Genomic DNA, 72,089 nt, shown 5'->3' with positions numbered 1-72,089 from the left:
AGGCAGGCTGGACACAGCAGCGAGAGAGGTAGAGGATTGAAGAGGGCTTCACTCACTTCCCCGGCTTTATGGGGGTCGCTGCAGGTACATCGAATTCGAAAGCCTTTGTCTCTCTCCTTTGGAGAAAACCCAGATGCAGAATTTAACCCAGGCTTTGTTCACTTGTACTTACTCACCAGGAAGAGCAGATGAGTAAGCTCGCGCCTAGCTTCAATCATTTGGGCTGGATCCAACCTATACTTTTTGCATGAATGAATAGTTGCAAGATTGGAAGGAATCACTTGGAAGAACAGTAGGATTCTTCTTTACACAAAGTGAAAAAAAAGGGTCAGCAAAGCTCACCCCAAATATATATTGATTTAAGCTAGAAGGCCCAAAGCAATTCGTAGCGAAGATGGACTCAAAGTGCATGTTTGCAGTTCCAACAGATACACTACCATTGTGACAATTTACGCCCCAACACAGTTGAGGTCTAGCCTTCAGTTCCATCGAAACACATACTAATATCATGCAGCACTAAACCCTAGCCGACGCAAGATTATTATTTAGCTACATGCGCGTTGAGTTCTAGCCTCCAGTTCCATCGAAACGCATACTAATATCATGCAGCACTAAACCCTAGCCGACGCAAGATTATTATTTAGCTACATGCGCGAAGGGTAGCGTTTGGCCTGCTCACGGATTTTGTTCTTGTATTCTGGCATGTTCTGCAAATGCAGACACAAACAAACAGGGTGTGTTAAGTGCATAGCTGTATGAACACCAAGGAAATGAGCCTTCAGGTTGTGGAAGTTTAGTTATGGAAACTAACCTTTTTGTAGAGTTCGTAGCATCGATGCTGTGCAGCCGAGTTAGGATTCGGGTCATCAAGCAACTCCTGGATGCCTACCAAAATCTGCTTCACTGTAATTGAAGGTTTCCATGCCTGAGAAGAGTGAGGGAAGTCATGGAAGATCAGCAGGGTGCAGACACATGCTGGAAGGAAAGTTTCAGTCAGTCTACACTTACAGCACCCAGGATCGATAGGCATACTGCTCCCGAATCATACACATTGATATGGAAGAAACCTGCTGGAAACCTGCAGCTAGGAGCGGTAGTTGGGTAATTATCATCAAATTGCAGAGTTAGTGGGAAATATCCACCCTCCCAGTCAGTCTGCAGAAAAAACAAAATTAGTGCATTAGAAAAGATGAGTTTGCTGAGCTACAGAGCATGGACTAGAGGCTATAGAGCGCACAAATATGTCGTAAAAGAATATTGTAGTACTACACTATTCACACAAAGAACTGAAGAAGTACCAGATAACAATAAGTTACAGTGCTGCATTTTATACAACAAGTGTCTGTTTCGAATTTCACAAGGATTTTAAGGGAAAAGTTCAGTTCAGTTCCCACAGGATGGGAGTCTAACTCTTCTTTCTCATGGACAAAAGACTCAATGTATGGTTTAATGTACCTATACTCGACAAAGGAGCATCAACAGTGGTAGTTCAATAGAGGTGAACAATCCAACATCAACTATGGTTGTTTGCATAAGTGGAACATATATAAAACAGGTCACAATTTTGTGGTGATCATTACTTAATTGTTATTTGTGAAGCAGTAAAAGTAAAGATCATCAACAAAGACAGCAGAACATTGAAGTAAATTGTACTCCCTCTGTACCTAAATACTGGTAGTTGGGGAGAACTAAACTAGTTCTCCCCAACTACAAGTATTTAGATACAGAGGGAGTAGCTTACAAGATTTTTGTTGAAATTGTCATTGTCTTGGCCTTGAGAATAGCATTTAAAAATATTTTAAAGAGATGATTCAACATCTAAATTATTTTTTTGTGAAACGAATACTCAATGTGCCGCTTATTTGGTTTTATTTTCAAGAAGGCAAAAGAAGTTAATCAGTAGTGCACCATTTCGTGTTCAGACTTTCGTATTATCTGTTCATGCTTCTATCCTGTATGGAGTACTTGTTATAACCAGACAAGGTCAATTGAAATGCTATGTCTGGATCAAGTGATCATGCTAAAACTTCAATAAAAGTACTACACCAACCGAACAGAGACAGGATAGTGCAATCATTCACTGCCTGGGCTTATAAATGTATTGTATGTTATGCACACTTTAACACAAGGAACAGTTAAACTGGTCTCTACCTATACTCACACCTCACATGCATCTTTATATGTTGATCAATTGCCTCAAAACTACCATAAGCTTAAAATAGTTACTTTCGTATCATCATAATTTGGGTCAGATAAAGGGGACATGGACTGATGAACTGATCCTTAAGATTGTAAAATGTAATCAAGTTTTATCCTGCAACGACATAACGCAGTGGCAGAGATTGAAAAGCCAAAAGCACTACAACGAAGCACCAAATTAAGAAAGATGGATCATAGGTTTGGTTCTGTTATGCAAGAGAACAAACTCAGATTCGGTTGCATTAGGATAGGATATAATATGTTCGCATACTAATGTCCGTTCATGCCCTGATTTTTCAATAACAATGTGCAATGTTCCACTTGCAGCACTGAAGGGGCAACGGTTTTGCATTATCAACGTCTCATGTTCAGCTAGTCGAAAGACTTCTGCATCAAGGATTGCAAAACCCTGCACCTACTGAAACCCCTCCTCTATTAGTACAGAAGCACAAACAAGTTCAGAGAAACTCGAGAAAATCATGGTGAATTTTTTTCTCGAGTTTCAGTGTGTGACAAAATCAAACTATACAGCCACAGGCAGGTTCAGATAAATTAAAGATGAAACGCGTATTCATCAAAATTGCTAACCAGGGTACAGGGCGAGTAAAAAAAAAAGGACGCGGTATTTTCTTACCCCTGGCTTGCCGGGGATGACGCACCGCCAGAGCATGAGATTGACGGACCCATCCGGCAGGGTCTCCGGTTTGGCCACGAAGCCCTGAAATAGCCAAGAAGCCACAGCGTCCCCATCCATCACCACTTGCGTAGATCCAGAGAAACAAACAGGGGAAAAAAATACAGTAGCGGAAGAAGGCAAGTAGCTAGGTCGTGGTGCGGGCGCGCACATGGGGGTGGTTCTTGCGCCACGATTTGCGCTCCTCCGCTAGGCGGCCGCGGGCGATGCCTCCGGAGGCCATCCAGGTCGCAACAATAGCTTGCGGTCGTCGCCGCCGCTTCGTCGTCTTCCAGGGACTCCCGCGGGGTCGCTCGGTGCCGCGGCGCCGTGGACTGTTCTGTACTTTAGGTTGTCTCTTTGGTTCGGTTTCTGGTCGGTGGGGGCAATGAATATAGGAAGGGGCTTGCACTGACGCAACCGAACAGACGGAGTTTTTTTTTCTTTAATGAATGAAAGGCGACCTGATATAAGTTGAAATGTCCTGTTCCTCTCTGAACTTTAAAAAGTATTGTTTATTAAAAAATGTGCAGGTAAAAGTCTTGTTTATTAAAACCCTGTTTGAAACCATAATAGATTATGATAATTTGAATTATGAAGATAGATTATATAATCTGGTTTATAAAAATAATCTAGGTGAACATGTTTGAAAGCCAGATTATATAAACTGTAATCCGGTTTTTACATTGCATAATGACCTGTCTGTCCTCTGGTTTTTTTTAAAAGAGGAGGATGGCGATGGTAGGAATGTAATTATCTCTAACTTTACAAGGGTAATGGGTCATTAGCAATCCATAATCTGATTTTAGCTGATGTAGAGTAGATTATGAGTTTTTAATAATCTGGTCATCTAGTTTTTGTAATCTACACCGTAATCTGTCATGTTTGGAGACATAATAGATTATAAAAACTGGATTATATAATCTGGGTGGTTCCAAACAGGGCGTAAGACTGGTGACAATATAAGTATCATATTTATACTACTAATAAAAGATCAAACGAAAACTTCTTTAAGTACACACAGCTATTACCCCCACAAAAAACAAACACCAATCACCACCACACAATTAGTCAACAAATTACAATCTAACAGCCTTCCACCATCCATGCACTACGATGGTGTGCAGTTACCAAATTAACAAAGGCTGACCGTGCTCCACCTCCTCCTACAGCGAACAACTGTTGCACCTCCCCGAAAAAAACGAGCCAATCAACTACAGAAATTTAGGCAGAATTAACGGGAGCCACACGCCCTGTCCTGCACCATCACCTTCGCCTCCGCCTCCGCCTCCCCCTCCCCGTCCGCCTCCGCCTCCAACTCCCCCTCCCCGTCCGCCTCCGCCTCCCCCTCCCCCTCACCTTGATTTTCGGGTCAATTACGCCTGAATCGTGCCTATCCGATCCTTCTTTCTCTCCCTGGATCGACAAATACGGATCCGCAGCAACGTTGTGCCGCCGCTCCTCCCTCGCCCTCCTTTCGTGCACTTCCCAATCCACCCCAGTCAACCCTGCCTATGGTCGCTGCCAGCGCTCCTCCAAGCCTCCGCCGACCTCCTGTGTCGGTTAGGCGCGCCCAACGCCCTGCTTCCTTTTCTCTCCTCTCCTCACTAATCTCTCTCCCTCTCCCCGTTCTGTTCCCACATTGCCGGACAACATGGCCATCGTATGGAGGGCGGGGCTCTCACAACCGCGATGCCCCCTAGATCGGCGATGGAGAGCTTGGTCGCCACAAGGATGCAAGGCTGGCAAACATGGAGGGGTCGGCGTTCTGTTCGACGATCTATTCCAAGTGGAGCGGGAGGTGGTCGGATGAGGAGGATGCGGGCGCCCTGTGATTCACGATGCTAAGGAGAGCAAAGGGTGGCCCCACAGCGAGACGTCGAGTCGCTCGAGCACCGGGAAGCAGAAGATGGTGGGAGCGTCAGGAAGTTGGGCGTCGTCGGGTCCCCGCGCAGCGCCATCGCGCCCTGCGTCGCGTGCTCTGCCGCCAACAGTCTGTCGCACGCCATCAAGGTCTGGTGCCATGACCAAGAGTCGCCCACGAAGCTTGGAATGATCCACACAAACTAAACAATATCCCAATATTTTTTATGCAGCATGTGTAGAATGGAGAAAAGGATACTAGAAATTAATGGGGAAGCTAGGCAACAAGTTTGCTGTTTGCATCCCGTGCAGAAATACGGAACAGTGGAGGATCCTCACCTACGGTGCTTTTTTTAGTTAATTAACTATTGACTATTGTGAATGTAGAGTGTTAATTTTTGCAGGACGGTTTGCACACAACCTCGTGATAAATGGCTGCCGCCCACCTGAAGTGAGGTGATCGATGGCTGCTATATATTGTCGTGTAGAAATCGGGCACATCCCATCGTCTGTATAGCAATTCTCTTTGTTTGATCCTTATCACATGAGTTGTTATGCTTTTGTACTGTTTAACTTTCATCCCTGAAATATTGGATAGATGACTATTGTATTGACCATGTTAGTGGGGGTAATCTGCATAAAACCTTGCAGAAGTAAATATGATCCATGCCCATACAGTGAGTTAACTTGCTGAATTTGATTATTTTAGCAATTCCACATTTCAAGTTATACTTATTTATGCAATGTACTCTTCGTGACTATTCACTGGACTCTGCTTTGCAAACTAAACATTATTGTTTGATTCTATAGTACTACCGTAAGTTGATGTGAAATCCTCCAATCTTGTTATCTAGGCAGATGCTCCAGATGTATTCGCTACTATATATTATGAGTTTATGTGAAATCCCACAATTTTTGTTAGGGTAAGTTGTTAAAATATTTTCAGCCTGCATACTTGTACAATCATTTTTTTAGTTGAAACTTGTATAAGCATAAGACCTAGGGTGTTTTGATTCTCTTCTCAATTTTTTTATTTGGCAACAGTTAATTGATGTTGTTGTAGCACAAATTTGAGAATGAGGTGATATTAGTGGCAGTATAAAGTGTAAATATTGAAGTAATTCTACCTCCTCTTTTCTTGTATTCTTTTAGCTTAAGCTTACACTTTGTGACTCACTGCTCAATAAAATCTCTACAGATTTTTTGTATTTTATTTCTCCAGTGAGGGTCTGATGCACGACCAATTCATTTCTCCCTTCTATCTGATTGCCGGTTTGGTGACGACTTTCTGATAATTCGTATATCTTTTTGGACTGGTCATTAGTTTCTGAAATTAAAACAGTGTGATTTGGGAGGAATAGATGTGTATGCAGAGGTGTGTATAGGAGACATAATCGTGATCATTTTCCTATTGTGTATACTCTACTCTACGTAATCAGATTCTCAAAGGTGTGTTGCCATCGAAGGTGAACACTAGATGTTCTACTCTTGCGTCTGAATAATCTGTAGTTTTTTTAACCGGGCAAACCCCTTTCCATTACCAATATAATGGAAATACGAAGTTCGACAAAGGAAAAAACAAAAAGGGGTGCGATTTCAAAGCATTTTTGAGAAACCCATCATAGGCACTCGTCATCGAGCAGCCTACCGCAGGGCGAAAACCCAAAAACACCTAGCAAACAAGTCTGAAAAAAAACAAGACACAGTCAGATTCACTCAGGAATCGACTAAAACACCCACGCAGGGGGGAGTCTAAAAACACGTGACAACAAAACTACGACCAGCAGTATCACCAACATCAGTGTGCATCTTCTGGAGCAACACAGATGAATAATCTGTAGTTGGAAGCAAGGTTTTTCTTAATAGTGTTCAGTCAACTTGCGCATGTCGTATTTAAAATATATACAAGTTCCATTAAAATTGTTTTATGTTTTTTTCTTATAAAAATACATTAGATCATGGCCACTTAATAAACTCATGTTGACTATTGTCGGCAGAGGTGAAGATGTGTGATATCGAGGTACATAAAAATGGGATCGAAGAACAAGAGAAGAGTTTGTGTAGGTGTTTATGCTTGCGTGAATTGTATTATGGTGCGCGCATTCTGTCCAACATGATTTGATTGTAAATATTTGTTCATTACTTCATGTGTGCATTAAGCGTACATGATTGCTTGAAAATACCAATTGCTCGGCAAGTTTGGATTATATCTAACTAAACCGACATGGACACTGCTCCATTGACAAGTTCTGGTTTGTTTTTCTAGCTAGAAAATGATACCTACACGAGCACTCAAGATGATAAATTTGTTCACCTACATTTTGGGTGCAAGTCACATGGATTTTTTTTGGGTACATCAGTGGACCTTCCAGACTATCTCATAGATTTATTCTGCAAACTCGTGTGAGCCGTTTTGTATGCTCGAGTGTCCATAATAGGTGAAATATGCTCAATCGCTAACTTAATTTCGCATTTTGTTCTATATGAATCCAGAGTCGGTGACGATGTTATCAATGTAGTTACTTAAGTGTCAATCTATGGGACGGAATTGACTAAGGTATGTAATGTGTTTTTGTTTGAATGGTCGAGAAGTTCACCGAGACATGGTGCTCATGAAAAAAACTATATCTGCAAAATCTATATGTAGTACAAATAATGATTTGAAATATCTGTTCTAACTAGGATGGCAGAGGAAATTTCTTTCCAAGATCATTCGTGCGTCGTGCACGCTTACTATTCTTACAAGGTTACTGAGAAAACAGTACACATGATATTGAAAAATACTCCTTCTATTTGGAATGAACCAATCCTGATTATTTACTACAATTGTACTAAATCAGCGTTACTTACAAGATGAACGGTGAATCGTGAAACAACTAAATGGACCAGTAGGTGTGAAATTACACTGAATCAGTTTGAGAGACAAAGATGGATGGAGGGTGGATATGATTCTCTTCCGACTTGTCTAGCTGTAGCTAAGGGCGGAGCTACCTTTGTTTATGTAGACCGAATGAGGTTGCATTTTTTGAGGAGACCCGGCCATGCAAGCTAATGCGTAAAAAAATGAAGAACCTTTTTTATGGAAGTCATATTGGTCATATGCTGCTAATTATGGATATATATAGTAAACAAATTGGTGATGGAAGTTATTCTGAGGGTCGCCTCTTTTTCACTCTTGAAGTGTGCAAGCGTGTCTTTTCAAGGAGCATTGTCGAGACGTGCATTGCACGTGCAAGCTTACTAGTTTCCTTTAATGAATGAAAGGCGACCTGATATAAGTTGAAATGTCTTGTTCCTCTCTGAACTTTAAAAAGTATTGTTTGTTAAAAAATGTGCAGGTAAAAGTCTTGTTTATTAAGACTGGTGACAATATAAGTATCATATATCATGTATGTCAATTAGGCACTTTTGCTGAGATGAAACACAGTTGAACATAAAAATAACAATAATTTAGTATCATGATAAGATACCCTAGTATATTAAATTACGACTGCTATGCTTAGCAATAAATAAAGTCACTATGATAATGATGAATTAAAGATATTATGCACTACGAACGTGGTATCATATTTCATATATGATACTCCTCATTATGACCCGCCTTCAAGTGAGTTTGCTATTTTAATCATTTTTTTACAAAATGTGTTGCTAGACGTACCCTCTTCTGTCTTTTCATAATATGCTAACAATCCGGCTAATTATGTACCCATATGTAGTAGTTTTGTAAAGGTTCAATGGACTGGTTTGAATCCGTTTTAGAACTTTTTGTGTTTCTATCCTTTTTTGCCTTTAACAGTTTTTGCTTTTCCTTTTCCATTTTTTGCGAAATGCATGTCAAAAATTTTAATACATGTCGTCTAATATTTGTATACACACCAACCGTTTTCTTGGTATACTTGAATGATTTTCTGATACATTTAAAAAAACCCGAATACATAATGAATATTTTCTCAGATACATGTATGATCATTTTCTGAAATACATGTATGACCATTTTCTTGAACATGTGTGAAACAGTTTTCGAATACACATTTGACATAGTTTGCATGGTACGGTCTTTAAAAAATAGATTTACCATTTTTACATTATATAAACATTTCTTAAATGTCACATTTTGAAAATACATTGCATTTTTTATAAATGGCATGAACATTTGTTCGAATGATATGAGAAAATATTTTGAAACTAATTTAACTTGTTTTACATTGTAAAATGGTTTTCCAAAAATGTCACAAACATTTTTGTAAATTTGTGAACTTTTTCAAATGCTACATTTTTTATGGTATGAACATTCTATTAAATTGTGTGAACGAAATTTCTACACCGTGTTAACATTATTTAAATACGTGGTGAACCTTTAAAAATAATAAGTAAAGTAATGTTTTGAAATAGGTATACTCAAAAGTTGTTGAAATATAAGCAAAACTAAGAAAACCAAAGAAATAATATGAACTGGCTGAACTAATGGGCTGGGCCACTAGAGCATCCCCAGAGACAAGCACTCCATATGCCTCACCCACAAACGCTCCCAACTTGGTGAGAACTTAGCCCTTGAAAAAAATAACTTGGTAAAAACTCAGCCTGCAAAAATATAACTTGGTGAGAACTCGTGTCTCTCATTTTCTTTTGATACAACCAATTAACCCAAAATAGGGATGAATTTCATTCACCACTTTTTAAGTGGACAAAGGGCATATGTACAATGTTTTTATCTTAGCAGTGTCACATAAGATAAATGCTGAGATGAACGAGAGAGAAAGTAGAAGAAAATTGTGTGCCTTCTGTTAATTAAAAGATAATATCTTAGCATGATATCTCTCATAACATAGTTAGGGATATTTGGCAGTTTGGGATCAGAATAAGATATAACTTATTGTACATTGTTTTCATTTTAATCTCTAGATCATGTGTCTGACTTAAGATAAGATTGTCTTCTCGACCACTCTTCAGGCCTACATAGGCTAGTTCTTGTTCAGGGTTTCTTATTTGTCTTTGTGTTCTTTTTTATTGTTTCTCTTTGTCGTATTTTTTTTCATGTTTACGGCCCACCGTTTGTCTTTCTAATTTTGTTTTTGTTTTTAGTTCTCCGTCATGTTTTTCATCCTTTTCACTGGATGGGGGAAATAAATATTTTTTTCTAAATTACATGAAAATACATTTAAATGTGTGTTAACAACCGTTTTAAAATGCAAAAACTATTTTCCGTAGACCAAGAATAATGACCTTTTCTTAACATCCAAGTTCTTTTTCATATACAACCCTTTTTTGGTGTATAACGCATACTCCGAGACCGCCAGAAAAAACAAAGCGGGGAGTTTTGCTCGCCTCAACAAAGCGTTCAAGCAAACACACTTAGCTATAACACCCGGTCATAGGTTTTGGGGAAAGTCCTACCGTTGTAATTGTGAACAACATAATTTTGCCTTCCTGGTAAGGACCCATGTTATACCCTCGCCAACGCTTCTTCCTTCTCTTTCTCTCCTTTGTAATACCCAACGCGCAACCAAGGACAACTTTCTTGATGATTAATATTGAACACTTCATTCTCACGCTTGTGTTAGTTAAAGACCCCTGGTCCACCGATAAGCATGCTTGATACTATTACTTTCGTCTTTGAAGTCTCCATTACCAATATCTTTATTGAGTTAGTGTCCAGTTTCGAGGAGATACATAGGGTAAGATCAATGACAAGTGAAAAGACCTCGATGACGCCTAGAGGGGGGGTGAATAGGCTATTTAAAAACTTCTTCGGATTTGGCTTGAAACTAATGCGGAAATAAACTAAGAGGGTACTTGTCAAGCACAAATCCTAAATGCACTAGGCACTGCAGCGTGTATTAACACACGATCTACCAAGATGGACACAATACAGTTACTAACAAGCACAAGTAAGTTACACAAACTTACTTGAGCTATATCACACAACAAGTAGGTGAACAACACAAGATACTAGATCACACTATATCACACGATATATCAAAAGCTGCAAGTATGAACGTGTGGATATAGAAGGTATGCTTGAATGATTAATCTTGTACAAGAAATAGCCAACACAATATAATGAGCACAAACAATATGCAATGTATGTGTGCTCAAGTAACACAAGTAAACCACAAGTAAGGAGTTAGGGTTAAGGATAACCAAGGTCACTAAGACGAAGATGTATCCCGATGTTCACTTCCTTGGAGGGAAGCTAGTCACCGTTAGAGAGGTGGGTGTTACCATGAAGGCACACCAACGCCACGAAGGCTCACCCTATTCTCCCTTTGAGATAACACCACGAAGGCGTTTCTCAAGCACTAGTGGTAAGGCTTTGAGGTGGCTTCCAAACCCTCACAAACTTTTCCGGGGGAAATCACACGGATTGATTCCTCTTCGAAGAACTCCTACCGCCTAGGAGTCTCCAACCTCCAAGAGTAACAAGATCACGGGGAATGCTCAAAACTTGCTCAAATCTCAAATAGCTTTGGTTGAGAGGAGGAGAGGGAGACGATCTATCTTTTGATTGGAACAACTCTCAAAGGGGCTCACAAATGCTCTTGTGATCTAAGATTTGGTGTGAGCAAATGTGTGTGAGTTAGAAATGTGTTCTTATGAGGATAAGGCTGTGTTGGACTACCCTCTCACGAAGTGGGAGGGGGTATTTATAGTGGGGAGAGAAAAACAGTCGTTGGGGACACTTTAAGTCACACAGGGTCCGGACGTCTGACAGTTTCCGGACGTCCGGGCGTCCGCGAGGGGTCGGACGTCCGACAGGGGTCGGTCGTCCGAGGCCTGTAGATATCACTGAAACTACTGTGAATTGAACAGCGACCGGACGTTCGGAGAGGATCAGAAATCCGAGTTATTCGACTCAACTTCTTCTGGTGGGAGGTTCCGGATTTCCGAAAGGGGACGGACGTTCGGCCCTCGAACGTCCGGAGGGAGCCGGAAATCCGAGTTATAGAGCTCACGTACTTCTGGTGCACGGCTCCGGATTTCCAAAGCTGGTCGGTCGTCCGGCCCTCGGATGTCCGGAGTGAGCCGGAAATCCAAGTTATAGAGCTCAATTTCTTCTGGTGCAGAGCTCCGGATTTCCGTAGCATGTTGGTCGTCCGAACCTTGACCGGTCCTCGGACGTCCGGAGGGAGCCGGAAGTCCGAGGCAGTAGACCTGTCTTGAGATAGGAGCAAAGAAGAGAATATGTGGTATTGAGCAGAATAGTGGAGATGTAGTTTGAGCAAGTTCATCGCAAAACCTGTGATCCCCTCTTAATAGTGCGGGATCCCTAAGGACTCAAGAATCATAAAAGGGTACTGATGATCCATACTTGAGTGTATACTTTTATTCGCTGATCATCACTCCGCACAACTAACGTCAAAGGAACTGATACCTTTGAGTTAGCCCTTTCACTTGAGCTTGATGTTGTTGTTCCTTCTTGGCTCAAGTTGAAAGCAAGACATGATGAAGTCTTCAAGTAGCTCTCCCATACACAATGTGGAAATCCTAGCTTATGTATTCATCTTCATTTGTCCACCATGTGAACATCCACAAGAATCAAGCATGTAGTGCTCAGGAATGCTTATCTTGATCTTGTCCTTGTTAGCACATGAGAGCTTGTCCTTATCAACACATGATCATTAACAATAGTTTCAATGATATATTCGTGCTGATCCACTTGAAACTTGCACACCACAATCTTGATGACGATCGCCACTTGACGTCATCCTTCATGGGTTGTATGGGATCTTCCTTTTGACGCAAGCCCATGGAAGCACACCTAACCCCCACATAGGACTCTCACAAAGACCATGGGTTAGTACAGAAACACGTAATGTACAATGCTTACCATACCATGGGATCACTTGATCCCTCTCGGTACATCTTATACGCTTTGTGTGTTGATCATCTTGATTTACTCTTTGTCTGAGATCTTGATCAACCTAGTGTCTCTATGGCCATTCTTTGGATAATACCTTGAATACCATCTTGGTCATCATATAAACTCCTTGAACCCAACAGATGGACTTCAAGAAGTGCCTATGGACAAATCCTATAAATATAAATTAAGGCAACCATTAGTCCATAGGAATTGTCATCAATTACCAAAACCACATATGGAGATATGTGCTCTAACAACAAGGCAGTTACATCGTGTTTCTCTTCTTCCACTATGAGATCGATTGTATTCTCCATTCGGTCGGCTTGGCTGTTCAGGAAGTAATATGAAGTGAACGGGAATCTTGTGCATGCAGTACTAGTATAGTAGGAATAGTCTTGTTGACCCGATTGGCCAAAGAAAGATGCTCTTGATACATTCCAGTAGAAGATCACATTGAGTAGGTGGCTCCATCTTGCCAGGAGCCCATCTTGAATAGTAAGTTCGGATTGCTAAGATATGAGCAAAGCCGAATGTAAGCATTAATACGGATGGACTGGGCCTCCCACCATCACCCCCGGAACTTTCACCTTCCCGCTTAGAGAGTTTATCGCATCCATATCTTCTTGGGGTTTCTGGTATCTTTTACAAATGTTTTGTGATGGAGGCACTATTGTGGCTTTAGGTGATCTAAGTCACTTAAGTGACTTTCAAAGTAGTTGCTCGAGTTACGGGTAATTCATTTTCTAGATGGTGCTTCTCAATAGAAGGATCTTATGGGTAGGATCACTAACCAACATGAAATCATCTCTAGTTTAAAGACGGAAAGCATGGGCCTTACACCACTGAGTTTGACATGAGCTTATTCATGCACCCCCTTGCTCGACCCATCGAGAGCACAAGGATGTTGCATACAAAATAAGATTGTAAGATAGATTGGATCCAACTGCTCCTTCCACTATTGTATTGTTGTATTCTGCTGATTGGGTGAATATTTAATTTCAAATACATGAACATTTATGTTATGGAGATGAACAATCTTACATTTGTGTAGCATATGGTTTTATTTTCTATTCCAAACACTAATTCAAACAATGTTTTATAAAATACGTTCCCAGAAATACGTACATTAAAATGTTATTGCATAAATGGGATGTTGAAAGTGCAGTCATGCCCTTAATTGTGTTTTGGTATTGCTGACAACACACATATAGATAACTAATCACTAATCCCCTTTAAGCTATTGTTAATGATCATGTGTTGATAAGGACAAGCTCATGTGCTAACAAGGACAAGATCAAGATAAGCATTCCTCAGCACTACATGCTTGATTCTTGTGGATGATCACATGGTGAACAAATGAAGATGAATACATGAGCTAGGCTTTCCACATTGTGTATGGAAGAGCTACTTGAAAACTTCATCATGTCTTGCTTTCAACTTGAGCCAAGAAGGAACAACAACATCAAGCTCAAGTGAAAGGGCTAACTCAAAGGTATCAGTTCCTTTGACGTTAGTGGTGCGGAGTGATGCTCAGCGAATAAAAGTATACACTCAAGTATGGATCATCGGTACCCTTTTATGATTCTTGAGTCTTTAGGGATCCCGCACTATTAAGAGGGGATCACAGGTTTTGCGATGAACTTGCTCAAACTACATCTCTACTTTTTTGCTCATACCACATCTCAACTGCTCTGTTGTTATCTGAAAACAGAACCAATGCCTCGGACATCCGGCTTCCTTTTGATATATTGTTCACACTTGTAGCTTTTGATATATTGTGTGCTATAGTGTGATCTAGTATCTTGTGTCGTTCACCTACTTGTCGTGTGATATAGCTCTAGTAAGTTTGTGTAACTTACTTGTGCTTGTTAGTAACCGTGTTGTGTCCATCTTGGTATATCGTGTTGTTGGTACACGTTGCGGTGCCTATTGCATTTAGGATTTGTACTCGAAAAGTATCCTCTTAGTTTATTTCCGCATTAGGTTTAAGCCAAATCCTAAGAAGTTTTTAAATAGCCTATTCTTCCCCCTTCTAGGCGTCATCGTGGTCCTTTCAGATGTGCCCATGGCTGACCCATGTAGAAGCTACTGAGGCAAAAAATAGCCTCTATATTTTTTTAAAGACGGGTAATAATAGGAAGACTAAAAAATACCAGGAAGGAATGAGAGCAACTAATTGAGGGTACCTCTTCTGAGAGAATCTTAAGGGCCACTTTTTATGGGTTGGGGTGTGCCACTTAGCGTGCTCTTAGCCGCCACCATGTGTCGCCTGCTGGGCACTTCCTCAAGACGTTTTCAATTTATTTACATGTTTTTTGAGTTTTGATGGGGTTTATTGGCTTTTAAGTTTTAGCCAAGTTTTTCCTAGGTTTTGGACACAAAAAGTCATTTTTTGCAGGAAAAAACATGTTTTCTCTTCCGCATGCACATATTATTTCTCGTGTAGGCATAGGTTTGCTTCGCAAGAGGCACGGTTGTGCCCCTCGTTAAGAGAAAAAATATGTTTTTTTACTTATTCTATGGGAGGCATAGATTTGCTTCTTGTGAAAGCACATTTTTTATTTTCTGATAGGCATACTTGTGCCTCACGGAAAAGCGTTTTTTATTTTGTGAGAGGCCAAGATTTGCTTCCCGTGAAGCCACATATTTGTTTTCATGAGAGACACAAAGAAAAACAAATATTTTTTCGCTAGAGGCATAGTTGTGCCTCTCGAAAAAGGAAAAAAATGATAAAAGAATCATGCTTCTTGCTCGTATTTTTTCTAAAGGTTTTTATGAGATTTTTTTAAAACCTATTAATATGAGATCTAGCTTTAAAGATCTCGATGCGTGAAATCCAACCGTGAAAATGGTTCGCGATTTGAACACACAGTTTAAGAGATAGAACATTTTGTATAGACGAATCTACAGAAGAAAATAGAATTTTTAGGTTGCGACAAATGAAACACGTGTAATGCATCATTTGTCACAACTTGAAAAAGTGAGAATGACCTTTGCAAAAAGTACCCTTTACTTAATGATTTCGGAAAGGAGTACATAATAAGTAGAGCCGAGCCCATGAGTAGCGTGCATGGTTTTGGGCTATATAAGCAAAAATCACTAATTAGGTAGTATTTCTTTCAAAGATCACTCTCACCTTCCCAGGTCGCGACAAGTGGCACACTGCATGCGCATCACCTCTCGCAGCCTGGGAATTTCCCCTTTTTTTTGTAGATTCGTATTTTCAAAATGTTTTTATCTCCTAAACCGTAAGTCCAAATCTCGAACCGTTTTCACTGCTAGATTTCTCACATCGAGTTCTTTAAAACTAGATCCCATATTGCTTGGTTTTGACGAACATTTTTTTCATAAAAAAGGACCAAAAGAACTGTGCCTCTTGCGTAGAAAAAACAGAAAACACATTTTTTCGTTTTTTTCCTTTTCCGAAAGGAAGGCCGTGCATCTCATGAAGGCAAAATCATGCATCTCACGAAAGCAAAATCGTGTCTCTCGCGAAGAAAACGCGTTATCCCCTTTACGAGAGGCACGTGCATGCCTCTCACAAAGGCAAAACCGTGCCGCTCGCGGAAGCAAAATCGTGTCTCTCATGAAAAAAACCCAGAAAACACATTTTTCCCTTTCCGACAGGCACGGCCGTGCCTCTCGCGGAAGCAAAATCGTGTCTCTCACAAAAAAACAAAAATATGTTTTTTTTCGTTTCTAAGAGGCACTCGCGAAGGTTAAATTGTGCTTCTCACGAAAAAACAAAAATGCGTGTTTTTTGAAAAACTTGAAAGAAAATTCTCGTCAAAAAAAAGAAAGACCGATGAAAAACCGAAACATAAAAAATCAGAAAAACCAATCTAAAAAGCCAAAAACGTGTGTGGATTTTTTTTAAGAAAACACTCAAAACGCAACGCGTGACGGCGATTAAGAACACGCCAAGTGGCAGCATGCGGGAGTGCTCTCTGAGAGGCTCCCGAGGAAGAGCTCGCTAACTAATGGCTTCCTATATAAGCACTTTATTCATTGTTTATGTGTTACTTGATGTGAGAATTTGAGAGCTCCTATTTGTTGCCCATAGGCAACAAATACTGGAGGCTTCGCTGAAACCAGATGAGAATGGGCCGGCCTACTCTGCTTGTGGGCAATTATTATTATTATTTTCACTTTGTTTCCTTACTCGGTTTACTCTAGCGTGTGGTTACGGTAGAGGGGACATACAGTTTACTATAACAGATATGTTTTTCACTTGATTTTTTTTTATTTTTAGCATTTTCAAAATACACATTGAAAATTTTGTAATAAATAAATTTTGGACATTATCTTAATCTATAATGAAAATTCTAGTAATGTACGTTGAACTTTATTTTAATATACTATGAACATTTTTAAATATAGTGAACCTTTTGTAATATATGGTGAATAAAATTTAAATACACATTGAACATTTTTGCATTATACGATGAGTATTTTTAAAATACACGGCGATTGGTTTTATAATGCATGGTGATTTTATTAATAATATAGGATGAAGATTTTCTTAATAAACAGTGAACATCTTTGCTATGCTTGATGAACTTTTTATATAATGCAAAAAGGTGAACAAACAAGAAAATAAGAACAAAAAAAAGAAAAAGAAAAAAAAAGACGAATGAAAAACGAAAAAACACACACCAAAAACTAGACAAAAGATGGGAAGCGGAAACCACAGAAGAAAAAGAAAAACAAAATGCATGAAAAAGTATGGACCAACTCTTGGGGAACATTGCACGAGAACAAAAAAAATTCTACGAAACACCCAAGATTTATTCTATGGAGATGCTACCAACGAGAGGGGGAGGTGTCTACATACCCTTGTAGACCAAAAGCGTTAACGATCAAGAGATCGTGGTTGGCGTAGTCGTACTCGCGTTGTAACTCAATCCGATCCAAGCATCGCACGTGTGGCACCTCTGAGTGTTGCACACGTCGGGCTCGGTGACGTATCCTCCTTCTTGATCCAGCAAGAGAGGGAGAATAGGTAGATGAGATCTGAACCAACTTGATGGCATCGTGATGGAGGTGGCGGCGAAATTCCGACACGGCTTCGCCAAGCGCGTACCGGAGAAACGTGGGAGAAGTTAGGAGAGCCAATGGGTAAGGGTGAAGGGTTGGCTGCCCCATGCACCTCCCCCATCTATATATAGGATATAGGGCACGGGGTGGCATTCAAAAACCTCTTAGGGCCGTCCCCAAAGGAGAAAACCCTTTAAACATGAAGATAACATCTTATCTCTAGATTCAACCCCTTAAATTTAGAGATAAGATCTTATCTCTAGATTTAAATGACATGTGCCTTGGGGAATGGTGCAGCGAGCCCATGTGGGATGTAACCCCACCCTTCTATCCATGTGGGCCCTTCTTGGGTCGTTGGGCCCCACGGTGGAATCCCCAGAACCTTCTAGCACCTTCCCACTACTCTACCGAAAAACTCATGAACTTTTCGAGAACCCTAAATATGATTTCCCATATATAAATCATTACCTCTGGAGCTCCTCGTGATGTCCCAAATCCCATTCGGGACTCCGAACAACTTTTGGAATTTCCACTAGCGTTACCGAACGTTAAGCGTACGACCCTACGAGTTTGAGAATCATGTAGACATGACCGAGACACCTCTATGGCCAATAACCAATAGCAGGACCTGGATGCCCATATTGGTTCCTACATATTCCACAAAGTTCTTCATCGACTCAACCACAATGTCAAGGATTTCGTTAATCCAGTATGCAATTCCATTTGTCTAACTGTATGTTACTTGCCCGAGATTCGATCGTTGGTATCTCATACCTCGTTACGGACAAGTCTCTTTACTCATTATATAATATAGGATCCCATGACTAACTCCTTAGTCACATTGCTTGCGAGCTTTTTGTGATGTTGTATTATCGAGAGGGCCCAGAGATACATCTCCATCATACGGAGTGATAGATCCGAGTCTTGATCCATGCCAACCCAACAGACACCCTCACAAATAAGTGTAGAGTATCTTTATGATCACCGAGTTACGAAGTGACGTTTGATACACACAAGGCATTCCTATGGTGTCAGGGAATTGCATGATCTCATGGTCTTAGGAAAAGATACTTGACATGAAGAAAGTAGTAGCAATAAACTAAGTGATACGATCAAATGCTATGGTTAGAGTTGGGTCTTGTCCATAACATTATTGTTCTAATGATGTGATCCCGTTATCAAGTGACAACTCATGTCTATGGTTAGGAAACCATAGCCATATTTGATCAACGAGATAGTAGAGGCTCACTAGGGATACAGTGTTGTTTATATATCCACACATGTATCTGATAACCCACAAGTATAGGGGATCGCAACAGTTTTTGAGGGTAGAGTATTCAACACAAATTTATTGACTCGACTCAAGGGGTGCCAAAGAATATTCTCGAGTATTAGCAACTTAGTTGTCATTTCAACCACACCTGAAAGACTTAATATCTGCAACAAAGTATTTAGTAGCAAACTAGTATGGAAGTAACGGTAACGGTGGCAAACGTGACTGTAGCAGTTTTGTAGTGATTGCAACAATAGCAACGGAAAAGTAACTTAGCAAAGATCAAAATGTGGAAAGCTCGTAGGAAATGGATCAGCGATGGATAATTATGTCGAATGACATTCAACATGCAACCGTCATAACATAGGGTGATACAGAACTAGCTCCAATTCATCAATGTAATGTAGGCATGTATTCCATATATAGTCATACGTGCTTATGGAAAAGAACTTGCATGACATATTTTGTCCTACCCTCCCATGGCAGCGGGGTCCTAATGAAAACTAAGGGATATCAAGGCCTCCTTTTAATAGAGAACCGAACCAAAGCATTAGCACTTAGTAAATACATGAACTCCTCAAACTACGGTAATCACCGGAAATAATCCGAGTTGTTGTCACCCTGGGGGATGCGGATCATAACTCATAATAGGTGTCTACAACTTGCAAGATAGGATAAAAACAAATATATATTCATGAAAACATAATAGGTTCAGATCTGAAATCATGGCATTCGTGCCGTAGTGACAAGCATTAAGCATAGCAAAGTCATAGCAACATCAATCTCAGAACATAGTGGATACTAGGGATCAAACCCTAACAAAACTAACTCGATTACATGGTAAATCTCATCCAACCCATCACCATCCAGCAAGCCTACGATGGAATTTCTCACGAACGACGGAGAGCATAATGATATTGGTGATGAAGGATGGTTGGTGATGACGACGACGTCGATTTCCCCTCTTTGCAGCCTAAATCAGACTCTAGATCTGCCCTCGCGAGGAAGAACAGGAGGTGGCGGTGGCTCCGTATCGTAAAACGCGATGAACTATTCTCCCTGATTTTTTCCCTCTCCGAATAGGAATATATAAAAGTGGAAACGAGGTCGGAGGAGCCATAGGGGCCCCACAAGCCAGGGGGCGCGCCCTAGCGGGGGGGGGGGGGGGGGTGTAGGCTTGTGGCCAGGTGGTGGCCCCTCTCTAGTTGATTCTTTCGCCAATATTTTTTATTAATTCCAAAAACATATTATCCATAAATTTTCAGGTCAATCCGAGAACTTTTATTTCTGCACAAAAATAACACCAAGGCAATTATGCTAAAAACAACGTTAGTCCGAGTTAGTTCCATTCAAATCATGCAAATTATAGTCCAAAACAAGGGCAAAAGAGTTTGGAAAAATAGATACGCTGGAGGCATATCAACTCCCCCAAGCTTAACCCTTTGCTTGTCCTCAAGCAATTCGGTTGATAAATAGAAAGTTATAAAGAAAAACTTTTACAAACTCTGTTTGATCTTGCTGTTGTAAATATGTCTAACTGATGTTCAGATTTTCATCAAAGATTATAGACTAACCACATTCACAATAATATTTAGGTCCCATATTTACTTATATTAATGGCACAATCAACTAGCAAACAATAATAATAAGTCTCGCATGACAACAATTTTATCGAAACAATCATAATACAATATGATAAACTGGTATCTCGCTAGCCCTTTCTGAGACTGCAAAACATGAATGCAGAGCACCTCCGAAGAACAAGGACTCACTAGACATTGTAATTCATGGTAAAAGAGATCCAGTCATATTCATACTCAATATCAATTAATAATAAAGCATACAAATGACGAAGGCGCTCTCTAACTGGTGCCTTTTTATAAGAAGAGGATGACTCAATAGTAAAGTAAAATAGATAGGCCCTTCGCACAGGGAAGCATTGATTTACACATGTGCTAGAGCTCGAGCTTTTTAAAATAGGGATGAATCAAGATTTTGGGTGGTATGCTGTCATTGTCAACATAAAAACTAAGAGGTCTCAATATCTTCCATGCTAGATACATTATAGGCAGTTCCCAAAAAGAATAGTAAAGTTTTTACTCCCTCTCCACCAATCGATCACACTCCACGGCGGCCCGAATCCATGGGTACTGTCCATACATACAACAATCCTGGGGAGTTTTGTTTTATTATACTTTGATTTGACCTTTGAGCATGGAACTGGGCATCCCGAATACCATCCATTTTCTCGTGAATGATAGGGAATCAACACATATCGTGAGAATAACCCACCTAGCATGGAATATACTGACAACCCCTAGTCACTACATGAGCGGTTCGGGCATACAAAACAAAATATTTATTTGAAGGTTTAGATTATGGCACATGCAAATTTACTTGGGACGGCAGGCAAATGTCGCATATAGGTAGGTATGGTGGACTGATATGGAACAACTTTGGGTTTTTGGAAATGGATGCACAAGCAGTATTCCCGCTTAGTATAAGTGGAGGCTAGCAATAGACTGGGAAGCGACCAACTGGAGAGCGACAACAATCATAAACATGCTTTGAGATTAACCAACATTGAATGCAAGCATGAGTAGGATATAAATCACCATGAACATAAACATCGTGGAGGCTATGTTGGTTTTGTTTCAACTACATGCGTGAACCATTATTCGGAGGAGGATAACATTCTATCATACTACATCACAACCATTTTAATATGCATGTTGGCACTCAAGACAAACCATTATTCACTCCTAGCTAATTAAGCATGGCATAAGTAACTATAATCTCTAATTGTTATTGCAAACATGTTCAATCCATAATGAGCTGAATCCAGAACGACGAGCTAATCATATTTACAAAAACAAAATAGGTCGAGTTCACACCAACTTTTCTCCACCTCCGTCACTTCATCATATATCGTCATTATTGCCTTTCACTTGCTTGACCGAACGGTGTGAATAATAATAATAAGAATGCACGTGCATTGGACTAAGCTGGAATCTGCAAGCAATAACTCAAAGGAAAAGACAAGGTAATATGGGCTCTCTGATAGATAAACGACAATGCATATGAGAGCCACTCAGCATGTCATCGTGGTCTTCTCATTACGACCCAAAGAATAAAGAAAAACTATTTACACGGGAAAGCCCCCAACAAGCAAAAAGAAGAACGAGGAATCTTGTTGGGTTTTCTTTTAACATTACAACTAAACAAACTAGAAGGTAAATCTAGAACACTTCTTTTTGGATTTTCTCAAGGTTAATGAAACACACAAGAAGAAAACAAAAAGAAGAAATAAACTACCCTGGATGGCACAATGAAAAAGTATGAACACCGGCGACTGGAATGAATGTGTGAACATGAATGTAATGTCGATGAGAAATACGTACTCCCCCAAGCTTAGGCTTTTGTCCTAAGTTGGTCTAGGGCCATGGTTGGAAATAACCCTCTCCTGGATACTCCGGAGGATACTGATGGTTCCACTGGTTTGCGAGCTCCTGCGGCTCCCACTGAAAAACTGGAGCCTGATACGGATCGAGGGCTGGTGCAGGCTCAGGTGCTGGGGGTTGCGGCATGCCGCAATATTTGTAAATGTCCTCGGACATAATAGTGTACCTGCCTGAATGGATATCAAACAAAGAAGAAGCAGACAAAGCAATAATCTCACAAGTGACCTGACTAAATACTAAGTTATAGAGCAGCCTCTTATCATTATCTTTCTTAATAAAATCATGTGCTACCATCCTATCATAATCTAAATATCTTATAGGAAGTAGAATTTCCTCTTCATCGTCAAGCCTAATAGGTATCTCAAAGTGTTTAGCTAAATGAGATGCATAGATACCTCCAAATATATGGCCCTTACAATAGTTTAAATTCAACCGTTGGGCCACTATAGCGCCCAGACTAAAATTTCTATCAGCAAGTAAAGCGTGGAGCAGAATAGTGAAGTCGGGAGCACTGAGGCTTCCACTCTCGCCGCGACCAACTAAACATCTCCCTGCAAATAATGAATAATAACGTAGAAGAGGAAAATGTATGCCGGCTGCTCTTGCCTTTGACACCCCTCTCTCTTCCCCTACAGTGATTGCGTAAATAAAATCTTCCATGTCTCTAGGACGTGGTTCACTGATGCTGCCCTCAAAAGGTATTTTGCAAACATTGCAAAAATCTTTAAGTGACATTTCCTTAGGCACATCATATAAATGAAATTCTACGATGGGAGGGTTCTTCTAGGATAAAAGTGAAAATTTTGCACGAAAGTATTAGTAAGTAGGAGATACTGGTCACACTTATTGTTGGGGATCTTACCCGCGGTGTAACCCGCCCTAGCTGGGCCGGGACACTAAAGGGGCGACTCATCGTTTGGTAATACAAGCCTTGGCCCAAGAGTCCCAGGAGCCGGATGACGGTTCAGGAGCTATACAGAGAATAGGCCGCCAAGGAGGTTTTCAGTCTTGGAAAGCACGATGACTTAGAGATAAGAAAAACCACGATCTGTAGCGTGGCTAGGACTCTTGTAAATCATAGGGACTCTACCTGTATATAAAGGCGAGTCCCTGGGGAAGAGAGGAAAGGTTAGAAATCATCAAGAGCTAGGTCAGGTGAGTTACACCCTCCTTGTAATCGAAACCACCATCAATCTACACAAAGGAGGATGTAGGCTTTTACCTCCACACGAGGGGCCGGAGTTGGGTAAATCTGAGTCTTGCTTTCGCTCACCCCCTTTGAGTCGCCACCAAGGTGCGATGACTCCTTCATTAAGTCCTTTCACGAGGACATCTATCGTGACAAAACCACGAAACTTATCGTTGAGGAAGTCGGTGATGCCTCCATTTTCTGCTAGATAGTAGAAATCTTCATAAATTCCGGCCGCCCTCAAGAATGCCTCACTTGGCCATTCACATGGTCGAACTTCCGCGGTGCGAAGAATATTGTATCCAGGCTTCTCATTTTCATTTTCTTTAAAACTCCGGCTTGAAGAGCCTCTCAACAATCTCCTCATCTTTTATTTCTCTGAAAAACAAATCTGAAATTTTTAGTGACTCCACATAAAAATGAACAAAATGTTGGAAATATGCCCTAGAGGCAATAATAAATTAGTTATTATTATATTTCCTTGTTCATAATAGTCATTTATTATCCATGTTAGAATTGTATTGATTCGAAACTCAAATACATGTGTGGATACATAGACAACACACTGTCCCTAGTGAGCCTATAGTTGACTAGTTCGTTGATCAAAGATAGTCAAGGTTTTCTGGCCATAGGGAAGTGTTGTCACTTGATAACGAGATCACATAATTGGGAGAATGATGTGATGGACAAGACCCAAACTATAAACATAGTATATGATCGTGTTAGTTTATTGCTACTGTTTTCTGCATGTCAATGTATCTGTTCCTATGACCATGAGATCATGCAACTCCCGGACACCGAAGGAATACCTTGTGGGTTATCAAACGTTGCAACGTAACTGGGTGACTATAAAGGTGCTCTACAGGTATCTCCAAGGGTGTTTGTTGGGTTGGCATGGTTCAAGACTGGGATTTGTCACTCCGTGTAATGGAGAGGTATCTCGGGCCCACTCGGTAATACAACATCACAACAAGCCTTGCAAGCAATGTGACTAAGGAGTTGGTTACGGGATCTTGTATTACGGAACAAGTAAAGAGACTTGCCGGTAACGAGATTGAACTAGGTATAGAGATACCGACGATCGAATCTCGGGCAAGTAACATACCGAAGGACAAAGGGAATAGTATGCGGTATTATATGAATAATTGACATAGAGGTTCAACCGATAGAGATCTTCGTAGAATATGTAGGAACCAATATGGACATCCAGTTGCCGCTATTGGTTATTGACCAGAGAGTGTCTCAGGTCATGTCTGCATTGTTCTCGAACCCGTAGGGTCTACACACTTAAGGTTCGGTGACGTTTCAGTATAGTTGAGTTATATGTGTTGGTGACAGAAGTTTTGTTCGGAGTCCCGGATGAGATCCTGCACATCACAGGAGTTCCGGAATGGTCCAGAAACGAAGATTGATATATAGGAAGTTGGTGTTTGGATTTTGGAAGGTTTTCGGGCATTGCCGGTAGTGTACCGGGAGTGACGAATGGGTTCTGGGGGCCCACTGGGTGGGCCCACCACGCCCCAAGAGGTCCATGTGGGTTTATTGGATGCGCAATAAGGTATAATGAGCTAACAAAGTCATCCAAGGAAAGCTCATGAGGAAAAAGTGGAAATCCAAAAGATGTGGGAAAATAAGGAAGGAGTCCTAATCAAAGTGGGATTGGAGGAGGACTCCTCCCTTCCCCACTTCGGCCGACCCAAGGAGGCCTTCCTTGGCACGCCAAGGCTGCCTCCCCATCCTCCTATATATACTAGAGGTTTAGGGCTTTTGAGACACAACTTTGCCACGTGCCGCCCTCTCCTCTAGATCGTAGTTCTTCCTCTAGATCGGTTTTCTGCGGAGCTCGGGCGGAGCCGTGCAGGAATAGATCATCACCATCACCGGCGCGCCGTCACGCTGCCGGAGAACTCATCTACTTCCCCATCTCTCTTGCTAGATCAAGAGGGCAGAGATCGTCATCGAGCTGTATGTGTGCGGGACGCGGAGGTGCCGTCCGTTCGGCACTTGATTGGAACGGATCGTGGGACGGATCGTGAGACGGTTTGTTGGAGGTTCGTGGGACGGATCGTGAAGACGTACCACTACATCAACCGCATTTATTAACACTTCCGCTTAGTGATCTACAAGGGTATGTGGATCCAATCTCCCTGTCGTAGATGAACATCACCATGATAGGTCTTCGTGTGCGTAGGAATTTTTTTGTTTCCCATGCAACGTTCCCCAATAGTTGGGTACATCTCCTATCTCAGATCCGGAAGCCAAGTGTTTGTTTCTAGAAACGGGTCCTTTCTCGAGGAAAGGTTTCTCTCGAAAGAATTGAGTGGGAGGGTGGTGGAACTTGATGAGGTTATTGAACCATCACTTCAACCAGTGTCTGGCAGGGCGCAGGAAGTTGTTCCTGTGGCGCCTACACCAACTAAAGTGAAAGCTGATGATGGTGATCATTAAGCTTCGGATCAAGTTACTACAAACCTCATAGGTCGACAAGGTCGCGTACTACTAAAAAGTGGTACGGTAACCCTGTCTTGGAGGTCATGTTATTGAACAACAATGAACCTACGAGCTATGGAGAAGCGATGGTGGGCCCGGATTCCGGCAAATGGGTGGAGGCCATGAGATCCGAGAGAGGATCCATGTATGAAAACAAAGTGTAGACTTTGGAAGAACTACTTGATGGTTGTAAGACTATTAAGTAAAGATGGATCTTTAAAAGGAAGACATACGATGATGGTGAAAAGTCACCATTAAGAAAAGCTCGACTTCTCGCAAAGATGTTTCCGACAAGTTCAAAGAGTTGAATATGATGAGACTTTCTCACTCGTAGCGATGCTAAATGTCTGTTGAAATTATGTTAGCACTTGCTGCATTATTTATGAAATATTGCACATAGGATGTCAAAACATTGTTTCCTCGGCGGTTTACTTGAGGAAAGGTTGTATGTGATACAACCAGAAGGTTTTGTCAATCCTAAGGAGGCTATCAAGTATGCAAGCTCCAGCGATCCTTCTATGGACTGGTGCAAGCATCTCGGAGTTGGAATATACACTTTGATGAGATGATCAAAGCTTTTGCGTTTATACAAGGTTTATGAGAAACTTGTATTTCCAAAGAAGTGAGTGGGAGCACTATAGAATTTCTGATAAGTATATGTGGTTGATATATTGTTGATCGAAAGTAATGTAGAATTTCTGTAAAGCATAAAGGGTTGTTTGAAAGAAGTTTTTCAAAGGAAAACCTGGATAGAGCTACTCGAACATTGAGCATGAAGATCTATAGAGATCGATCAAAACGCTTAATAGAACTTTCAATGAAATTCATGCCTTGACAAGTTTTTTGAAGGAGTTCAGAATAAATCGGCAAAGAAGGAGTTGTTGGTTGTGTTGTGAAGTGTGAATTTTAGTAAGACTCAAAACCCGACCACGGCAGAAGAAAGAGAAAGGACGAAGGTCGTCTCCTATGCCTTAGCTGTAGGCTCTACAGTATGCCATGCCGTGTACTGCACCTGATGTGTGCCTTGCCATGAGTCTGTCAAGGGGTACAAAGAGTGGTCCAGGATTGAATCACTGAACAGCGGTCAAAGTTATCCTTGGTAACTAATGGACTAAGGAATTTTTCTCGATTATGGAGGTGGTTAAAGAGTTCGTCGTAAAGGGTTACGTCGATGCAATCTTTGACACTAATCCGAATAACTCCGAGTAGTTAAACAAATTCGTATAGTAGAGTAGACATTTGGAATATTTCCGAATAGCACGTAGTAGCAACATCTATAAGATGACATAAAGATTCGTAAAGCACACACGGATCTGAAAGGTTCAGAACCGTTGACTAAAACCTCTCTCACAAGCAAGACATGATCGAACCCGAGAACTATATGGGTGTTAGATTCATTACAATCACATAGTGATGTGAACTGGATTATTGACTCTAGTGAAAGTGGGAGACTGTTGGAAATATGCCCTAGAGGCAATAATAAATTAGTTATTATTATATTTACTTGTTCATAATAGTCGTTTATTATCCATGCTAGAATTGTATTGATTGGAAACTCAAATACATGTGTGGATACATAGACAACACACTGTCCCTAGTGAGCCTCTAGTTGACTAGTTCGTTGATCAAAGATGGTCAAGGTTTCCTGGCCATAGGCAAGTGTTGTCACTTGATAACGGGATCACATCATTGGGAGAATGATGTGATGGACAAGACCCAAGCTATAAACGTAGTATATGATCGTGCAGTTTATTGCTACTGTTTTCTGCATGTCAATGTATCTGTTCCTATGACCATGAGATCATGCAACTCCCGGACACCGGAGGAATACCTTGTGGGTTATCAAACGTCGCAACGTAACTGGGTGACTATAAAGGTGCTCTACAGGTATCTCCAAGGGTGTCTGTTGGGTTGGCATGGATCAAGACTGGGATTTGTCACTCCATGTGACGGAGAGGTATCTCGGGGCCCACTCGGTAATACAACATCACAACAAGCCTTGCAAGCAATGTGACTAAGGAGTTGGTTACATGATATTGTATTACGGAACGAGTAAAGAGACTTGCCGGTAACGAGATTGAACTAGGTATAGAGATACCGATGATCGGATCTTGGGCAAGTAACATACCGAAGGACAAAGGGAATAGTATACGGGATTATATGAATCCTTGACATAGAGGTTCAACCGATAAAGATCTTCGTAGAATATGTAGGAACCAATATGGACATCCAGGTCCCGCTGTTGGTTATTGACCAGAGAGTGCCTCAGGTCATGTCTGCATAGTTCTCGAACCCGCACGGTCTGCACACTTAAGGTTCGGTGACGTTTCGGTATAGTTGAGTTATGTGTGTTGGTGACCAAAGTTTTATTCGGAGTCCCAGATAAGATCCTGGACGTCACGAGGAGTTCTGGAATGGTCCAGAAACGAAGATTGATATATAGGAAGTTGGTGTTTGGATTTTGGAAGGTTTTCGGGCATTGCCGGTAGTGTACCGGGAGTGACGAATGGGTTCTGGGGGCCCACTGGGTGGGCCCACCATGCCCCAAGAGGTCCATGTGGGTTTATTGGATGCGCAATAAGGTATAATGAGCTAACAAAGTCATCCAAGGAAAGCTCATGAGGAAAAAGTGGAAATCCAAAAGATGTGGGAAAATAAGGAAGGAGTCCTAATCAAAGTGGGATTGGAGGAGGACTCCTCCCTTCCCCACTTCGGCCGACCCAAGGAGGCCTTCCTTGGTGCGTAAAGGCTGCCTCCACCCTCCTCCTATATATACTAGAGGTTTAGGGCTTTTGAGACACAACTTTGCCACGTGCTGCCCTCTCCTCTAGATCGTAGTTCTTCCTCTAGATCGGTTTTCTGCGGAGCTCGGGCGGAGCACTGCAGGAATAGATCATCACCATCACCGGCGTGCCGTCACGCTGCCGGAGAAATCATCTACTTCCCCGTCTCTCCTGCTGGATCAAGAAGGCGGAGATCGTCATCGAGTTGTACGTGTGTGGGACGCGGAGGTGCCGTCCGTTCAGCATTTGATCGAAACGGATCGTGGGATGGATCGTGAGACGGTTCGTGGGACGGTTCGTGGGACGGATCGTGAAGACGTACTACTACATCAACCGCGTTTATTAACGCCTCCGCCTAGCGATCTACAAGGGTATGTGGATCCAATCTCCCTCTCGTAGATGAACATCACCATGATAGGTCTTCATGTGCGTAGGAATTTTTTTGTTTCCCATGCAACATTCCCCAACACAAAACTCAATCAAAACTTATAGCAACTACTCCCACAAGTGGCTAGAAGCTATATCATGTATGAAAAACTACTTGGGACCCTACAAGTTTGACATGCAAGCTCAAGAACAAGGTCACCATAGCATCAAAAATTTGCAACATATAAAGCACTAGAACAAAAACTAACTGGACCATTGGAGGAGTTACATACCGATGAACGACCCCCAAAAATAGTTTTGCAAATGGAGCTCTGAGGAAGGAGATCGAAAATGGCAGCAAGATGAGCTAAAACACGGGTTTGAGCAATGGTGGGATTTTTTCTGGAGGAATACGAAGTGGATGTGTACTGGAATAAGTGAAGGGGCCCCACGTGGGACCCACAAGCTAGGGGGCGCGCCCAGGGGGGTGGTCGCGCCCTGCACACTTGTGGCCCACCGGTGCAACCCCCTCATGTGTTCTTAGTGCCATTTTTTTTAAATATTCCACAAAAAATCATACTAAATTTTCAGGGTATTCTGAGAACTTTTATTTTCAGGTCATTTTTCTATTGCACGGATAAAACGGAAAACACAGAAATAATAGCATTTTTACTAAATTGAAACTAAGGCACAGAAAATAAAAGTTGGGTACAGAAGGTTGTGCTTTCTAAATTCATCCATCTCATGCACGTCAAAAAGGAATCTATCAATAAGGTTGATCAAGTCTTATTGACAATTTTTTTTCGAATGACATGGAACGAGAGAACTTTCGAGTAACACTAGGTTACCTCAATGAGGATATGCATGTCCCCAACAATAAGTATATCCTATTTCTTTTTGACAGTAGGGAGATGGAATTCAAAGTCTCCAATAGTAAACGTTGGAATTTTTTCAACGGAGTTGATACTATGAACTTGAGGTTGTTTCTTCGGAAAGTGTACCGTATGCTCATTACCATTAACATGAAAAGTGACATTGCCTTTGTTGCAGTCAATAAAAACCCCTACAGTATTCAGAAAAGGGTCTACCAAGGATGATCGACAAACTACCGTCCTCGGGAATATCAAGAATAACAAAGTCCGTTAGGATAGAAACGTTTGCAACCACAACAGGCACATCCTCACAAATACCGATGGGAAAAGCAGTTGATTTATCATCCATTTGCAGAGAGATTTCAGTAGGTGTCAACTTATTCAAATCAAGTTTACGATATAGAGAGAACGGCATAACACTGACACCAGCTCCGAGGTCACATAAAACAGTTTTAACATAGTTTCCTTTAATAGAGCATGGTATAGTAGGTACTCCGGGATCTCCTAGTTTCTTTGGTATTCGACCCTTAAAAGTATAATTAGCAAGCGTGGTGGAAATCTCAGCTTCCGGTATCTTTCTTTTATTTGTAACAATATCTTTCATATACTTAGCATAAGGAGACATTTTTAGAATATTAGTTAAGCGTATACGTAAAAAGACAAGTCTCAACATTTCAACAAAGTGCTCAAAATCCTCATCATCCTTCTTCTTGTATGACTTAGAAGGAAAGGGCATGGGTTTCTGAACCCATGGTTCTCTTTCTCTACCATGCTTCCTAGCAATAAAATCTCCTTTATCATATCTCCTATTCCTAGGTTGTGGGTTATCAAGATCAACAACAGGTTCAATCTCCACATCATTGTCATTACTAGGTTGAGCGTCGACATGAACATCATCATTAACATTTTCACTCGGTTCATGTTCATTAATAGATTGTGTCTCGGCATCAGAAATAGAGATATCTTTTGGGTTTTCATGTGACTCTACAACAGGTTCACTAGCAGCATGCAAAGTCCTATCTTCATTCTTTTTCGTCTTATTAGAAGGACCAGGTGCATCAATATTAACTCTATGAGAATCTTGCTCAATTCTCTTAGGCTGGCCTTGAGGATACAAAGGTTCCCGAGTCATACTACCACCTCTAGTCACAACCAGAGGCGGACCACGATTTTTTTTAAGGTGGGGCGAAGTCTCATTAAGATTTTTTTTATGCGAATCAAAAGAGCCAATAGACATTAACAATGCACACCGATAATGAAAATGTAGACATGTTTCAATAAAAAAAAACCTAAAACATACCAATAATGAAGCTTTTAATGACGTCTAGAAGACCCTGGCAATGACAGTGCCCTACCCTCCTTCTGAAATTTTTCCTTAATTTTACGAAGATCAATACTTTTGAAGATCCCTCGCTCAACATTTAACATTCTCTTCCACTATAGCTTCAACAGAATCTATAGTTTGTTCTTCCACTTGAGTGGCATGTACAGAAATATTGACACTTTCCCGGGTGCTTGGGTTCGATTTCCTGCCACTACCAAGCACTTCAGAATATCTTGTCGAACCTACAATTCACAACATTAATACATCACTACAAACAGATTTGCTTGAATTAAAGACTTGAAGCTGCTGTTAAAATGCTACAAGATTTAAAAAAAAAGAGAAACTACCTCCTCTTATTTTCGTTGGATTTGCTACGTTCTTTCCCTTCCTTTCCATCGTCAAAAATCAAAAAACTAGAAATTTGATGGGCAATCAGAAAATCTGGAGGTAATCCCCTTCAGAAAATTTGGGGGTAATCCCTAGCCCCGTTTGCCGAGGGGCCAGCCGCCGCCGCCCGTTTGCTGGCCCCCGAAGGCCGCAGCCTCGGCTGAAGCTGCAGGCCGCCATGGCGTCCCTCGGAGTCGGAGCCTAGCGCCCCAGCCGCCGCCGCAACCCGTTTATTGGCCCGCTCCGCCGCAAGCAGCAGCACCGGCTGAACCCCGCGCCGCCGCCGCTCGTTTGCTGGCCTGCGCCGGCGCGGTGTCGATCGGAGTCGGAGCAGCCGCCGCCTAGCGGCCTAGGGTTTGATGTGCGTGCGGACGTGCTGTGGGGGAGTGCGCTGCTGTGCGTGCCGTGGGGGCGTGGTCGCGATGCAGACTGGGGTGGGGAACGAGTGGATCCAAATCAGGGCATGGTCGTGATGAATCCTGGATGGTTGGATGTGGCCTCTGGTGCGAACTGCGACGGGAAAGGACCAGGCACGCACCGGTTTGGTTTAGAGAATTAGAGTGGCCGAATTAATTAGTGATCAGTATTAGGTATATATATTTTTTGCTACAAATCAAGGTATGGCAGGTGCCATACCCTGCCCACCGGGGAGCTCCGCCAGTGGTCACAACTCTAACAGAATGATCATTGTTCTTACTAATCATCTCATTGAGCAAATCATTTTGTGCCTTAAGTACTTGTTCTACTTGAGTAGTTACCAAGGAAGCATGTTTACTAATAATCGAAGGTCATTAACGGCTCTACTCATATAATCACCCAAGCGATCAAGCATGTAAGCATTATGTTTCAATTGTCTACTAACATAAGCATTGAAATTTTCTTGCTTAACAATAAAGTTATCAAATTCATCAATTCATTGGATAGCGGACTAATTATAAGGAATATTGCTTCATCAATCTACAGAGAGAATTTACCTCTAGTACCTCTGTCGGGTTATCAAGACCATGTATTTCTTCAATAGGTGGTAGATTCTTAACATCTTCAGTTTTAATACCTTTTTCTATCATAGATTTCTTTGTCTCTTGTATATCTTCAGGACTGAGGAATAGGATGCCCCTTTTCTTCGGAGTTGGTTTTGGAGGTGGTTCGGGAATAGTCCAATCATTATCATTGCTCAATATATTATTTAATAGTAGTTCAGCTTGTTCAACAGTTCGTTCCTTGAAAACACAACCATCACAACTATCTAGGTGGTCCCTAGAAGCATCGGTTAGTCCATTATAAAATATATCAAGTATTTCATTTTTCTTGAGAGGGTGATCACGCAAAGCATTAAGTAACTGGAGAAGCCTCCCCCAAGCTTGTGGGAGACTCTCTTCGTCAATCTGCACAAAATGAAATATTTACTGTAAGGCAGCTTGTCTCTTATGGGCGGGAAAATACTTTCCAAAGAAGTAAAATATCATATCCTGGAGACTACACACACAACGAGGAGCAAGAGAATTAAACCATATCTTAGCATCACCCTTTAATAAGAACAGAAACAACTTAAGAATATAGTAATAACGATTTTTTTCCTCATGAGTAAATAGGGTGGCTATATCATTCAATTTAGTAAGGTGTGCCACAACTGTTTCAGATTCATAACCATGGAAAGATCAGATTCTACCAATGTAATTAGCTCAGGATAGACAGAGAATTCATAATCCTTATCAGTAACAAATATAGGTGAAGTAGCAAACTTGGGATCATATTGCATTCTAGCATTCAAAGATTTTTCCTTCCACTTGTATAGCAATTTCTTAAGATCATCTCTATCCTTACAAGAAAGAAAGTCCCTAGCTACTTCTCCTTCCATAACATAACCCTTAGGTATATTAGGCAATTCATATCTAGGAGAGCTGGGTCTAGCAGGTGCATCATAGTGTTCAGTTTCAATAATTTCATCAAATTCAGAAATATCATTAGTTTCAACATTCACTCTAGCAATTTGTTCATCAAGAAATCCACAAAGTGGCACAATAGTATCAAACAAAGTATCATCATAAGCATCATGCATAGCTGAAGTATCATCATCAATTACTTGCGACATATTAGATTCAGTAGCACGTGGTGCTGTCGCAACTTTACTCATAACAGAAGGTGAATCAAGTGTGGAGCTAGATGACAGTTCCTTACCTGTCCTCCTAGTTGAGGGGTATATCTTAGTTTTAGCGTCTTTCAGATTCTTCATAGTGATCAACAGATATAAATTCCAAGTGACTCAGAGAATACAACAATGATCCCCGTCAACGGCGCCAGAAAAAGGTCTTGATAACCCACAAGTATAGGGGATCGCAACAGTTTTTGAGGGTAGAGTATTCAACCCAAATTTATTGATTCGACTCAAGAGGATCCAAAGAATATTCTCGAGTATTAGTAGCTGAGTTGTCAATTCAACCACACCTGAAAGACTTAATATCTACAGCAAAGTATTTAGTAGTGTAGCGACCCGACCTGAAACAACCAAGTCTCTGGTCTTTCTGTACCATCCCAAGATCATGCTGGTACACACACAGTACATCAATGTATATATAGAGAGTTCAATCACACAACTTTATTAAACAGATCTCATATTGAGTACTTTATTAAAATAACGATTACAATAAAGTGGGTGAAGGCCAACTCATGAGCTAACTAAACGAAGACTAGCGGAAGCTTCAAAGGTAGTTGAGACCATCTAACTCCAGGGCATATCACCGAGCGTAGATCGTGACCTCACTCCTGGTCGGAAAAGTACTCTGAAACATGACACATTGCAGCCATGTAGGTCAGCATATTGAATATGCCGGCAATTCACAAAAGAGAGAGGTGAAAAAGTATCATCTATACTATATGCATATATGGCAGGTGGGGCTGTAAGTTATTAGCGGAAATCAAAGTTTTCTCGTACAACAAGAGAGGGATAAAAGCAAAATATTACTACATGGTTGGTTGTTAATGAGATGGTTCCACCAACCAATTATCATACCCAAGTTGTCAATAATACCCACACCATTAATATTATTTGTGTTGAGAATTCCAGATAGTTTCAATTCCTTTGGCTCAAGTTGTCCATGACCGTGGACACGACTAATCGATTAGGTTAGGGTACTCTGCAGAGTTTTGCACACGTTCCCCACAAGATTTAATCGCCTCCGTTGGAGTCCTCGCACTTCAGGGTGTTTGAGAACCGTATGATCAAAACATGGTCTTTCAACGGGTTCCTCTGAGCCTCTGTCGGTGCCCATCCAATCCTACCATTCTTCTACATCTCGTAGCATCACCAGTCCAGAGTCACCACGTTGTCCAACCAAGCGAGAGCCCATAATGACTTGTGGCTGTGGAGGTAAGCCTTGGGTCTTGAAGTTTCCATCCATCTCTTCGCGCCTGGGTGAAGCTTTCTGCAAGATGTCATGACGCTTCTGTTGGAAATATGCCCTAGAGGCAATAACAAAATGGTTATTATCATATTTCCTTGTTCATGATAATCGTCTATTGTTCATGCTATAATTGTATTAACAGGAAACAGTAATACATGTGTGAATAAATAGATCACAATGTGTCCCTAGCAAGCTTCTAGTTGGCTAGCTCGTTGATCAATAGATGATCATGGTTTCCTGATCATGGACATTAGATGTCATTGATAACGGGATCACATCATTGGGAGAATGATGTGATGGACAAGACCCAATCCTAAGCATAGCACTAGATCGTATTGTTCGTATGCTAAAGATTTTCTAATGTCAAGAGTCTTTTCCTTCGACCGTGAGATTGTGCAACTCCCGGATACTGTAGGAGTGCTTTGGGTGTATCAAACGTCACAACGTAACTCAGTGACTATAAAGGTGCACTATGGGTACCTCTAAAAGTGTCTGTTGGGTTGGGACGAATCAAGATCGGGATTTGTCACTCCGTGTGACGGAGAGGTATCTCTCGGCCCACTTGGTAGAACATCATCATGAGCTCAATGTGACTAAGGAGTTAGTCACACGATGACGTGTTATGGAACGAGTAAAGAGACTTACCGATAACGAGATTGAACAAGGTATAGGTATACCGATGATCGAATCTCAGGCAAGTTCTATAGTGACAGACAAAGGGAATTGTATACGGGATTGATTGAATCCTTGACATCGTGGTTCATCCGATGAGATCATCGTGGAACGTGTGGGAGGCACCATGGGTATCCAGATCCTGCTGATGGTTATTGGCCGAAGAGCGTCTCGGTCATGTCTGCATGCTTCCCGAACCCATAGGGTCTACACACTTAAGTTTCGATGACGCTAGGGTTATATGATAACCCGAGACCGACGCTCCAGAAGACTCCCCTTTTATTCCGTTGCCGTTGTATGATTAGTTTGTTTGTCGCATTCATCATTGCATCATGCATGTCATCATTTCTCTTGCGTGCTTGTCTTGTGTGTCTAGTTGCACCTTGGTGATTGTGAGTGTGAGTGGTTTGTGAGTGTGCCATTGTGATTGTTGTGTGATTGGGTGCCTGAAGGATTCTTCTCAAAACCCATTGTTGCACCAAAGCTCCAAAAACCCCTTCTTCCAATTTATTTAGTGGCTGAGTTTAAAGTCTCTATTTGGGGCCTAATAAAATGTTCCTCCTCTTTTAAAAACATTCTTATTATTTATGGGGCAACCCTCTGGTTTTTATTTTATATTCTCCTTTTGTTTTATTTCATAAACAAGATTCTTTGTCTTTAAAAGGCATTTAATTTTTACTCTTACAAAATGCCTAATTTATTTTTATAAAAATGGGGCATGATTTTAAAACCCCAAATACATTTTATTTTTATTTTTTCTAAACTATTTTTCTTTTAGCCTCTAGCAAACTTCGTTCAGTCCAGTCTTTTTTCTTTTCCTTAGTAGACCATGTTTGCTCTGTTTTTATTGTGAGATAGAGTGTCGGCCCACTTGGGCTTTCCTCGTCGTCGCAGCCCTGTGACACCCTCCCCCGCGAGCTCGCTCTTTCCAGCGTGGCTCACGTCGGGCCCAGCGTCAGCCTCCTTCCTCTCTATTTTCTTCCTCCTTTCCACCTCCCTCTCACAACGTTGACGCAGACAGCACCGAGCACATGACCACCGTGGCATCCACGACGACCAGCACTCGGGCTATAAGCCTCGGAGTTCGTGCCCCTCTTCCTAGGGTTTCTCTCTCCTCCTTCTACGCCGCCACCTCCACTCCTTCTTCCTTCCTTCTCTGTTTCTCTCTGAAGGTCGTAGCAGGTAAGGTTCAAAGACAGGGGAGGCGTCGTTGTCTTCGCATCTCCGTCGACGCCTGCAGATCGAGCCCCTCCTCGATCTTGTTTCTCAGAACGCGAGGAGCTCTCGTATCACGTTCCCGCCACTAGGGTGGTGATACGTCTCAAACGTATATATAATTTTTGATGGTTTCACGCTGTTATCTTGCCATCTTTGTATGTTTTATGTACCTTTTTATATATTTTTGGGACTAACTTATTAATTCAGTGCCAAGTGCGAGTTCCTGTTTTTTCCGTGTTTTTGACTCTTTTCAGATCTGATTTTGGAACGGAGTCCAAACGGAAGAAGAACCCCGAAATGATTTTTTCCCAGACGGAAGAAGTCCATGGGGATTTTGGGCCAAGCTAGGTGGGATCCAGGGAGCCCACAAGCCCCCACTCCGCCACCAGGGGGGAGGCGGCGGTGGGCAGGCTTGTGGCCTCCCTGGCCGCCCCTGACCTAGATCTTTGGCCTATAAATTCCCAAATATTCCGCAAAAATCATGGGAGCCTCAAAAATACTTTTCCGCCGCCGCAAGCTTCCGTTACTGCGAGATCTCATCTGGAGACCCTTCCGGTGCCCTGCCGGAGGGGACTTTGGAGCTGGAGGGCTTCTTCATCATCATCATCGCCCCTCCAATGACTCGTGAGTAGTTCACTTCAGACCTACGGGTCCGTAGTTAGTAGCTAGATGGCTTCTTCTCTCTCTTGGATCTTAAATACAAAGTTATCCATGATCTTCATGGAGATCTATCCGATGTAATCTTCTTTGGCGGTGTGTTTGTCGAGATCCGATGAATTGTGGACTTGTGATCAGATTATCTATGATATATATTTGAGTCTTTGCTTATTTCTTATATGCATGATTTGATATCCTTGTAAGTCTCTCCAAGTCTTGGGTTTTGTTTGTCCAACTAGATCTATGATTCTTGCAATGGGAGAAGTGCTTGGTTTTGGGTTCTGCCATGTGGTGCCCTTTCCTAGTGACAGTAGGGGCAACAAGGCACACATCAAGTAGTTTCCATCAAGGGTACAAAGATGGGGTTTTTATCATTGGTTTGAGATTATCCCTCTACATCATGTCATCTTGCTTAAGGCGTTACTCTGTTCTTATGGACTTAATACACTAGATGCATGCTGGATAGCGGTCGACGTGTGGAGTAATAGTAGTAGATGCATAAAGTGTCGGTCTACTTGTTTGGGACGTGATGCCTATAGAAATAATCATTGCATAGATATCGTCACGACTCTGCACAGTTCTATCAATTGCTCGACAGTAATTTGTTCACCCACGGTCTACTTGCTTTCATGAGAGAAGCCACTAGTAAACACTACGGCCCCCAGGTCTATTCACATCCATCGTTTACATCTCCGCTTTTACTTTGCTTTGTTACTTTGTTGCTTTTAGTTCTCACTTGGCAAACAATCTATAAGGGATTGACAACCCCTTCATAGCGTTGGGTGCAAGCTTTTTGTGTTTGTGCAGGATCTTGAGATACTCTTCCGCCGGATTGATACCTTGGTTCTCAAACTGAGGGAAATACTTACCGTCGCTGTGCTACATCACCCTTTCCGCTTCGAGGGAACACCAACGCAAGGCTCCAAGGCCACGGGGGAAATCCTTTGCATACTTGCCTAGGAAGTCCCTTAAGGCGTAGCCGCAGCTGAAGGATTCCTGGTGCCGTTGACACAACTATTTCTGGCGCCGTTGCCGGGGATACACAATAGCCATCAGAAGTATTTCTGGCGTCGTTGCCGGGGAGGAGAAATCAAGATCTATCCAAGTAGGTCTCACAAACTCTTCTCTTGCATTTACTTTTGTTGCCAGTTGCCTCTCGTTTTCCTCTCCCCCACTTCACTTTTGCCGTTTTCATTTGCCTTTCTCCTTTGCCTTTTTCGTTCGCCCTTTTCTCTCGCTTGCTTTCTGTTCGCTTGTGTTCCATGTGCCCTCAATATGCTTGCATCTTCGCTTGCTGAAAATCTAGCGATATGGATCCTCATCCACTTGCTAGTCTCTTTAAGAGACCAACTCGTGTGGAACAAATTGCTAGTGAGTTGAGGCAATTGACTATTTCTTTGGAGTTTTGCGTAAGATGCGTGAATCTGAAAATTGTGAGGAAGAAATTCATGAAGTGATTCACGAGGGTTTCTCTGATGAAAAGCATGATTGCAATGGTTTCACTATAAATTCTATTAGTGACAATCATGCTAAGAGTATGCAAAACCCTAAGCTTGGGGATGCTAGTTTTGCTATGACCACTACTTATTGCAATAATCATGATTGGGGTGATGATCTTTCTTATGATCTTGAAAATTTGTTCAAACCTCATGATGAATATGATATTTGCAACAATATTGAAAGTGGGATTGGAGAAGTCATGACTTTATTTGATGATAATCCCACTACTTTTGAAGAGCGTCAACTTTGCATGCATGTGGATCATGAAAAGAGTATCCTATGGGATAGCTATATTTTTTAATTTGAATATGATCCCACATGTAATTGCTATGAGAGAGGAAAATATTGTGGTAGAAACTCTTATGTTATCCAATTACCTCTCGTTACGTTGAGATTGCTATTGTCTCTTTCTTCTTCCTTGCATTTGGTAACTATTGGTTGTCTTGCCAATTTGTTTCCCTATAAAATGCCTATGCATAGGAAGTATGTTAGACTTATATGTGATTTTCACATGCTTTAGGATGCTCTCGTTGTGCTTCAATTCTTGTCTTTTGTGAGAGCATCATTGAATGCCTAGCTAAGGGCGTTAAACAAAAGCGCTTGTTCGGAGGCAACCCAACGAATCTATCATTTTTCTTTCTGTTTTGTGTTTTCCACACTTTCATAATTCTATTATGATTGTGTTTTTTGTGTTTATTTTTGCGTTTGTGCCAAGCAAAATCGTTATGATTAGTCTTGAGGATGATCGTTTGGTCACGCTGGAAAAGACAGAAACTTTCTGCTCACGAAAAGAATTTTCATTTTTTTCTGGATGATATTTTGAGTTGATTCTTTTTTCTTCTGATTGCTATGCAAATTCTTCAGATTGTCGTAATTTGTCAGAATTTTTGAAGTACCAGAGGTATACGGAACATACAGATTGCTACAGACTGGTCTGCTGTTAACAGATTCTGTTTTTGTTGTGTTGGTTGCTTATTTTGATGAAACTATGGATAGTATCGGGGGGTATTAGCCATGTAAGATTGAAAGTACAGTAACCCAACATCAGCACAAGTAGAATTTAAGTTTGCTACAGTACCTAAGGAAGTGGTGGTTTGCTTTCTTGTACTAATGTTATCACGAGTTTCTGTTTAAGTTTCGTGTTGTGAAGTTTTGAAGTTTTGGGTGAAGTTCTTATGGACAAAAAGATAAAGAGTGGCAAGAGCTCAAGCTTGGGGATGCCCAAGGCACCCCAAGAGATTCAAGGATGCCGTAAAAGCCTAAGCTTGGGGATGCCCCGGGAAGGCATCCCCTCTCTCGTCTTCAATCCATCGGTAACGTTACTTGGGGCTATATTTTTATCATTGTTCAAAAATTCGGCCGATTAATCAGTTCACGGGCCAGTTAATCGCTACTCACTGGTTGGCCGACTCGAATAGTACCTATTCGTTGTGTTAATTGCCCAAGCCGATTAACGGACCTGTTAGACCGATTAATCGCTGTCAGACCGATTAATCGCCATGGCCCGTTAACTGTTGGCAAGCAAAGCCCAAGATTTTTGGCCCGTGACCGCCCCTCCGTCTCCTGATATAGCTAGGTTTCGGCCTCCTGCTGCCCCTCCTGCTTCTTTCCTATCAGGCCTCGACCTAGTTGATGGTGGCAGGTCCTCGCCGGTGCCCCGTGCAACAGCTCCGGCACTGTAGATTGTAGCAACTCTGCCGCTCGCCTGCCTCCTCTCCATTCCTCTCCATCGGCTCCTCCGGTGCCGTTGTATTGTCCCGTGGGTTGGTCGCCATCAACTGACCCGGCTGCAACTACCCAGCCCGTCCCTATGATTGATTCGCTAGCTATTCCTCCATGGCATCCCCCTGTAGCAAGGTATTACCCTGTTCTTCCTCTTTCTTTGTCACACTGGATAATCTAGCATAGCATCATCGATTTGTAAATTTTTTACAGAGTGTAGTATAGATGTATCCATTGAGTAGATTACAGGTTTGTAGATTAGAGATCTAGATTGTGTTACCTTTTAAAATGTAGATCAAATCACCAATACCTGAACATGTACGTGCAAGCGAGTTGGACAAGCAAGCACACAAGTAGGTTGATGGATGAACAGTAGGAAGCACACACAGTTGTTGACGTTTTTTGACAGAACGTCTGTGTACTATTTTTTATGGATGAACAGTAAGAATAAGATGCATATTGTGTGCTAAATCTCTTGGAACAAAAGATAGTGAATTATTTACATATGAATGAGATGCCTGTATGTTGCGGCCGAATACGGGTTTGCTACATCTACAACATATCGCATGCAACTGTAGGCGTAGTGGCAATGGGCATGCTTCGTCAGTAGCATCACTTACAGAAACATTTATCTTTGCAAGTGAGACACGCAAGCAATCTTAGCATTACCCAAGGAGGCTCTGACTAGCGAAAAGATATGATCAACCTTACTCATTAGGTCTTGGGCCTGCTTCTGGTTCCATCAAGCCCTGTGTACAACGTGTCTGATCTACTAACCGGCCTTCAGACACTGGAGTCTAAGCATAGCTGCTTCCATTACCCATGATCAATATAACTCATGTTTTCTTTTATTTTATATTTATTGAACATTGTTAGACCGGGGGTGACACGATTTGCTTCGGCATTTCTTACCTTGCAAAGTTTGGTTTCTAAAAGGAAGGAACTAAAGGCAATGGTTTGTAGTGATGAATGGGAAGCATGCAAGAACACAATAACAGTGAAAGGAAAGTTGGCTCATGCCACTATAATGAATAGGGGCTTTTGGAAAAATGTCTCTCTTTGCATCAAGGTATGCTTATTGGGGTTGCCTGCATCCAGTCATATGTTGGGGTCCTACACTTCTGCTTGTAGTTTTTACTTCTAACTTGTACATTTCTAATGTTGGGGCTGTTTGCACATAATTTTGTGACTCGTTTGATCATATTCATGTTTCCTTGCAAGGTTTTTGAGCCATTAGTGAAGGTTCTTCGGTTGGCAGATAGTGATGGTCCATCTATGGCATCTATGTATGGAGAACTAATAAGTGCAAAAAAGGAAATCAAGGCTGCTGTTGAAAATTCACAAAAAGATTATTTGTTGATCACTAAGGCCATGGATACCAAGATGAGTGGGAGGCTAGATTCTCCCTTGCACATGGCAGCATACATCTTGAATCCCAAATATAGTTATGCTGAACCGAGCATCTTTACGGATGTAGAGGTAGTGACTGCACTTATGGAAGTCATGGATACTTTTTATTATGACGATGACATCAAGCAAAATAAGGTTCTTAACATTGACTTCACAAAGTTTAAAAAGAAAGAGGGTATGTTTGGGAAAGTGACAGCCATGAAAGCAATTAGCAATGATAATTTTGATGCTGGTAAGCTTGTTCCCAAAGCAACAAAGTTCTTATTGCATTTCTGAAATTATATGGGCTGATTGCATATTATTTCACTTTTCTCAAATTGTAGCTGATTGGTGGTCAACTTATGGATTACAAACTCCTACGCTGCAACACATGGGCATAAAGATACTCAACTTGACCACAAGTTCATCCGGATGTGAAAGAAATTGGAGCACGTTTGAAATGGTAACTCTTAGACTTTTAGTCACTCTCAAATATCAATCAATTAGTCAAATATGAATATTCTTGCTTCTTGCGATTTTTTAACTAGGCATCCATTTGTACTTTGTAGGTGGATGCAAAGAAGAGAAATAAACTAGATGTGGCTCGTAGGGACAATCTAGTTTATATCCAATTCAATGGAAGGATGATTGATAAAAGAAAGAAGTTATCCTCTTCTAGCGATGTTCTTCTTGGTGAAGATGCATCACGAGCACAAGATTGGATATGTGAAGATGCATATATCGATGAGGCGATTGATCCCACTACAGGCATGCCATGCAACATCATTGATGAAGAAATGGAGGAAAGTGAACATGTGCAGCTTCGTAGGAGTGCAAGAGTTAGAACTCCATGAAGTTGAAGAATTCGTTGAGGATGATGATAATGAATCTGATCATGAGATAGAAGATGATGGGATTGATTATGAGTCTGATGATGATGGCGTTATAGCAACCAAGGATGATGATGATGAGGAGGACCCCCCGCAACCTTGAGCGATTTGTCATCAACTTATAACCTATTTATTATTGCACAAGACCTTATCTTGCTTGCTATTGGTGTGGCTGAACCTTGTTACCTTTCTACATATATCTATTTATGTCGCTGAAATTATGTGAACATTATTACCTATTTGGCTATTTGCACATTTCCTATTTGTGTTGTGAACCTTGTTAGGAATTATTCGGTACTCCCTATTTGTGTGGCTGCCATTTTATTTATCTTTGACATGTATGGCTGCATATTTTGTTGTTGCCATTTATTTAGTATTCCCTATTTCTATTTTTGTGTCTGCCATTTATCTTGAGTTGATCATGACATATTGGATATTCTGATAGCATATTGTTTTGATATCCTGATATTGTGTCGATGCCTGTTGAAAATCTTAATTGTTAATTTCGAGTTTGACATTATTTAGGGCTGGATGCATCAAGAATTACAATTTCACCTCTTATTTATGCTTTTTATATGCCTACAGTAGCATATTTTGGTACCTGACGTAGTTAGGACTTGGGAAAATGTGTGACAAGCTCCTATCCCATATACTGATTAATGGTCGACCGATTAATCCAGTTAATAGGCCGATTCACCGATTAATCGCTACTCCCAACCGGAACGAGCAGCTACCAGTTACCGAGTTCTTGATCATTGATTTTTATTCACCACATGTTATGTGTTTTTGCTTGGAGCATCTTGTATCATAGGAGTCTTTTATTTTTTTTGTGTCACAATCATCCTTTCTGCACACCTAGAGAGAGAGACATGCACACACCGTGATTTTGTCGAGCTTCACTTATATCTTTTGGTAGACAATTCAGCTCACATGGCTTCACTTATATCTTTTGAGCTAGATACTTTTGCTCTATGTGCTTCACTTATATCTTTTAGAGCACAGCGGTGCGTGGCTTGGTAGTTGATCTATGCTTTGAAAGTAGTCTCAAAAGGGGTAGTTATTCAAAGGGATACGAAAACTTCCACCTTCATGTGCATTGAATAGTTAGAGAAGTTTGATTCATCTCAATTAGTTTTGAGTTGTGGTTATGGTAATATTGAAGTCATGCTAGTAAGGTGTTGTTGATCTAGAAATACTTGTGTTGAAGTTAGTGATTCCCGTAGCATGCACGTATGGTGAACCGCTATGTGATGAAATCTGAGCATGATTAGTATATTGATTGTCATCCTTTGCGTAGCGGTCGGGATCGCGCGATGGTTTATACCTACCAACCCTTCCCCTAGGAGTATGCGTTGAATGCTTTGTTTCGATTACTAATAAAACTTTTACAACAAGTATATGAGTTCTTCATGACTAATATTGAGTCCATGGTTTAGATGCACTTTCACCTTCCACCATCACTATATTCTTAGTGCCGCACAACTTTCGCCGGTGCACAAAACCCACCATTAGCTTCCCTCAAAACAGCCACCATACCTACCTACTATGGCTTTTTCAAAGTCATTCCGAGATATATTGCCATGCAACTACCACCATGATATGTGCCACCACGTCTACATTGCCTTTGCACGATCGTAAGATAGCTAGCATGATGTTTCCATTAATGTCTATGCCATGCTAGATCATTGCCACGGTACACTACGAAGGCATTCCATATAGAGTCATAGTTGCTCTAAGTTTTGAGTTGAAAGTGTGATGATCATCATTATTGGAGCATTGTCCCATGTGAGGAAATAAAAGAGGCTAAAGAAGCCCATAAAAAAAGAGGCCAAAGAACCCACCAAAATAATAATAAAAAATGAGAGAAAAAGAGAGAAGGGACAATGCTACCACTTTTTCCACACTTGTGCATTTTGAGCACCATGATCTTCATGATTGAGAGTGTCTCGTTTTGTCACCACCATATAGCTAGTGGGAAATTCTCATTATATAACTTGGCTTGTATATTCCAATGATAGGCTTCCTCAAAATTGCCTTAGGTATTCGTGAGCAAGCAAGTTGGATGCACACCCACTAGTTTTCTTTAAAGAGCTTTCACATACTTGTTGCTCTAGTGCATCATTTGTATGGCAATCCCTACTCATTCACATTGATATCTATTGATGAGCATCTCCATAGCTCATTGATATGCCTAGTTAATGTGACTATCTTCTCCTTTTTTGTCTTGCAACCTCCACCACATTCCACACCATCTATAGTGCTATAACCATGGCTCACGCTCATGTATTGCGTGAGAGTTGAAAATGTTTGAGAAAGTAAAGGTGTGAAACAATTACTTGGCCAATACCGGGGTTGTGCATGATTTAAATTTGTTGTGCAATGATGATAGAGCATAGCCAGACTATATGCTTTTGTAGGGATAACTTTCTTTTGGCCTTGTTATTTTGAAAGTTCATGATTACTTTGCTAGTTTGCTTGAATTATTATTGTTTCCACATCAATAGCAAACTATTGTTTTGAATCTAATGGATCTGAACATTCACGTCACATAATAGGAATTACAAAGGACACCTATGCTAGGTAGCATGAAAGCATCAAAAATTCATTCTTATCACTTCCCTACTCGAGGAAGAGCACGAGTTAAGCTTGGGGATGCTTGATACGTCTCAAACGTATCTATAATTTTTTATGGTTTCACGCTGTTATCTTGCCTTCTTTGTATGTTTTATGTACCTTTTTATATCTTTTTGGGACTAACTTATTAATTCAGTGCCAAGTGCCAGTTCCTGTTTTTTCCCGTGTTTTTGACTCTTTTGAAATCTGATTTTGGAACGGAGTTCAAACAGAAGAAGAACCCCGAAATGATTTTTTCCCGAACGGAAGAAGTCCAGGGGGCTTTTGGGCCAAGCCAGGTGGGCTCGAGGGAGCCCACAAGCCCCCACACCACCACCAGGGGGGAGGCGGCGGTGGCTAGGCTTGTGGCCTCCCTGGCCGCCCCCTGACCTAGATCTTTGGCCTATAAAATCCCAAATATTCCGCAAAAAATCAGGGGAGCCTAGAAAATACTTTTCTGCCGCCGCAAGCTTCCGTTTCCGCGAGATCTCATCTGAAGACCCTTCCCGGCGCCCTGTCGGAGGGGACTTTGGAGCTGGAGGGCTTCTTCATCATCATCATCGCCCCTCCAATGACTCGTGAGTAGTTCACTTCAGACCTATGGGTCCGTAGTTAGTAGCTAGATGAATTCTTCTCTCTCTTGGATCTTCAATACAAAATTATCCATGATCTTCATGGAGATCTATCCGATGTAATCTTCTTTGGTGGTGTGTTTGTCGAGATCCGATGAATTGTGGACTTGTGATCAGATTATCTATGATATATATTTGAGTCTTTGCTGATTTCTTATATGCATGATTTAATATCCTTGTAAGTCTCTCCAAGTCTTGGGTTTTGTTTGGCCAACTAGATCTATGATTCTTGCAATGGGAGAAGTTCTTAGTCTTGGGTTCTGCCATGTGGTGACCTTTCCGAGTGACAGTAGGGGCAGCAAGGCACACATCAAGTATTTGCCATCAAGGGTAAAAAGATGGGGTTTTTATCATTGGTTTGAGATTATCCCTCTACATCATGTCATCTTGCTTAAGGCGTTACTCTGTTCTTATGGACTTAATACACTAGATGCATGCTGGATAGCGGTCGACGTGTGGAGTAATAGTAGTAGATGCAGAAAGTATCGGTCTACTTGTTTCGGACGTGATGCCTATAGAAATAATCATTGCATAGATATCATCACGACTCTGCACAGTTCTATCAATTGCTCGACAGTAATTTGTTCACCCACCGTCTACTTGCTTTCATGAGAGAAGCCACTAGTAAACACTACGGCCTCTGGGTCTATTCACATCCATCGTTTACATCTCCGCTTTTACTTTACTTTGCTACTTTGTTGCTTTCAGTTCTCACTTGGCAAACAATCTATAAGGGATTGACAACCCCTTCATAGCGTTGGGTGCAAGCTTTTTGTGTTTGTGCAGGATCTTGAGATACTCTTCCGCCGGATTGATACCTTGGTTCTCAAACTGAGGGAAATACTTACCGTCGCTGTGCTACATCACCCTTTCCGCTTCGAGGGAACACCAACGCAAGGCTCCAAGGCCACGGGGGAAATCCTTTGCATACTTTCCTAGGAAGTCCCTTAAGGCGTAGCCGCAGCTGAAGGATTCCTGGTGCCGTTGACACAACTATTTCTGGCGCCGTTGCCGGGGATACACAACAGCCATCACGTGGCCGGAGGGCCACCACGCCGGCAACCCCATGTTCAGCTCCGTCGGGCGCCTGAAGGGAGTCTGCAGCGCCAGCGTCAATTCGCTTCTCCAACCCGATCTCCTCTCCTAATTCCTCGGTGAGCATCTCCCCTTCCCCGTGTGTGCCGTTTACGCGTAGCCTCGCTGTAGCCGTCCGCGTCACTGGCCAGGAGCAGGCCCTGCTCGAGCTCGATGCCTCCGCCATGCCCAGCTCCTTAGAGCCTCGTAGCACCGCGAATGGATCCCCTAGGGTTTCCGCACCCCCGTCAGTAGTTCCTCGCCGCCGTTGTTGCCTCACCGCTCGCCGGCGTCGATCCCTTCTCCTCTGTATTTCCAGTCTGGAGGTAGAAGAAGGGCGCCCGTGTTGTTAGGTTATTGTGAGCAGAACCTGTTTCTGTTCAGATTCCCTCTCCTTTGCCCGACTGGTTTGAGCGCCACGCAAAGATTGCGAGGTCTCGGGTTCGAGACCCAGCGCCCCCCTTTTAATCTCTATGATTTTTGTTCTCCTGTGCTAGCTAGCACAGTCTGCATATGTGCATTTCATTACCTGTTTTAGCAGTAACACTTCACCATCGAAGTGGCAGCCGAGCCACTGTAGCGCCAGTAGGTCGAGGGTTCGAGCCCCTCACGTGCCCCTTTTTATTTGGGTTTTTTAAAGCTGTTGCGTTGCCTGCATAGGTAGCATAGGTAGGCTACTCCCCTTGTTAGGGCAGTGAACCGAGCCTAGCTCAGTGATGATTGCCGTGTTGTGTTGCAAGTAGGTAGTGGGTTCGAGTCCCCCTTCTCCCATGTTATTCTTTTTCATGTGCATTTTGTTGCTTGCTGAAGTGTGCCACTCACAGTGGGTCCAGAGCCCACATGTCATACTAGGGGACCTGGTGTGTATGACCAGAGGGACCCCCTGATGATTATATGAATTTTGTTTTGTTTAGTTTTGTGATGTATTTCCAAATCTGGAATATGCCAGAAGAGGAATATGCCAAATCTGGCATATCTAGAAAAATACCTGTTCTTGTTATTAGCGGAGTTTGATCCTGTGTAGTTTTTCCTTTGTTGTTTTTGCTGTTTTACTGCATGCATGTATAGCAGTGTAATATATGGATTTGGGGTAGGAGAACCCAAGGAATCCAATGGAGATAGTAGTTTCCAGTTTTGGGCAGTCCTGCTGAAGTGTCACTTCATGATGAGGTGGCACTTGTTTACCGATGTAGGATGGGTTAAGTGCATCAATAGGGGTTGAGCATCCATGCATTATATTAGGTAGTGCATCTTCTTGTGCATGTGCTGTGGTGAATATACCGTGTGTTGATGCTTGTTTCCGGTTTGCTCCGTCTCGATAGAGTTCCGCAAGCGTGTCGGAATGTGAGGACCCGTTCGATTACATCGGTTCGTTTGCTTCACGGAGTCATTCTTCTACCAAGCGGGATCTCAGGCAAGATGACCATTTCCCCAGATACCATTACTATCATTGCCATGCTAGTACTACCGTTTCTATCGTTTATGTCTCGTTGCCTACCACATATTAAATATCAGCCTCTCAACAATGCCATGAAAACCTTCAACCTGTTCACAACCTAGCAAACCACTGATTGGCTATGTTACCGCTTGTTTAACCCTGTGTTAGCGTTGCTAGTTGCAGGTGCAGTTGCTTCCATGTGATAACATGGGTTCCTTGCTATATCACCCTATTAATGCTATTTAATTTAATGCACCTATATACTTGGTAAAAGATGGAAGGCTCGGTCTTTCTAGCCTGGTGTTTTGTTCCACCATTGCCCCCTTAGTTTCGGCTACCGGTGTTATGTTCCATATTCGAGCGCTCCTAACACGATCGGGGTTGTTATGGGTACCCCCTTGATAATTCGTTTTAGATTAAAGCTAGTCTGGCAAGGCCCAACATTGGTACTACATTTGCCCAACATAATAACTTTGTTAATATTGAAGGCGTAGGGCGTCATGAACTCGAGGAGTAATTTTACATAATACAGGGGGCCAGTGCTGCTGGTGCTGGTCCAAAACAGAGCACCGTGCGGGGCCAACCCGGGGCAACTCAGGAGATTTCTATCAGGCCACCGTACGCTTCGCTTACCCGTCGTGTCGTGATAACGAGATACGCGGCTCCTATCGGGATCGTCGACACGTTGGGCAGCCTTGCTGGATTAGTTTTACCTTTGACGAGATATCTTCTGCATCGGGATTCCGGTGATGCTTTGGGTAATCTCAGAGTTGAGGTTTTCCACTAAGGAGTCCGAGGAGATTGCGAGCTTCGTGATCGAGGATTTCTATGCGGCTTGTGGTAATTTGTGATGGACTAGTTGGAGCACCCCTGCAGGGTTAAATCTTTCGGAAAGCCGTGCCCGCGGTTATGTGGCAACGTGGAAAACTTTGTTTAACACTGGTTCTAGATAACTTGAAGATAACTTAATTAAAATATGCCAACTTTGTGCGTAAGCATGACAGTCTCTTTCGTGAGTTCCTTCTCCGATCGAGGACACGGTGGGGTTATGTTTGACGTAGGTAGGTGTTCAGGATCATTCTATTGATCATCAGTAGTCATGTCCACTATGCGTAGATCTTCCCCCTCTTACTTCTTGTACTCGTAAGTTTAGCCACCAAATATATGCTTAGCCGCTGCTGCAACCTCACCACTTAACCTTACCTCACCCATTAAGCTTTGAGTCTTGATACCTTTGGAAATGAGATTGCTGAGTTCCCCGTGGCTCACAGATTACTACGACACTAGTTGTAGGTACAGGTAAAGGTTACTTGACGCGAGCGCGTTGATTGTTCATTTGGAGTTGCTTCTTCTTCTTCTTCTTCATCGATCTAGGATGGGTTCCAGGCCGGCAGTCTGGGATAAAAAGGATGGACGTTGTTCTTCTTTTCTCGTTTGTTTTCATCCGTAGTCGGACCCTGCTCTTCTTCATGATGATTATGTATTGTACTGTTGTGACTCTGATGTAGCTTGTGGCGAGTGTAAGCCAATTCTATATATATATCTCTTCTTTTAAGTACATGTACTTGTAACGATATCCATTCTTGCGACACGACGAGATGCGCTTCTATCCCTGATGAGGCCCTCATGCCAAATTGAGGATAGGGTCGCATCTTGGGCATGACAAGTTCGTATCAGAGCAGTACCGACCTAGGAGCCCCCTTGATTGATCGAACTTGGCCGAGTCGAGTCTAGTGAAAAACTACTTTGAGTCTAGTTATATATCGGAGAGTAGGATTCTTTTTTCTCCTTTTCTATGCTCTGGTGAGGAATCTTGATGTAATAATTTCTTCTACTCCTCTTCTCACTCAAATTTTTTTAGGATCACACGGATATTGTTGGAATCTATATGATGCCGATGTGACGGAGTTCTGTCTTGGTGCCTCGTGTGTGACTTGATTTCTTCTGGGGAGTTGAGCTCCAGGGGATTCTCGAGCACATCGTTATCACTCAGATTTCTTAGTATCTCAGAACAAAGGATGTCTGTAATTGCTTCAATACTAGTAGCGGCGAGATAACCACGATGTCCCCAGTACTGGTGCAGATTGTTCGGGAGTACTGCCATACTTTGTATCGTTGTGATCACGCGGGTCTGTTGTGGATGAAGGTTTGAGATTCTAGTTATGTATTGACGGATGTGATACGTTGGACGGGTTAGTATAGGAGTTATGTGAATATTACTCCTTGTATCCGTGTACCAGATTGCATGACCAGAAATTTCGGGAATTCTTAGGTGGGAATTCAAGTAGTTACTTATAGGACAATCTTCCAACAAATGCATGATGTTAGGTTGGGGTTCGACATCTAGTGGATTCGTTTGTTGACGGTCATCTTACAGCGGTTCTCGTTGTGTCTTAAAGAGTCCTTTTTAGCTTGCTACGACTTGGGGATGCTTCGTATGTCGGGTGCACTGCCTTGCACTTGATGGCCACTGTAAGGTTCGAGCCCGTGCGATCCTGTCCACGAAAATATCGAACGAAAATCTTTCTCGTGAGTTTGTTCTGGCTAATTGTAAACTGCATCCTTTGTTTTCTTGAATATGGTAATTCAAGTTGCTTCGATGTCAAGTGGTGATTTCAGATCTTTCCTAGAAGTGTTCTCATATTTTTTATGACAGTATTAATTCTGTTGCTCAAATCAACTTGTCTTTTCAATTCTGGTCAACCGGAGTCGTCATGTTAATTCTTTTCCAACCGGTGTGCTTCTCTTCAGTGAATTCAATCCTATCCAATTTTGCAAGATCATTATCTCATTTTATTCTGGAGTTCGTCTCATCTGTTCCAGTTGTCTTTGTTTTCCCCGCCCTTCCGCCCTTTTCTTCAGTAATTGGATTTCATCCAAGTGCATTTCATTTCATTGTTGCTTCCGCTATCTTTTCTTTTCTCTCTATCCTGTGGTTCTTGGTGAAGATTCTCAGGAGTTCTGAGTTCATCATTCTTCAATCTTGTTATCTTTCCGGTGAATTCAGTTCAAGCTTTCAGTGTTCATCATATCCTTTTCATTCTTGTAATTCTTACCATGTCGAAAATCCTCATCAGTCTTCTTATTCTCGTTTCTCTCTATTCCATCCGGCATGCTTAAGTTATATTAGAGGTTCTGGTTTTCAATCCTTCAGTTATTTCGAGGTGCTAACCTCATCTAGTTTTCTTATACCGGTGCATTCAATCTTTCTTTCAACCTTTTAAACGGTGGTTTCTTTTGAGTGGGCCCATAACCCACATGTTTTCCTAGGATCTTATCTGGCTCTTCTGATCCTTCCGGAGATATCTAATTCTTTTCAACTATGATGTAAGTATGGATTTCATCAGTCATATTCCTTCTTCAAGATCGCTTCAAATTTATTTTCATATTTGGCTCAACCTTTCATTCTTCTTAGTCCGGAGTGTCTCAGTTATTCTTGTTGGTGTTCTCCTCATCATTTCAGCTTTGAAGACAGAAGGAGTGTTTCTCACAAATCTTGGTTCATTCTTTTGAAGATTCTTCATTTCAGCTTGGTGCCATCCACTTAATTGTTCCAATCATGAGTATTCCCTTTCTTGCTATCCGGTGCTTTTCTGAGTTGTTTCCTTTCTCGATCCTCCGAAGGCCATCATTTCAGAAGATTTTGTTCGTTCTCAGCTTGCAGCTTTCATTCTCAAATTCTTCTCAATTGTTGTCTCTTCGCTCGTCTCTCAATTATTCTGGTTGTCTTTTTTAAATTTTTCTCTTAGGTGGATCATGATCTCTTCATTCTCATGTGTCTCCATGCTTTCTTGGTATTCCCATTCAATTATGAATTCTCAGCGGTGTCTCCTTCAAGACTTCTTCTAGTGTTGCATATCTATCTCTCTCTTCAAGTTTCTTTCAAGAAGAATAAGGGGTATGCTAAATCCGTTGCTTATGATCAATTAAACTTGATGAAGGATAAGCATAACATAATTCTTATTCTTGTTCATAGTAATCTGAATTCTTCTTCTGGAGTGGCTCATGATATCAATTCTTCCCCACGTGCTTATCTTTCTTTTCCGGAGTTCCAAGTTCTTTTAAGTATCTATTTGTGAGGCTTCATCTAAATCTTGGCAAGGTCATAATCTTATTCTTTCTACCTTCATATCTTTGCATCATTCATTTGTATATGGTGGTCCTTCATGGTGGTTCATCAAGGTTTTAATTCGTTCTCAAGTGTTCTTCAAGATTCTTATTGGAGAAATTCAAGTTTTTCTTCTCTTGCATTTCCAACTGCATTTGTTCTTCGTTATCCTCTGAGGTGGTATTATAGCATTATTGTTAGTGTAGGAGTCTCGAAGAGATTTCCTTTCAAGAATGAGATAATTAAACCCACCAATTCTATGATCATGAGATATTTTCAACCCATGATTTCTTCATTGAGCTATCTTGGTTTGGATTTCACCTAAAACTTTTCCTATAGATTGTTGCTATCATGGTGCTTGTCTTTAATCCAAGTTCTCAATGTATCCTCTTGGTGTAAGAAATTGTTCATATCTTGTTTCTCCCAATTAACCCTTGTTTCTGTTAGTGGCTGGTTGTCACTTCATTAGTTTGAAAAGGTTTCCATAAGCCCACTACTATCTTGTTCTTTTCGTTGTTGTTTTTCCAACAACTTTGTTCAATTCTTCTTGCAAGGATGCTTGCCAAGTTCATTTGAGATAGTAGGTGTCATTCTTTCTTCATTCTCTTCATTAGTATGAGCTAGTTCCTATTTTATTGTTCCGGAGGCATTGTGATGTTGCTCTTTTGGGTCTATCATCTAGTTCTATCAAGATCATGGTGTTCCCTTGTTCTATTTAGTTGTTTGTGATGAATCTTGTCTATTTCTTCCATCTTATCGAATTTTTTGCCCCCTTTTCCTACTGAAGTGCTCCCGATATTTTCCGTGATTCTTGCTTGTTTCTCATATCATTCCTCATCGCTTTGCAACCTTCAAGGATCGTTGGTAACACTCGTTTGTCAAAGAAGCGATTAAGTTTTACCTCTTGCTTCTCATCCTCTCCCCCTTTCATTCTTGGATCTCGGGGCGAGATCCTCTTGTAGTGTAGGAGAGTTGTGACAGCCCGAGACCGACGCTCGAGAAGATTCCCCTTTTATTCTGTTGCCGTTGTCTGATTAGTTTGTTTGTCGCATTCATCATCGCATCATGCATGCCATCATTTCTCTTGTGTGCTTGTCTTGTGTGTCTAGTTGCACCTTGGTGATTGTGTGTGTGAGTGGATTGTGAGTGTGCCATTGTGATTGTTGTGTGATTGGGTGCCTCAAGGATTCTTCTCAAAACCCATTGTTGCACCAAAGCTCCAAAAACCCCTTCTTCCAATTTATTTAGTGGCTGAGTTTAAAGTCTCTATTTGGGGCCTAATAAAATGTTCCTCCTCTTTTAAAAACATTCTTATTATTTATGGGGCAACCCTCTGGTTTTTATTTTATATTCTCCTTTTGTTTTATTTCATAAACAGATTCTTTGTCTTTAAAAGGCATTTAATTTTTACTCTTACAAAATGCCTAATTTATTTTTATAAAAATGGGGCATGATTTTAAAACCCCAAATATATTTTATTTTTATTTTTTCTAAACTATTTTTATTTTAGCCTCTAGCGAACTTTGTTGAGTCCAGTCTTTTTTTTCTTTAGTAGGCCATGTTTGCTCTGTTTTTATTGTGAGATAGAGTGTCGGCCCACTTGGGCTTTCCTCGTCGTCGGAGCCTAGTGACCCCCTCCTCCGCGAGCTCGCTCTTTCCAGCGTGGCTCGCGTCGGGCCCAGCGTCAGTCTCCTTCTTCCTCTCTATTTTATTCCTCCTTTCCACCTCCCTCTTACAACGTCGACGTAGACAGCACCGAGCACAGGACCACCGTGGCAGCCACGACGACCAGCACTCGGGCTATAAGCCCCGGAGTTCGTGCCCCTCTTCCTAGGGTTCTCCTCTCCTCCTTCTTCACCGCCACCCCCACTCCTTCTTCCTCCCTTCTCTATTTCTCTCTGAAGGTCGTCGCAAGTAAGGTTCAGAGACAGGGGAGGCGTCGTTGTCGTTGCGTCTCCGTCGACGCGTGCAGATCGAGCCCCTCCTCGATCTTGTTTCTCGGAACGCGGGGAGCTCTCGTATCCCGTTCCCGCCGCTAGGGTGGCCGGAGGGCCACCACGCCGGCAACCCCATGTTCGGCTCCGTCGGGGCCTGAAGGGAGTATGTAGCGCCAGCGTCAATTCGCTTCTCCGCCCCGATCTCCTCTCCTAATTCATTGGTGAGCATCTCCTCTTCCCCGTGAGTGCGTGTCTACGCGTAGCTTCGCTGTAGCCGTCCGCGTCCCCGGACAGGAGCGGGCCCTTCTCGAGCTCGACGCCTCCGGCGTGCCCAACTTTTTAGAGCCTCGTAGCCCCGCGAATGAAACCCCCTAGGGTTCTCGCACCCCCGTCGGTAGTTCCTCGCTGCCGTTGTTGCCTCACCGCTCGCCGGTGTCGATCCCTTCTCCTCTGTAGTTCCAATCTGGAGGTAGAAGAAGGGCGCCCGTCTTGTTAGCTTATTGTGAGCAGAACCTGTTTCTCTTCAGATTCCCTCTCCTTTGCCCGACTGGTTTGAGCGCCGCGCAGAGATTGCGAGGTCTCGGGTTCGAGACCCAGCGCCCCCCTTTTAATCTCTATGATTTTTGTTCTCCTGTGCTAGCTAGCACAGTCTGCATATGTGCATTTCTTTCCCGGTTCTAGCAGTAACACTTCACCATCGAAGTGGCAACCGAGCCACTGCAGCGCCAGTAGGTCGAGGGTTCGAGCCCCTCGCGCGCCCTTTTTTTTGGTTTTTTAAAGCTGTTGCGTTGCCTGCATAGGTAGCATAGGTAGGCTACTCCCCTTGTTAGGGCAGTGAACCGAGCCTAGCTCAGTGGTGATTGCCCTGTTGTGTTGCAAGTAGGTAGTGGGTTCTAGTCCCCCTTCTCCCATGTTATTCTTTTTCCTGTGCATTTTGTTGCTTGCTGAAGTGTGCTAGTGACAGTGGGTCCAGAGCCCACATGTCATACTAGGGGCCCTGGTGTGTATGACCAGTGGGACCCCCTAATGATTATATGAATTTTGTTTAGTTTAGTTTTGTGATGTATTTCCAAATCTGGAATATTCCAGAAGAGGAATATGCCAAATCTGGCATATCAAGAACAGCCCGTGTTCTTGTTATTAGCGGAGTTTGATCCTGTGTAGTTTTTTCCTTTGCTCTTTCTGCTGGTTTTCTGCATGCATGTATAGCAGTGTAATATATGGATTTGGGGTAGGAGAACCCAAGGAATCCAATGGAGATAGTAGTTTCCAGTTTTGGGCAGTCCTGCTGAAGTGTCACTTCAGGATGAGGTGGCACTTGGTTGCTAATGTAGGATGGCTTAAGTGCATCAATAGGGGTTGAGCATCCATGCATTATATTAGGTAGTGCATCTTGTTGTGCATGTGCTGTGGTGAATATACCGTGTGTTGATGCTTGTTTCCGGTTTGCTCCGTCTCGATAGAGTTCCGCAAGCCTGTCGGAATGTGAGGACCCGTTCGACTACATCGGCTCGTTTGCTTCACGGAGTCATTCTTCTACCAAGCGGGATCTCAGGCAAGATGACCATTTCCCCAGATACCATTACTATCATTGCCATGCTAGTATTACCATTTCTATCGTTTATGTCTCATTGGCTACCACATGTTAAATATCAGCCTCTCAACAATGCCATGAAAACCTTCAACCTGTTCACAACCTAGCAAACCACTCATTGGCTATGTTACCACTTGTTTAACCCTGTGTTAGCATAAGCGAAGCGTACGGTGGCCTGATAGAAATCGGGGTTGTTATGGGGACCCCCTTGAAAATTCGTTTTAGATTAAAGCTGGTCTGGCAAGGCCCAACATTGGTACTACATTTGCCCAACATAATAACTTTGTTAATACTGAAAGCGTAGGGCGTCATGAACCTGAGGAGTAATTTTACATAATACAGGGGGGCCAGTGCTGATGGTGCTGGTCCAAAATAGAGCACCGTGCGGGGCCAACCCGGGGCAACTCGGGATATTTCTATCAGGCCACCGTACGCTTCGCTTATCCGTCGTGTCCTGAGAACGAGATACACGGCTCCTATCAGGATCGTCGACACGTCGGGCGGCCTTGCTGGATTAGTTTTACCTTTGGCGAGATATCTTGTGCATCGGGATTCCGGTGATGCTTTGGGTAATCTTAGAGTTGAGGTTTTCCACTAAGGAGTCCGACGAGATTGCGAGCTTCGTGATCGAGGATTTCTATGCGGCTTGTGGTAATTTGTGATGGACTAGTTGGAGCACCCCTGCAGGGTTAAATCTTTCAGAAAGCCGTGCCCGCGTTTATGTGGCAACGTGGAAAACTTTGTTTAACACTGGTTCTAGATAACTTGAAGATAACTTAATTAAAATATGCCAACTGTGTGCATAACAGTGACTGTCTCTTTCGTGAGTTCCTTCTCCGATCGAGGACACGGTGTGGTTACGTCTGACGTAGGTAGGTGTTTAGGATCATTCTTTTGATCATCAGTAGTCACGTCCGCTATGCGTAGATCTTCCCCCTCTTACTTGTTGTACTCGTAAGTTTAGCCACCAAATATATGCTTAGCCGCTACTGCAACTTCACCACTTAACCTTACCTCACCCATTAAGCTTTGCTAGTCTTGATACCTTTGGAAATGAGATTGCTGAGTTCCCTGTGGCTCACAGATTACTACAACACCAGTTGCAGGTACAGGTAAAGGTTACTTGACGCGAGCACGTTGATTGTTCATTTGGAGTTGCTTGTTCTTCTTCTTCTTCATCGATATAAGATGGGTTCCATGCCGACAGCCTGGGATAGCAAGGATGGACGTCGTTCTTCTTTTCTCGTTTGTTTTCATCCGTAGTCGGACCCTGCTCTTCTTCATGATGATTATGTATTGTACTGCTGTGACTCTGATGTAGCTTGTGGCGAATGTAAGCCAATTATATATATATATATATATATATATATATATATATATATATATATATATATATTCTTTTCAGTACATGTACTTGTAACGATATCCATTCTTGCGACACGACGAGATGCGCTTCTATCCCTGACGAGGCCCTCGTGCCAGATTGAGGATAGGGTCGCATCTTGGGCGTGACAGGTTATACGAGCTTATCGAAAGTTGTTTGGAGCCCCAGATGAGATCCCGGACGTCACGAGGAGCTCCACAATGGTTCGTAGGTAAAGATTGATATATAGGATGGATGGTTTTGGACGCCGGAAATGTTTCGGGCGTCACCGATACCGTACCGGGACCACCGGAAATGGTCCCGGGGGTCCACCGGGAGGGGCCACCAGGCCCAAGAGCTAGAATGGGCCAAAAGAGGGAGGGAAACCAGCCCAAAGTGGGCTGGCGCGCCTCCGACAAGAGGCCCAAGGCGCAGGAGGGGGAACCCTGGCGCTGGTGGGCCTAAGGCCCACCTAAGGGGTGCGCCACCCCCTCCCCTGCCCTAGCCGCCACACCTCCCATGTGAGGGGGGGGGGGGCTGCCGCCCCACCTAGGGGGAAAAACCTAGGGGTGGCATCCTCTCCCCTCCTCCTATAAATACCTAGGGGTTTGGGGCTTTTGGGACACACCGTTTCTTCTCCCCTCGGCGCAGCCCTGCTCCCCTCCTTCCTCCTCCTCCCACGGTGCTTGGCGAAGCCCTGTCGGGAGACCTCTTCTCTCCATCGACACCATGCCGTCGTGCTGCCGGAGAGCTTCCCCAACCTCTCCCTCCTCCTTGCTGGATCAAGGTGCGGGAGACGTCACCGGGCTGCACGTGTGTTGAACGCGGAGGTGCCGTGGTTCGACACTAGATCGGAATCACACCACGATCTGAATTGTCGCGAGTACGACTCCATCAACCGCGTTCTAGCAACGTTTCCGCTTAGCGATCTTCAAAGGTACGAAGATGCACTCACCTCTCTCTCGTTGTTGGTCTCTCCATAGGAAGATCTGAATATGCGTAGGATTTTTTTTGAATTTATGCTACGTAACCCAACAGTTGTATCAGAGCGAGGTTTTCTATGCGTAGATTCTATGCACGAGTAGAACATAGAAGGTTGTGGGCGATGATTTTTCAATTGCTTGCTACTACTAGTCTTATTCTTTTCTGGCGGTATTGTGGGATGAAACGGCCCGGACCGACCTTACACGTACGCTTACGTGAGACTGGTTCCATCGACAAACCTGCACACTGTGCATAAAGGTGGCTAGCGGGTGTCTGTTTCTCCTACTCTAGTCGGATTGGATTTGATGAAAAGGGTCCTTATGAAGGGTAAATAGCTTTGGCATATCATCGTTGTGGCTGTCACGTAGGTAAGAAGGCGTTTTGCTAGAAACCCAAATCAGCCACGTAAAACTTGCAACAACAATTAGAGGACGTCTAACATGTTTTTGCAGGGTTTGACATGTGATGTGATATGGCCAAAGTTGTGATGTTGCATGTGTGATGTATGAGATGATCATGTTATTGTAATAGGTTTCACGACTTGCATGTCGATGAGTATGACAACCGGCAGGAGCCATAGGAGTTGTCTTAATTTATTGTATGAGATGCAACGCCATGTGCTTACTACTTTCACTTCATTGCTAAATGTTAGCTATAGTAGTAGTGATAGTAGTAGTTGGCGTGATGAATTCACGGAGACACGATGATGGAGATCATGGTGTCACGCCGGTGACAATGATGATCATGCGATGCCTGAAGATGGAGATCGAAAGAGCAAAGATGATAATGGCCATATCATGTCACTATATGATTGCATTGTGATGTTTATCATGTTTTTCATCTTACTGCTTAGAACGACGATAGCATAATAAGATGATCCCTCTTATAATTTCGAGAATGTATTCCCCTAAGTGTGCACCGTTGCGAAGGATCGTTGTCTCGAAGCACCACATGATGATCGGGTGTGATAGATTCTAACGTTCGCATACAATGGGTGTAAGCCAGATTAACACACGCGAAACACCTAGGTTGACTCGACGAGCTTAGCATGTACAGACATGACCTCGAATACAAGAGACCGAAAGGTCGAACATGAGTCGTATGGTTGAATACGATCAGCATGAAGTTGCTCACCATGATGACTAGTCCGTCTCACGTGATGATCGGACACGGGTTAGTCAACATGGATCATGTATCACTTAGATGACTGGAGGGATGTCGATTTAAGTGGGAGTTCATACTTAATTTGATTAAATGAACTTAATTGTCATGAACTTAGTCTAAAAATTGTCTTTATAAATATTGTAGACGGCTAACGTCAACCTCAATTTCAACGCATTCCTAGAGAAAAACAAGTTGAAAGATGATGGTAGCAACTATGCGGACTGGGTTCGCAACTTGAAGCTCATCCTTGAAGCAGCTAAAAAGGCTTATGTCCTTGATGCGCTGCTAGGTGACCCTCCCACTCCCGCAGTAGCCCAGGACATTATGAATGCCTGGCAAACGCGGAGTGATGACTACTCTCTGGTTAGGTGTGTCATGTTATACAGCTAGGAAACGAGGCTCCAAAGGCGTTTTGAGCAACACGGTGCATATGAGATGTTCCAAGAGCTGAAACTGGTTTTTCAAGCTCATGCCCGTGTCGAGAGATATGAAGTCTCCGACAACTTCTTTAGCTGTAAGATGGAGGAGAACAGTTCTGTCACTGAGCACATGCTCAAAATGTCTGGGTTACACGGTCGTCTGACTTCACGTGGAGTCGAACTTCCGGATGATGCTATAATTGACAGAATCCTCTAGTCTCTCCCACCAAGCTACAAAGGTTTTGTGCTGAACTACAACATGCAAGGGATGGAGAAGACCATTCCTGAGTTGTACTCGATGCTCAAGTCTGTAGAAGTAGAAATCAAGAAAGAGCATCAAGTGTTGATGGTCAACAAGACCACCAGTTTCAAGAAGGGCAAGGGTAAGAAGAACTTCAAGAAAGACAGCAAAGCCGTTGCCGCTCCCGGTAAGCCAGATGCCGGGAAGAAGAAAAAGAATGGACCCAAGCCTGAGACTGAGTCCTTCTATTGCAAGGGAAAAGGTCACTGGAAGCGGAACTGCCCCAAGTACTTAGCGGACAAGAAGGCCGACAACGTTAAAGGTATATATGATATACATGTTATTGATGTGTACCTTACGAGCGCTCGTAGTAGCTCCTGGGTATTTGATACCGGTGCTGTTGCTCACATTTTCAACTCAAAGCAGGAACTGCGGAATAAGCGGAGACTGGCCAAGGACGAGGTGACGATGCGCGTCGGGAATGGCTCCAAGGTCGATATGATCGTCGTCGGCACGCTACTACCTCTACATCTACCGTCGGGATTAGCTTTAAACCTTAATAACTGTTATCTAGTACCAGTTTTGAGCATGAATAGTGTATCATGGTCTTTCTTAATGCGAGACAGCTACTCATTTAAGTCAGAGAATAATGGTTGTTCTATTTGTATGAGTGATATGTTTTATGGTCATGCTCCGCTGGTGAAGGTTTATTCTTGATGAATCTCGATCGTGATGTTACACATATTCATAGTATTAGTACCAAAAGATGTAAAGTTGATAATGATAGTCCCACATACTTGTGGCACTGCCGCCTTGGTCATATCGGTGTTAAGCGCATGAAGAAGCTCCATACTGATGGACTATTAGAGTCTCTTGACTTTGAATCATTTGACACATGCGAACCGTGCCTCATGGGCAAGATGACTAAGACTCCATTCTCAGGAAAAATGGAGAGAGCGACCGACTTATTGGAAATAATACATACTGATGTGTGTGGTCCAATGAACGTTGAAGCTCGCGGTGGCTACCGTTATGTTCTCACTCTCACCGATGATTTGAGTAGGTATGGGTATATCTACTTGATGAAGCACAAATCTGAGACCTTTGAAAAGTTCAAGGAATTTCAGAGTGAGGTTGAGAATCAAGATGACAGAAAAATTAAGTGTCTACGATCTGATCGTGGAGGAGAATATTGAGTCACGAGTTTGGAGCACACCTAAGGAAGTGTGGAATAGTTTCACAACTGACTCCGCCTGGTACACCGCAACGCAACGGAGTATTTGGACGTCGTAATCGCACTTTATTAGATATGGTACGATCTATGATGTCTCTTACCGACTTGCCGCTATCATTTTGGGGATACGCATTAGAAACTGCAGCATTCACTTTAAATAGGGCACCGTCTAAATCCGTTGAGACGACACCGTATGAACTATGGTTTGGGAAGAAACCTAAGTTGTCGTTTCTTAAAGTTTGGGGCTGCGATGCTTATGTGAAGAAACTTCACCCACAGAAGCTCGAACCCAAAGCGAAGAAATGCGTATTCATAGGATACCCTAAGGAAACTATTGGGTATACCTTCTATCTTAGATTCGAAGGTAAAACCTTTGTTGCCAAGAACGGATCCTTTCTAGAGAAAGAATTTCTCTCGAAAGAAGTAAGTGGGAGGAAAGTAGAACTTGATTAGGTAATTACACCCCCTCTCGAACATGAAAGTAGCGCAGTGCGGGAAATTGTTCATGTGGCACCTACACCAACTGAAGAGGAAGTTAATGATAATGATCATGAAGCTTCGGATCAAGTTACTGCTGAACTGCGAAGGTCCACAAGGGCACGCTCCGCACCAGAGTGGTACGGCAACCCTGTGATGGAAATCATGTTGTTAGACAACGGTGAACCTTCGAATTATGAAGAAGCAATGGCGGGCCTGGATTCCAACAAATGGCTTGAAGCTATGAAATCCGAGATAGGATCCATGTATGAGAACGAAGTATGGACTTTGGTGGACTTGCTCGATGACCGACGAGCCATAGAAAATAAATGGATCTTCAAGAAGAAGACTCATGCAAATGGTAATGTGACCGTTTATAAAGCTCGACTTGTCGCAAAGGGTTTTCGACAAATTCAAGGAGTTGACTACGAAGATACTTTCTCTCCCATAGCGAAGCTGAAATCAGTCCGAATCATGTTAGCATTTGCCGCCTTTTATCATTATGAGATTTGGAAAATGGACGTCAAAACAGCGTTCCTTAACGGGAATCTTAAGGAAGAGTTGTATATGATGCAACCAGAAGGTTTTGTCGACCCTAAGGGTGCTAACAAAGTGTGCAAGCTCCAGCGCTCCATCTATGGGCTGGTGCAAGCATCTCGGAGTTGGAACATTCGCTTCAATGAGGTGATTAAAGCGTTTGGGTTCATACATGTTTACGGAGAAGCCTGTCTGTACAAGAAAGTGAGTGGGAGCTCTGTAACTTTCCTCGTACTGTATGTGGATGACATATTATTGATGGGGAATAATATAGAGATGTTGGAGAGCATAAAGGCCTATTTGAACAAGAGTTTTTCAGTGAAGGATCTTGGAGAAGCTGCATACATATTAGGCATCAAGATCTATAGAGATAGATCAAGACGCCTCATAGGTCTTTTGCAAAGTACATACCTTGAGAAGATATTGAAGAAGTTCAATATGGAAAACTCAAAGAAAGGGTTCTTGCCAGTTTTGCAAGGTATGAGATTGAGTAAGACTCAGTCACCGACCACGGCAGCAGATAGAGAGAAGATGAGTATTGTCCCCTACGCTTCAGCCGTAGGCTCTCTAATGTATGCCATGCTATGTACCAGACCTGATATAAACCTTTCCATAAGTTTGGTAGGGAGGTACCAAAGTGATCCCGGTATGGAACACTGGACAGCGGTCAAGAATATCCTTAAGTACCTGAAGAGGACTAAGGAGATGTTTCTCGTTTATGGAGGTGACGAAGAGCTCGTCATAAAGGGTTACGTCGATGCTAGCTTCGACATAGATCCGGATGAGTCACAGACCGGATACGTATATGTTTCGAATGGTGGGGCAGTGAGCTGGTGCAGCAACAAGCAAGAAGTCATGGCAGCATCTACATGTGAAGCGGAGTACATAGCTGCTTCAGAAGCGACTCATGAAGGAATTTGGATGAAGGAGATCATCACCGACCTTGGAGTGGTTCCAAGCGCATCGGGTCCAATGACGCTCTTCTGTGAGAATACTGGGGCCATTGCCATAGCCAAGGAGCCCAGGTTTCACCGGAATACCAAGCACATCAAACTCCGCTATAACTCCATCCAAGACCATGTCCAGAGTGGAGTGATAGATATTTGTAAAGTACACACGGATCTGAATATTGCAGACCCGTTGACTAAACCTCTTCCTCAAGCAAAACATGATCAACACCATAATGCTATGGGTGTTCGATACATCACAATGTAACTAGATTATTGACTCTAGTGCAAGTGGGAGACTGTTGAAAATATGCCCTAGAGGCAATAATAAAATGGTTATTATCATATTTCCTTGTTCATGATAATCGTCTATTGTTCATGCTATAATTGTATTAGCAGGAAACAGTAAGACATGTGTGAATAAATAGATCACAATGTGTCCCTAGCAAGCCTCTAGTTGGCTCTCTCGTTGATCAATAGATCATCATGGTTTCCTGATCATGGACATTAGATGTCATTGATAACGGGATCACATCATTGGGAGAATGATGTGATGGACAAGACCCAATCCTAAGCATAGCACTAGATCGTATTGTTCGTATGCTAAAGCTTTTGTAATGTCAAGTGTCTTTTCCTTCAACCGTGAGATTGTGCAACTCCTGGATACCGTAGGAGTGCTTTGGGTGTATCAAACGTCACAGCGTAACTGGGTGACTATAAAGGTGCACTACGGGTACCTCTGAAAGTGTCTGTTGGGTTGGTACGAATCGAGATCGTGATTTGTCACTCCGTGTGACCGAGAGGTATCTCTGGGCCCACTCGGTAGAACATCATCATGAGCTCAATGTGACTAAGAAGTTAGTCACACGATGACGTGCTACGGAACGAATAAAGAGACTTACCGGTAACGAGGTTGAACAAGGTATAGGTATACCGACGATCTAATCTCGGGCAAGTTCTATACCGACAGACAAAGGGAATTGTATACGGGATTGATTGAATCCTTGACATCGTGGTTCAACCTATGAGATCATCATGGAACGTGTGGGATCCACCATGGGTATCCAAATCCCGCTGATGGTTATTGGCCGGAGAGCGTCTCGGTCATGTCTGCATGCTTCCCGAACCCGTAGGGTCTACACACTTAAGGTTCGATGACACTAGGGTTATAGGGAAATGTTATACGAGGTTACCGAAAGTTGTTCGGAGTCCCTGATGAGATCTCATACGTCACGAGGAGCTCCGGAATGGTCCGGAGGTAAAGATTGATATGTAGGATGGATGGTTTTGGACATCGGAAATGTTTCGGGCATCACCGGTAGCGTACCGGGACCACCGGGACCACGGAAATGGTTCTCGGGGTCCACCGGGAGGGGCCACCAGGCCCAAGAGGTAGCATGGCCCAAAAGAGGGAGGGCAACCAACCCAAAGTGGGCTGGTGCGCCTCCCACAAGAGGCCCAAGGCGCAGGAGGGAGAGAAAGGGGGGGGGACCCTAGCGCTGGTGGGCCTAAGGCCCGCCTAAGGGGTGCGCCACCCTCTCCCCCTGCCCTAGCTACCACACCTCCCATCTAGGGGGGCTGCCGCACCACCTAGGGGGAAAAACCTAGGGGTGGCACCCCCTCCCCTCCTCCTGGGTTTGGGGCTTTTGGGGCACACCATTTCTTCTCCCCTCGGCGTAGCCCAGCTCCCCTCCTTCCTCCTCCTCCCACGGTGCTTGGCCAAGCCCTGCCAGGAGACCTCGTCTCTCCATCGACACCACGCCGTCGTGTTGCCAGAGTGCTTCCCCAACCTCTCCCTCCTCCTTGCTGGATCAAGGTGCGGGAGACGTCACCGGGCTGCACGTGTGTTGAACGCGGGGGTGCCGTGGTTTGGCACTAGATCGGAATCACACCATGATCTGAATCGCCGCGAGTACGACTCCATTAACCGCGTTCTAGCAACGCTTCCGCTTAGCAATCTTCAAAGGTATGAAGATGCACACACCCCTCTCTCGTTGCTGGTCTCTTCATAGGAAGTTCTGAATATGCGTTGGAATTTTTTTGAATTTATGCTAGGTAACCCAACAGCTTCTCCATGCATCCCGGGTCCTCCGCTGGTTTATCCCAGGGAGCCCATCTGAACCGTTCTTCACCCAGAGGTATATTGCATCACGAGGTCTCGAAAAGTCTTGGAATATCCGGTCTTGATTATTAAATTCTCACAACACTCGTGATAAACACTCAACCATAACCCCGTCTACTAAAAGCATAGCAAAAAATAAAAATTATCATCCCGGGCCATGTAACAAGGGTGTTGGGTGCCTACCACATGATACTACATCAAGATCCAAATTTCCAAGTACCTACTTTGCATGCAATTAGGTGAAGAAGCTAGAACTACAATGCATATAAAACATAGGTAAAAACATGATCAACGTGACTTGCCTTGCTGACGATTGTCGAACTCGAGCGCGTCTAGATAACAAGCTTCGCACTCCGGATAATCTAACGAAGCAAACAATTTCACACAATAAGCATCACAATAGCAAGTGATCAAAATAAAGCAATAAACAAAAGTAGCTATATCATAAAAGAGTAAAATTGTCTTACAAGAACCAAAACAGAATCTGTTTTGCATACAACAATGAGTTAAAATGTTCGAAAAATTCTGAAATTTTACCTAGTGATAAACAAGATCACTAGCGATCAGTAGCAAAAAGAATCAATGAAAAATCTATTTTTAACTCCAGATATTCACAAAACATGATTTAAACCAAATCTGTTTAAATTCAAAATCAAATTTCAAACATGGGCAAATTTTATATCTAGAGAAACTACATAAAATTTGTGTTCCAATGCAAAAAGAATCACCTTAATTGGAGTTATATATTAAAAGTTATAAGCGATCTAAAAACAGGTTCAAATCTGTTTCAGAAATAAAAACAGAAAAGGTTAAAAATAAAAAGTGACGTGGTAGATCCTGATTGGTTGTGGGGTGTGCACGTTTTAAGCTATCTAGAGGACGGCCGCAATATAAGAAAAACCTTTCAGTTTTATAATCTAACTAACAGAACCGGTTGGTTTAATCTAATTAACCGAAGAGGTAAGTAGATCTAATCTCATCCGCACAAAAAGGATGTAACGGTGAGAGGAAAATGATACAGAGAGGAGGAGCCTTACCATTGCCACAGAAGCTCCGGCGATGGCCGGCCAAAGTGGGGCGGCGAGGTGGGGGCGCTCCGGCGAGGAAACTGCGGTGGGGGAGGGGGATCCGGCAGAGGGAGTCTTGACGGGGGGTCTGGTGGCGTCGGGGGTGCTCCTGGGCGAGGAGGCACTCGTGGAGCGAGCTCGTGGTCGGTCGGTCTGGCACGGAAACGACGAGGGGGTGTGGTGGCGTCAGGCAAGGGGAGCTGGCATTCTCTAGGGGAACGGAACGAGGAGGACGAGGGGGTCTTATATAGGGGGCGAGGAGGCGCTAGGAGGGAAAGAATCTTGCGAAATCTGGCGAGGAAACTTCTTGTGGGGCGCCGGCAATGAGCACGGATGGAAAGCGCTGGAGATTAGGGCTGACGGGGTCTTGGGCCGGATCGGATTCCTAATATGGCCCAGATAGCTTTCCTAATAAAATACTTGCTTCCTATTTATTAAAAATAGGAAAGAAAACCTCGAAAAGGAATTAAATCCTTTTTTTAGAAAAATAGGTATGATATATGAAAATTCTCAGAATAAAATTTCCCATCACGTGGGCATTTTATTTTTCACAAAATAAAAACTTATTAATTTTTTTTTTAAATCCAATAAAATCCAAATTTTGTCTTTAAAATTTTTGGCACTATTTTCTTGTGACTTTTATTTATTTTGGGGGTGTCATGTTACCTCCTCTCTTTCTTGCTTGGCAAGCATATTGTCAGGAAGAACTTTGTGGTTGAAATCTTGTGCCAAATAAATATTCAAACTAAAACCAAAGGAAAATTCAAATGCCACATTCATTCAAATAATAATGCATAGATGCTTAGCTACAATTGTAAAACTTTCCAAATTAGGAAATTTGGGAAGTTACAAACCTACCCACCTTAAGATGAATCTTGCCCTCGAGATTCAGGTTGGCTAGAAAATAGGTGCGGGTGGTCTCGACGAAGATCTTCTTCCTGTTCCGAGGTGTCTTCTTCCTCGGTATGATGGATCCATAATACCTTGCAAAACTTGATGATCTTGCTGCGGGTAACTCTGTTGACAGTCTTGAGAATCCTGACGGGTTTCTCCTCATAAGTCAAATCACTGTCAAGCTATATGGCCTCTAGGGGCACTATGTCTCTCAACGGAATATCAGCCATCTCAGCATGGCATTTCTTCAACTGGGAAACATGGAAAACATCATGAACTCTGGACAATCCTTCCGACAGTTCCAGCTTGTATGCAACTTCTCCTCTATGTTCAAGAATTTTGTAGGGGCCAATGAATCTGGGTGCTAACTTTCCTTTTACACCAAACCTCTTGATTCCTTGAAGTGGGGTAAAAGGAAAGTTATGTGTCCCCACTTCGAGGAATCAAGAGGTTTGGTGTAAAAGGAAAGTTAGCACCCAGATTCATTGGCCCCTACAAAATTCTTGAACATAGAGGAGAAGTTGCATACAAGCTGGAATTGTCGGAAGGATTGTCCAGAGTTCATGATGTTTTCCATGTTTCCCAGTTGAAGAAATGCCATGCTGAGATGGCTGATATTCCGTTGAGAGACATAGTGCCCCTAGAGGCCATATAGCTTGACAGTGATTTGACTTATGAGGAGAAACCCGTCAGGATTCTCAAGACTGTCAACAGAGTTACCCGCAGCAAGATCATCAAGTTTTGCAAGGTATTATGGATCCATCATACCGAGGAAGAAGACACCTCGGAACGGGAAGAAGATCTTCGTCGAGACCACCTGCACCTATTTTCTAGCCAACCTGAATCTCGAGGGCAAGATTCATCTTAAGGTGGGTAGGTTTGTAACTTCCCAAATTTCCTAATTTGGAAAGTTTTACAATTGTAGCTAAGCATCTATGCATTATTATTTGAATGAATGTGGCATTTGAATTTTCCTTTGGTTTTAGTTTGAATATTTATTTGGCACAAGATTTCAACCACAAAGTTCTTCCTGACAATATGCTTGCCAAGCAAGAAAGAGAGGAGGTAACATGACACCCCCAAAATAAATAAATGTCACAAGAAAATAGTGCCAAAAATTTTAAAGACAAAATTTGGATTTTATTGGATTTAAATTTTTTTTAAGAAGTTTTTATTTTGTGAAAAATAAAATGCCCACGTGATGGGAAATTTTATTCTGAGAATTTTCATATATCATACCTATTTTTCTAAAAAAAGGATTTAATTCCTTTTCGAGGTTTTCTTTCCTATTTTTAATAAATAGGAAGCAAGTATTTTATTAGGAAAGCTATCTGGGCCATATTAGGAATCCGATCCGGCCCAAGACCCCGTCAGCCCTAATCTCCAGCGCTTTCCATCCCTGCTCATGGCCGGCGCCCCACAAGAAGTTTCCTCGCCAGATTTCGCAAGATTCTTTCCCTCCTAGCGCCTCCTCGCCCCCTATATAAGACCCCCTCGTCCTCCTCGTTCCGTTCCCCTAGAGAATGCCAGCTCCCCTTGCCTGACGCCACCACACCCCCTCGTCGTTTCCGTTTATCGACCAATTGCTAGAAAGGCTATCTAAACACACACACTTCTGCTTTCTAGACGGTTATTCAGGTTCCTCGCAAATACCTGTTGCACAATCTGATCAGGAGAAAACCACTTTCACCTGCCCCTTCGGTACGTTTGCTTATAGACATATGCCTTTTGGCTTGTGCAATACACCTGCCACCTTTCAAAGATGTATGATGGCTATTCTCTGACTTTTGTGAAAAGATTGTTGAGGTTTTCATGGATGATTTCTCCGTTTACGGTTCTTCCTTTGACGATTGCCTCAGCAACCTTGATCGAATCTTACAGGGATGCAAAGATACCGAACTCGTCTTGAACTGGGAGAAGTGCCACTTCATGGTTAATGAAGGCATCGTCTTAGGACACAAAATCTCTAAGAAAGGCATTGAAGTTGATAAGGCTAAGGTTGATGCAATTGAGAAAATGCCTTGCCCCACAGATATCATAGGTATACGAAGTTTCCTAGGTCGTGCTGGTTTCTATAGAAGGTTCATTAAAGACTTCTCTAAGATTTCTAGGCCTCTTACCAACCTCTTGCAGAAGGATGTTCCTTTTGTTTTTGATGAGGATTGTGAGGAAGCTTTCGAAATACTTAAGAAGGCCTTGATAACCGCACCTATTGTTCAACCACCTGATTGGAACTTGCCCTTTGAAATCATGTGCGATGCTAGTGATTATGCTGTTGGTGCTGTTCTAGGACAAAGAGTTGACAAGAAGTTGAATGTCATTCACTACGCTAGCAAAACTCTAGAGAGTGCCCAAAGAAACTATCCACTAGGGAGAAGAAATTTTTAGCAGTCATGTTTGCATGTGAAAAGTTCAGATCTTATATAGTTGACTCCAAAATCATTATTCACTCTGATCATGCTGCTATTAAGTACCTTATGGAGAAGAAGGACGCTAAGCCTAGGCTAATCAGATGGGTTCTCCTGCTACATGAGTTTGATTTGCACGTTGTTGACCGAAAGGGTGCTGATAACCCCGTAGCAGATAACTTGTCCAGGCTAGAGAATGTCCTTGATGACCCACAACCTATTGATGACAGCTTTCCCGATGAGCAATTGAATGTCATCCGCACTTCACATAGTGCACCGTGGTATGCTGATTACGCAAACTATATCGTAGCCAAATACATACCACCTAGTTTCACCTACCAGCAAAAGAAGAAATTCTTCTTTGATTTGAGACACTACTTTTGGGATGATCCTCACCTTTATAAGGAAGGAGTAGATGGTGTTATTAGACGTTGTGTGCGTGAACATGAACATGGACATATCTTGCATAAGTGTCATTCCGAAGCCTCTGGAGGACACCATGCTGGAGATAGAACTGCTAATAAGGTATTGCAATCAGGTTTCTATTGGCCCACTCTCTTCAAGGATGCCCGTAAGTTTGTCTTGTCTTGTGACGAATGCCAAAGAATAGGGAACATCAGTAAACGTCAGGAAATGCCTATGAACTATTCACTTGTCATTGAACCATTTGATGTGTGGGGCTTTGATTATATGGGACCCTTCCCGAGTACCAATGGGTATACTCACATCTTAGTTGATGTTGATTACGTCACTATCTGGGTAGAAGCTATCCCACTAGAAATGTTGATCACCACACCTCTATTAAGATGCTTAAAGAAGTCATTTTCCCAAGATTTGGAGTCCCTAGATATCTGATGACTGATGGCAGTTCACACTTAATTCATGGTGTTTTCCGCAAGATGCTCGCTAAGCATGATGTCAACCATAGAGTTGCATCTCCTTATCATCCTCAGTCTAGTGGTCAAGTGGAGTTGAGTAATAGGGAGATCAAATTGATCTTACAAAAGACTGTCAATAGATCTCGAAAGAATTGGTCTAGGAAACTTGACGATGCACTATGGGCTTATAGGACTGCTTATAAGAATCCCATGGGCATGTCGCCGTATAAAATGGTTTACGGTAAGGCCTGTCATTTACCTCTTGAGCTAGAACACAAAGCTTATTGGGCAATCAAAGAGCTCAACTTCGATTTCAAACTTGCCGGTGAGAAGCGGTTGTTTGATATCAGCTCATTAGATGAATGGAGGGCCCAGGCATATGAGAATGCCAAGTTGTTCAAGGAAAAGGTTAAGAGATGGCACGATAAAAGAATACAAAAACGTGAGTTCAATGTAGGTGATTATGTCCTGCTATACAATTCTCGCTTAAGATTCTGCGCAGGCAAGCTTCTCTCTAAATGGGAAGGTCCCTACGTTGTCGAGGAAGTATATCGTTCCGGTGCCATCAAAATCAATAACACGTAAGGTAATTTTCCTAGAGTGGTAAATGGGCAAAGAATCAAGCATTATATCTCTGGTACTCCCATAAATGTTGAGACCAATATCATCAATATCATAACTCCAGAGGAGTACATAAGGGATGTTTATCAGCCTGTTTCAGACTCTGAAAA

At 42.6% G+C, this 72,089-nt stretch overlaps 1 protein-coding gene and 1 pseudogene across 2 annotated transcripts; one reads left to right on the top strand and one right to left on the bottom strand.

Annotated features, from left to right (window-relative positions):
- Window positions 1–315: 315 nt before the first annotated feature.
- Window positions 316–3,242, bottom strand: LOC123427424 (SUMO-conjugating enzyme SCE1-like). 2 transcript variants are annotated; one of them, XM_045111467.1, is made up of 5 exons: window positions 3,045–3,242; window positions 2,834–2,917; window positions 1,009–1,155; window positions 812–925; window positions 316–707 (listed from the first exon to the last, which is right to left on the bottom strand). In XM_045111467.1, the coding sequence occupies exons 1-5, from the start codon at window positions 3,114–3,116 to the stop codon at window positions 645–647; spliced, it is 480 nt and encodes a 159-aa protein (XP_044967402.1). In that variant the 5' UTR covers window positions 3,117–3,242; the 3' UTR covers window positions 316–644. The 2 variants fall into 2 exon arrangements, with proteins under 2 accessions (XP_044967402.1, XP_044967401.1); XM_045111466.1 differs by having other exon boundaries at window positions 2,834–3,046.
- Window positions 3,243–42,728: 39,486 nt separating this feature from the next.
- On the top strand, window positions 42,729–43,330 carry LOC123431186 (annotated as a pseudogene).
- Window positions 43,331–72,089: the final 28,759 nt, after the last annotated feature.

This window comes from Hordeum vulgare, chromosome 2H, assembly GCF_904849725.1.
Source record: "Hordeum vulgare subsp. vulgare chromosome 2H, MorexV3_pseudomolecules_assembly, whole genome shotgun sequence".
Classification (NCBI taxonomy): domain Eukaryota; kingdom Viridiplantae; phylum Streptophyta; class Magnoliopsida; order Poales; family Poaceae; genus Hordeum; species Hordeum vulgare.
This window is presented reverse-complemented; position numbering and strand designations above follow the sequence as displayed.

Bases quoted from the DNA above. Each gene is read 5' to 3' on its own strand.
- LOC123427424 (XM_045111466.1), bottom strand. From the start codon at position 3,046: ATGTGCGCGCCCGCACCACGACCTAGCTACTTGCCTTCTTCCGCTACT. The intron at 926-1,008 runs GTAAGTGTAGAC...CACTCTTCTCAG, and splicing joins GCCTATCGATCCTGGGTGCT to GCATGGAAACCTTCAATTAC. The intron at 708-811 runs GTTAGTTTCCAT...CTGCATTTGCAG, and splicing joins GCTACGAACTCTACAAAAAG to AACATGCCAGAATACAAGAA.